The sequence below is a fragment of the Mustelus asterias genome, chromosome 20 (assembly GCF_964213995.1).
Source record: "Mustelus asterias chromosome 20, sMusAst1.hap1.1, whole genome shotgun sequence".
Lineage (NCBI taxonomy): Eukaryota > Metazoa > Chordata > Chondrichthyes > Carcharhiniformes > Triakidae > Mustelus > Mustelus asterias.
This window is the reverse complement of record NC_135820.1, coordinates 17,315,231-17,387,319: the sequence shown is the minus strand read 5'-3', so window position 1 is coordinate 17,387,319 and position 72,089 is coordinate 17,315,231. Positions and strand designations below refer to the sequence as shown.

General features: G+C 46.0%; 2 protein-coding genes across 2 annotated transcripts in view; one reads left to right on the top strand and one right to left on the bottom strand.

Moving 5' to 3' along the window:
- LOC144508408 (tubulin beta-4 chain-like) overlaps nucleotides 1-7,142 on the bottom strand; it is a 10,518-nt gene extending 3,376 nt beyond the window's left edge. Inside the window, exons 1-3 of the mRNA XM_078236292.1 lie at nucleotides 6,975-7,142; nucleotides 1,808-1,916; nucleotides 347-457 (exon numbers count right to left, since the gene is read on the bottom strand). Of these exons, the coding sequence (XP_078092418.1) occupies nucleotides 347-457; nucleotides 1,808-1,916; nucleotides 6,975-7,031 (277 nt within the window). The 5' untranslated portion in view covers nucleotides 7,032-7,142. The remainder of the gene's footprint in view (nucleotides 1-346; nucleotides 458-1,807; nucleotides 1,917-6,974) is intronic.
- Nucleotides 7,143-22,556: 15,414 nt separating this feature from the next.
- On the top strand, nucleotides 22,557-60,595 carry pigt (phosphatidylinositol glycan anchor biosynthesis, class T). The gene is made up of 12 exons (XM_078236294.1): nucleotides 22,557-22,966; nucleotides 27,031-27,208; nucleotides 30,629-30,756; nucleotides 31,365-31,465; nucleotides 32,435-32,521; nucleotides 39,400-39,487; nucleotides 41,063-41,160; nucleotides 43,663-43,831; nucleotides 46,620-46,820; nucleotides 51,576-51,741; nucleotides 57,956-58,039; nucleotides 58,991-60,595. Exons 1-12 carry the CDS (start codon nucleotides 22,603-22,605, stop codon nucleotides 59,238-59,240), a joined length of 1,914 nt encoding a protein of 637 aa, XP_078092420.1. The 5' UTR covers nucleotides 22,557-22,602; the 3' UTR covers nucleotides 59,241-60,595.
- The last annotated feature ends 11,494 nt before the right edge of the window (nucleotides 60,596-72,089 follow it).

Here is a 72,089-nt window from a genome sequence, read left to right as displayed (position 1 = left end):
CAAACACCTAGTGTCAGTTGGATACTTCTCTCACAAAGACTTTGTCTTGCAGTGCCCACTGCAGAATACTTTGACACCCAGTGCCCATTGGATAAGACTGTGACTCTCAGTATCCATTTTCTTTGCTGCCCTCTCTTCATTTTTGAGACAATCTAGATGTAGAACTGAGTGCAGTTTCTCAGTAACGTCGCTCGACTGTATTCTGAATGGAGGCAGCAGACAACAGAAATGTACATCAGCAGCAAAACTGATTTACTTCAGAATAATTTGTGAGACTTCACAGTGAGGGGAAGTTTATTGGTTACATTGTGTTTTTAATTTGTACCTTATGAGAATCATACTGTACCATAAATGAAGTTATCTGGCCTGAAGATGTGTCCGATGCGACTGCCACGGACACTGTCCATGGTTCCAGGCTCCAGGTCCACCAGGATTGCCCTGGGTACATACTTGTGACCTGAAGAAATGAAGCTATGGTTTAGTGAGGCAGAAAAATATATGAAAATGTTTTTAAAAGTTCATCAGAGAGGGTAACGTCAGTATTGTTATCTACCAGGCATTTAGCGTGAGCATTAAGTATTTCCAGCAAAGGTACAACACAGTGTTAGATACAGAGTAAAGCTCCCTCTACACTGTCCCCATAAAACACTTGTAGGAACGGTACAGCACGGGGTTAGATACAGAGTAAAGTTTGCTCTGCACTGCCCCCATCAAATATTCCCAGGACAGATACAGCACAGTGTTAGATACAGAGTAAAGCTCCCTCTACACTGCCCCCATCAAACACTTCCAAGACAGGCACAGCACAGGGTTAGATACAGAGTAAAGCTCCCTCTGCACTGTCCCCATCAAACACTTCCAAGACAGGCACAGCACAGGGTTAGATACAGAGTAAAGCTCCCTCTACACTGTCCCCATCAAACACTCCCAGGACAGGTACAGCACGGAGTTCGATACAGAGTAAAGCTCCCTCTACACTGTCCCCATAAAACACTTGTAGGAACGGCACAGCACGGGGTTAGATACAGAGTAAAGCTCGCTCTGCACTGCCCCCATCAAATATTCCCAGGACAGATACAGCAGTGTTAGATACAGAGTAAAGCTCCCTCTACACTGCCCCCATCAAACACTTCCAAGACAGGCACAGCACAGGGTTAGATACAGAGTAAAGCTCCCTCTGCACTGTCCCCATCAAACACTCCCGGGACAGGTACAGCACTGACGTAGATACAGAGTAAAGCTCCTTCTACAACCCCTTTGCAGAGAAAAACAATTCTAATCTCTGTCTTAAAGTGGAGCTGATGGCTGAGAAGCAGTCCTAACTAGGCTGGAAACTAAGCTTTAAATCAGAATTGACGTAGCTGTGGTTGGTTTGTTCTTTGTGAGGTGAAGGTTTAGAAAGGCCCATTCTTAATGCTGTTGCTTCATTTGTGATCATTATTTGCACTGTGAGATCTATGCAAAAATGTTGGTGGAACGTGGATATTAGTCCGTGATACCGACAGAACGACAGCACATCAACAGGGAACATTGATTTGAACTTCATCCGCAGCCAATAAAGTTCCATACTATCCAGGTGAATACTGGTGTAACTTTGCTTCCTTATTGAGGCACAGAAAAGTTCCCTCTAACCTGGCAATTTGTCTTTGATTGTCAGATGTAGTGTTGTAAATTGGCTGATGAATATAAACCACGCATTCTGAAACTCTGCAGACTTCTCTAGTTTATTACTAACTGAATTTGACAACAAATGTCAGAGACAAAAACAACATGTTTGCCCCCTCCTTTTCGAAGTGGACTTTCTCACCATACGCCTCATTGAAATACACATTGATCCTCTCGAGTTGGAGGTCCGAGTCTCCAATGTAATTCCCTTTGGGGTCAATTCCATGTTCTTCACTGATTACTTCCCAGAACTGTCAACACAGGAAAATAAGCAGCTTTATCAATTACATCACAACATAATTGAAAGAAAAATGCTAAAAAGACGGGGTAAAATGTAACTTCCCCAAATCAATAAATCATCTGGTCAGGAAGCTTTGCAGTGCTGGGGTCAGGGGTTAACCAAAGCCCATGGGTGCCATTTTACCACCCGTTCACGCCGCGCTCCCACTGCCGCACAGCTGGAGAACTTGGCGACAAGCCAAATCTCCATTCACTGCAGCAGGATGGGAAAATCCCGCCGGCATGCATGGTCGAAAAACTCCTGCCATTGTCTGTGAGCCAGGTGTTAGGCCGAGCATGTTGATAAAATTGATCCACAATTTTATTTGTGTTGAGGTTGTGAGCATTGCTGATACTGTCGACATTTCTTGTCCATCCCTAACTGCCCTTGAGAAGGTTTGTTGGTGGTTACTGACTTAAAGCATTTGTTGTTCATACATCTTTATAAAAGAAACACACACGCATACACTCACACACAACACAACACACACACACACACACACACACACACATACACTCACACACACGCACACAACACACACACACAACACACACGCATACACTCACACACACGCACACAACACACAACACAACACACACACACGCACACAACACACGCATACACTCACACAACACATCACATACGCACACAACACAACACACACACAACACAACACACACACACGCACACAATACACACACCCCACACACACATCCACACACAACATGCACACACACACAACACTCACACACAACACACATACATGCACACACACACACACAAACAACACGCATACACACACAACATTCACACACACATGCACAACAAGCACACACCGCACACACACCGCACACACGCAAAACACATAACACACATACAACACACACACTCACACACACACACTCACGCACACACACCACACACACACCACACAATACACAAACACAACACACACGCACACACAATGCACACAATCAACACACATGATGCACATATACACACACACAACCCACACACAAACACAATGCGCACCCACCACACACACTCACACCACACACAGACACACAACGCACAGACAACGCACACACACACACACACTCATACACTTACACATACAACACACACACAACATAGACACACACAATGCACACACACACCAGGCACATGCACACTCACACACACACAAACACAATGCACACACACACAACACACACACACACATCACACACATATCACTCACACATAACACACATACCCCTCCCCCTCTCTCAGGCACACACTTACTCCTGCATACACACCCTCATAGCGCACAAATTAAATACACTCACACGTACACAGTCATTGACAAATGACTGTATTTAAATAGGAGCTAGATAAACACATGGGGCAGAAGGATATGCTGATAGAGATAGATGAAGGGAGTGGGAGGAGGCTTGTATGGATATAAACATTGGCCAAGACCAATGGGGCTAAATGGCCATCTGTGCTGTAATTTCTGTGTTAGACCTCAGCTGGAGTATTGTGTACAGTTCTGGGTGCCACACTATGGGAAGAATGTGAAGGCATTGGAGAGAGTGCAGAAGAGGCTTACAAGAATGGTTCCACGGAAGAGAAACTTCAGTTATGAGGATAGATTGGAGAGAAGAAGACTGAGAGGAGATTTGATAGAGATGTTCAAAATCACAAGAGGGCTGGACAGAGTAGATGGGGATAAACTGTTCCAGCTCGTAAAAAGATTGAGAACGAGAGGGCACAGATTTAAAGTGCTTTGCCAAAGAAGCAAATGTGTTGTGAGAAAGAACTTTCTTCACATAGCGAGTGCTTGGGGTCTGGAATGTTCTGCCTGGAAATGTGGTGGAGGCAGGTTCACTTGATGCATTCAGGGGACATTAGATGATTATTTGAATAGAAACAATGTGCAGGGGAAAGGGGAAAAGGCAGGAGAATGGCACAAATTCATGATGCTAGTTTGGAGAGCCGGTACAGACACAATGGGCTGAATGGCCTCCTTCTGCAATGTAACAATTTCGTAATTCTATGCACCTCACACAAACAGACACAGTTTATGCAGAGTTTTCATGTTTTTGATATGTCCTTGTCTGGAAACAGGATGCAGTTCCATTTTTCCTTTCTTAGTATCAACAATTTCAGCCAGTGACTGAATCTACATAACGCCTGCACATGTGCAAACATACGTACACAGGCACTCCAACCATATACATCTATACCAGCATACACATAAAACATATGCACCCACATTGCTACAATCAGTCCCCATGTGAGGTTCCCCAAAGTTGTTAGCCTGGGTGAGGAAGGATGAACCGGTTCCCTTTCTTTATTCCACCCCTTGGCTTGGTCACAAGATTAATTTTCAAAGGATCTCTTCCCTGTGAATGTATCAGCCACTAAATGCAAGAAACATGATAGAACACATACATACATTCACACCATTAGAAACCAGGATTGAGTTCATAAATAAGTTAAATAAATGAGTCAGTCTTTGACTTGACAGTGAAAATTATATAGTGGAACATTACAGTCTTTGCGATTCAGGTTTCCAATAGCGCTGACTTCAGCAGGCGAATAGTGGTTTGGAGATTCCAGTGTTGTGCAGTTTGGCTGAGAAGCTGCCCTGTTTCATTTTCAGCAGTGGCTTTGCTGACTTGACATGCTTCAGCAATCAGAGAGAGAACTACAAAAGGCCTTCCAGCGGGGTTTGTTACTGCCTCCTCCTCCTCCTCACACACACTCAGCGCTGGACAACCCTGACCAAGTTTTCCAGCTGGCTTTTATCCCAGTCTTTGCATCTTCCTGGAAGGTGAAAATCTACAAACTGATCTGGGACATTGCTCACAGGATATCATAGAATCCCTACAGTGCAGAAGGAGGCCATTCGGCCCATTGAATCTGCACGGACCACAATCCCACCCCTATCCCCATAACCCCACGTATTTACCCTACTAGTCCGCCTGACACTAAGTGGCAATTTAGCATAGCCAATCAACCTAACCCACACATCTTTTGATTGTGGGAGGGAGGAAACCAGAGCACCCGGAGGAAACCCACGCAGGCATGGGGAGAACGTGCAAACTCCGTATAGACAGTGACCCAAGCCGGGAATCGAACCCAGGTCCTTAGTGCTGTCTCCCTCTGAAATGATAATCAGCTCCCATTATCTCCACAGGAGATAGCAGTTAGTTTATGCATGGCTTTCATGCTTTTGATGTGTCCTTTTCTGGAAACAGGGTGCAGTTTCATTTTTTCCTCTTAGTATAAACCACCAGCATTTCATCCAGTGACTGAATTTACATCCTCTATCATCTTTGGCCTGTATGTCTGATGTCTTATTTATAAGTTCAGTATGTCCATATGGAATTCAGGGTCTTCCTTCATTATCATGACAACATATACACAAGCACAGACACACACATGTTTTAAAGTTTATTTATTTGTGTCACAAGTAGGCTTACAATGATGTTACTGTGAAAATCTCCTAGTCTCCGTGCTCTGTCGCCTGTTCGGGTACACTGAGGGAGAATTTAGCATGGCCAATGCATCTAACCAGCACATCTTTCGGACTGTGGGAGGAAACCAGACCACCCGAAGGAAACCCACGCAGACACAGGGAGAACGTGCAGACTCCGCAGTGACCCAAGTCGGGAATCGAACCCGAGTCCCTGGCGCTGTGAGGCAGCAGTGCTAACCACTGTGCCACCATGCCGCCTACATTCATACATTCACACTGAAACAAGTGCCGTAATTCTATGCACCTCACACAAACAGACACAGTTTATGCAGAGCTTTCATGTTTTTGATATGTCCTTGTCTGGAAACAGGATGCAGTTCCATTTTTCCTTTCTTAGTGTCAACACATACATTCAGTCAGACATATTCATCACACACAATGGACACCTTATCATGTGTCAGCTTAGACAATGAATAGCAACAAACTATTTGACCGTGAGGCCCATTACAGACCAAATTAGCTAACACAGTGTACAGTCAACATGGGACCTCTAGCAGTCAGTTAATCATAAGCAATGGATTGATCTATTTACTGATGAGGAGCCTATTCCATTTTCACTCTGACTCCAATTCTTGTTGTATAAGTGAGCTTGCGAGGAGATTGAAGCAGAACAGAGATGTGTAAACAAGACTGAACGGCATTTCAGGGAAACTTCCTGTACCCATTGCTGCCCTTATCTATTTACCCATCACACTGCGCAACTCATATCAACCACCCTGCAGGACTTTTAAAAGGTCGCGTCATTTAGTTTACCAATTTTACACAGAGAATTTTGCAATAACAGACACTTAAACAGCTTGAAATTATTATTTTCTAAGCTTTTCAACAACAAATATTGGAAATATAAAATCTCAATATTTTTCCAACTATCTGAGTAAAAATATGTTTTGTTGATGGAAAAAAACTTCTATTGTGTTCTGCTGTTTTCTCAAGAGCCTTTCTGTTATAAACCATCCTACGTCTTAGAACATCAAGTCTATGGGCCAAGTGCTGGTAAATGGGATTAGGTGGGAGTTCAGGTGTTTCTCGCATGTCGGTGCAGACTCGATGGGCCAAAGGGCTTCTTCTGCACTGCATGATTCTATGATTCTATCTCAAAGCAACTCAGATGTGTGTTGTTATGAGTGTATGCGTGGCACTAACACTGAACAATCAATCTATTTCTGGTTGAAGACACATTGATTCGGACATCAATCTTCTTCAAAGAGTGATGTGGGATCCTTTAGCATCTTCACTTGATTAAGCCCTTGGTGTGATGTTCCATTGGGCGGTTGGCATCTCTGGCAGTGCAGCACTGGAGTGCCAGTAACAGGTTTACTTGGTAGCAAACGCCACTCAGTTGGAAGTTGAACTCAGGGCTTACTGGCTCAGAGATGAGAGCGTTACCCACCGAGACGGCCCACACGGCTAATGCTCGTTTCCATCCAATTGTATAATTCAGGAGAGGAAAGTCACAAATAAGATAAAACAGCCACAGTAAACTGAAATCTAAACTCCGCTTACCTTGGCCCCAATTTGGTTCCCACATTGGCCAATCTGCACATGCACTATTTCACGCATCCTGGTGAGATCCTCGTTGTGGAGCCTTTTAAACTGTAGACGATTTAAAAGTCCTGACAGCCCACTACTCCCTCAGCAACAGCTATCTGACGCACTTCTGGGAAAAGTTGTCCTGTCAGTTCAACTAGCATGTGTCAACAAGGGCGTGGCCAATGCAGAGAAATGTCTTTGTCATGTCTTGCCTGCTGCCTCCCTTCCAGACTTGGAGACATTGCTGAGGATAAGGCCGAATGTTTTGGTGAGAGATAAGGATGATGCAGCTTGGAGGCTGCGATGTGGCTGAGGAAGTCACATGGTCAGGACTTTTAAACCCTTTAAAATTTAACGGGTCAGATGTTGGGATATTGAACTCTAAAGTTTTAAAGTTTATTTATTAGTGCCACAAGCAGGCTTACATTAATCCTACAATGAAGTTACTGTGAAAATCCCCTAGTCTCCACACTCCGACACTTGTTCGGGGGTACACTGAGGGAGAATTTAGCACAGCTAATGCACCTAACCAGCACGTCTTTCAGACTGTGGGAGGAAACCTGAGCACCCGGAGGAAACCCACACAGACACGGGGAGAATGTGCAACCTCCACACAGACAATGACCCAAGCCGGGAATCGAACATGGGTCCCTGGCACTGTGAGACTGCAGTGCTACCACTGTGCCACCGTGCCACAAGAGCTATGTCTAACTTGACACGTACTCCCTTGAGATTAGGAAGTTCTTTAAACTGAGAGAAGGGATTTGACAGTGTGGATACTGAACAATTTCCTGTGATGTTTAAACCCTGAATACAGCGGCTCAGTCTTAAAATGGCTGTCAGGCCTATTCAGGAGTGAAATTCGAAAGCAGATTTTCACACAAGGGGCAGTGGCAATCTGTAACTCTGTCAGCTGGGACCTCCTGGATCCTCAGGGTCAAATTTAGTCGATTTTTGTTTGTGGATGCAGTCAAGGAATATGGATCAAAGGCGGGAAAGTGGAATTGAGACTCAGATACCTGAATCGAACTGAATGGCAGTGCAGTCTTAAGGGGCTAAATGGCTCACTGCTGATCGCATTCCCATGTTAGTGACTGGATGGATTGCTAGACTATTTGAATTGGAGACAAAACAAATAGATGACAAATGATGACAAGTGAAGAGTTAGAGGGCAGAACGGACCAATTATTGCGGGTTAACTTTATGGTCTAATGTTTACTGATCACAGCTACGTTGATGTGACTACAACATACGCATCAGGCTAATTTTACCTGCCTTTAGGGATGGGCGGGGAGGCAGAGGAGGGTAGGGAGGAGACATAAAAAGCGGCGGAGTGTGGGGTTGGAACGCCTGTTGCCTATCTGTCACCATTGGGCTTTAACAGTCGTGGGGAAGATGTCAGACAGCCCACCTGTCCAGAGGCCTATCAAACCACTGAAGTGGCCAATTAAAAGCCTCTTCCCACCACCGCTGGTATTAACAATGGCGGGTGTGCCCTCTGTCACATGGGGAGACTGCCTGGTGAACCCTGGTGGCCTTTCTGTAGGCTTTGTTGGAGGGGGTGGGGGGGGAGCTGATATTCAGGCACACTGTGGCCCACCAAGGGGTCCTTTAGTAGCAGTGGCCACCTCTGTGGGCAACATCTACATCCAACACCGCCTCCCCCCGCACTCCCACATCTTTCAAAGCCCCGATTGGTTGCTGACTGGCTGAGAATGCAGTCAGGCATCCCAGAAGAGCTTGGTTTATTCTCGGCTTTGGGGGCCTGACTTCTTGGGCCCTTTGCTGCGCCGACAAAATTTCAACCCTGTTTTCATGTTACTCAATCTGAGGTAAAATCTGGATAGTGTAGATAGTGTCCTCGGCCCAACCATCTTCAGCTGCTTCATCAATGACCTTCCCTCCATCATAAGGTCAGAAGTGGGGATGTTCGCTGATGATTGTACAATGTTCAGATACTGAAGCAGTCCATGTCCAAATGCAGCAAGACCTGGACAATATCCAGGCTTTGGCTGACAAGTGGCAAGTAACATTCATGCCACACAAATGCCAGGCAATGACCATCACCAATAAGAGAAAATCTAACCATCGCTTCTTGACACTCAAGGGTGTTACCATCACTGAATCCTCCACTATCAACACGCAGTGACTCGAAACTAAACTGGACTCACCACAAAAACACATTGGCTACAAGAGCAGGTCAGAGGCTAGGAATACTGTGGTGAGTAACTCACCTCCTGACTCCCCAGAGCCTATCCACCATCTACAAGGCACAAGTCACGAATGTGATGGAATACTCCCCACTTGCCTGGATGGGTGCAGCTCCAACACTCAAGAAGGTCGATACCATCAAGGACAAAGCAACCTGCTTGATTGGCACCACATCTACAAACATTCAATCCCTTCACCACCGACGCTCAGTAGCAGCAGTGTGTAGTATCTACAAGATGCATTGCAGCAATTCACCAAAGATCCGTAGACAGCACCTTCCAAACCCACTGTCACTTCCATCTAGAAGGACAAGGGCAGCAGATACATGGGAACACCACCACCTACAAATTCCCCTCCAAGCCACTCACCATCCTGACTTGGAAATATATCGCTGTTCCTTCGCAGTCGCTGGGTCAAAATCCTGGAATTCCCTCCCTAACGGCATTGTGGGTCAACCCACAGCACATGGACTGCAGCGATTCAAGAAGGCGGCTCACCACCACCTTCTCAAGGGCAACTAGGGACGGGCAATAAATGCTGGTCTAGCCAGCAACACCCATGTCCCATGATTGAATAAAAAAATAATTCAATGAGCAGCAGTATATGATAAGATGTTTTAGTTTAACAATGTATGTGGAACATTATTCCACTCCTGTGCCTATTCTCCTTTGGTAAGGAGAATTTTCGGGAACATCTGTCCTGACTCTACAAAGTAGGTAATTACTGAACTGGATGTGTTATGAGGCAACTTAAGTAACAGCTTTGTTGTGGGAAGGAGGGGGGTGGGGTCCGAGAAAAGGGAGGGAAAGCCATCTTGCTCTTGATCTCCTCCTAATGGTCATTTTTGAAACAACATTAGGTCTGGGATCCCTCCCATTGCTCAGCCGTAGGGAATGGGGGGTATTTGTGTGGGTAAGGCCTGTGGAAAGGTGAAAGATAGAAAATAGACCAAAGAGGAATCTCATCTTGAAAGTAAAATGCTCAGTCTGGGGCCACCAATGCTTCGTGAGCCAGCACTCAACATTCAGAAAGAAAGTTTTCACATCAATTGCCATCTTTCTTTTAAAACCATGTTTCCTTCCTCTGCCTCCCTCCCAACTCCCACCCTGCAGTGCCGACCCTCTCTGGGGCACAGTTCCACTGGCAATGGTTGTCCACTCAAGTGGTTGCTCCTTATCCATGAGTTTGGCAGAAAATTCAGTTATAAAGGGGATTATGATCAATTCTTCTACTTGTGTTCCCAGCTGAGGATTTGTTGATAATAGTCGTGAAAGAAAATCCTGGTTCGATTCACGTCCTGTCCTCCAGAGTACTGAGGTTAATGTCGAGTCTTTGACTGCCGCTCGGTTTTAGTTCAGCGAACTCCACATAGGCTAGAAATCAAACTCGGGAAAGCTCCTGGGCATTCCCGACCAAACTATCAGGAAATGAATGTCCCGTCTTTTCCTCCTATCCCTTACAACAGTGCAACTTTGCCTTGACCCTGACTGAGCGGTATGGTGCCACAGTGGTTAGCACTGCTGCCTCACCGCGCCAGGGATCAATTCTGGCCTTGGTTCACTGTCTGTGTGGAGATTGCACGTTTTCCACGTCTCTGCATGGGTTCCCTCCAGGTGCTCTGGTCCTCCCTTCATCCGAAGATATGTGGGTTAGGTTAATTGGCCGTGCTGAATTACCCCTTAGTGTCGGGGGGATTAGCAGGGTAAATACATGGGGTTAAGGGGATAGGGCCTGGGTGGGATTGTTGTTGGTACAGCAGACTCGATGGACCAAATGGCCTCCTTCTGCATCATAGGGATTCTATGATTTCTATAAAGAAATCATAGAAATCATAGAATCCCTGCAGTGCAGAAGGAGGCCATTCGGCCCATCGAGTCCGCACCGATAACAATCCCATCCAGGCCCCATTCCCGTAACCCTACATATTTACCCACTAATCCCTTTAACCTCCGTATCCCGGGACACTAAGGGGCAATTTTTCATGGCCAATGCACCCAACCTGCACATCTTTGGACTGTGGGAGGAAACCGGAGCCCTAGCTCAAGCCGGAAGGTCAGATTCATTTCAACAAAGGTCAGGGGTTTGCTACTGGATCGAAAAGTTCTCTTAAGGAGGAGGGGTAAAATTGTTGCTGCAGTCCTCAGGAATTTGCAGTAACTGAGCCTGGCCAATGGCGGCTGAATTTTTCATGTTGCAATTTCATTCCCCCTATCAGTCGAGGTGCTGCACGCACTGCCACCAGTGGTGGAAGGCAGTCATTACAGCATGTCAAGTTAACAGCAGTTTACATAACAGTTACCATTATAAATGTGGACAGAGGAACCTTTATGGTGGAAATTGTTATGACTGGTCCCCAGGTGAGGTTCCCTAGATTTGGTAACCCAGATGAGATCCCTCAATTTGTTCATTGCAAGAGGTTTCGAGTACAGGAGCAGGGATGTGTTGTTGCAATTATGATGTGGAGATGCTGGCGTTGGACTGGGGTAAACACAGTAAGACTTCTTACTGTGTTGTTGCAATTATACCGGGCCTTGGTGAGGCCACACCTGGAATATTGTGTGCAGTTTTGGTCTCCTTTTCTGAGGAAGGCAGTTCTTGAGCAGAGGTTTACCAGGCTGATTCCGGGGATGGCGGGACTGATGTATGAGGAGAGATTGACCAGGTTACGATTGTTTTTGTTAGAGTTCAGATGAATGAGGGAGGATCTTATGGAGACTTATAAAATTCTAACAGGACTAGACAAGGTAGATGCAGGAATGATGTTCCCGATGATGAGTGTGTCCAGAACCAAAAGTCACAGTCTGAGGATACAGGGTAGACCATTTAGGACAGAGATAAGGAGACATTTCTTCACCCAAAGAATGGTGAGCCTGTAGAATTCATTACCACAGGAAGTAGTTGATGCCAAAACATTGAATGTATTCAAAAGGCAGCTAGATACAGCACTTGGGGCAAACGGGGTCAAAGGTTATGGGGAGAAAGCAGGATTAGGAAATTGAGTTGGATGATCAACCATGATCATGATGAATGGCAGAACAGGCTCAAGGGGCCAAATGGCCTCCTCCTGCTCCTATCTTCTATGTTTCATAAATGCGAAGGGATGCATTTCAGTAGATCTAATGTAAGGGGGAGCTATACAATAAATGGCAGAACCATCAGGAGTATAGACACACAGAGGGACCTGGGTGTACAAGATTCTTAAAGGTGGCAGCACAGGTGGAGAGGGTGGTGAAGAAGGCATATGGCATGCTTGCCTTTATTGGATGGGGCATAGAATATAAAAGTTGGCATATGATGTTGCAGCTGTATAGAACAATGGTTAGGCCACATTTGGAATACTGCATCCAGTTCTGGTCACCACACTACCAGAAGGACGTGGAGGCTTTGGAGAGAGTACAGAGAAGGTTTACCAGGATGTTGCCTGGTATGGAGGGTCTTAGCTATGAGGAGAGATTGGGTAAACTGGGGTTGTTCTCCCTGGAAAGACGGAGGATGAGGGGCGACCTAGTAGAGGTGTATAAAATTATGAAGGGCATAGATAGGGTGAACAGTGGGAAGCTTTTTCCCAGGTCAGAGGTAACGAACACAAGGGGTCACGGGTTCAAGGTGAGGGGGGCAAGGTTCAACACAGATGTCAGGGGGACGTATTTTACACAGAGGGTGGTGGGGGCCTAGAATGCACTCCCAAGCAAGGTGATTGAGGCGGACACGCTGGCATCGTTTAAGACTTATCTAGATAGCCACATGAACGGACTGGGAACAGAGGGATACAAAAGAATGGTCTAGTGAGCACATGAGCGGCGCAGGCTTGGAGGGCCGAAGGGCCTGTTCCTGTGCTGTATTGTTCTTTGTTCTATGCTAAAAGCAAAATACTGCAAATGTTGGAATCTGAAACAAAAACAGAAAATGCTGGAAAATCTCAGCAGGTCTGACAGCATCTGTGGGGAGAGAATAGAACCAATATTTTGAATCTGGATGACCCTGAATCAGCGGTTTAAGATCAGCCCAGGCCATGAACTGCTTCAAACACTATTATATCTTTCTTTTAAAATAAGGAGACCAAACCTGTACACAGTATTCCAGATGTACTCCAGGGCTCTATTCAACTCCAGTAAAACCTCCCTATCTTTATATTCCATTCCCCTTGCAATAAATGTCATCATTTCATTTACCTTCCTAATTACTTGCTGTTCCTGCATGTTAACATTTTATGATCATGTACCAGGGCACCAAGATCCATCTGCACCATTGAGTTCTCTCCACTTATAGAATCATAGAATCCCATTTGGCCCATTGAGAATGCACTGACAATAATCTCACCCAGGCCCTATTCCCATAGCCCCACGTATTTACCCTGCTAATCCCCCTGACATTAAGGGGCAATTTAGCATGGCCAATCCAACCAGCCCGCACATCTCTGGAGCGTGGGAGGAAACCGGAGCACCCGGAGGAAACCCACGCAGACACGGGGAGAACGCGCAAACTCCACACAGTCACCCAAGACCGGAATGCCTGGATATCTCTTACGTGATCTGGTGTTAGATGTTGGTCTGATTATGTTAGAACCATAAAATCCCTACAATGCAGAAGGAGGCCATCCAGCCTAACAAGTCTGTCTCTCTGAAAGGACATTTCACTCAGGACCACCACACCGCCCTATTCCCGTAACCCTGTGCATTTACCATGGCTCATACCCACAATTTTTGGACACTAAGGGACAATTTTCCATGACTAATCCACCTAACGAGTATGGGAGGAAACCGGAGCACCCGGAGGAAATCCACGCAGACACGGAGAGAACGTGCAAACTCCACACAGACAGTGACCCAAGGCCAGAAGTGAACCAGGGTCATTGGTGCTGTGAGCCAGCCATGCTAACCACTGTGCCGCCGCGTTGCACTTTCCTGTGAAGTCCTTTTTACTACATTAAGGGTGTTATATAAATGCAAGTTGTTGTACAATCAAATCACCTAATGTAATTTCTACCCTCGCAATGTCTTATTAAAGGTATAATATTTGTTAGTGTTAAATATTTGCAACAACTGCAGAAATGTTACTCAGATAATCACTGGGTCATGTCCTGGATGATGAGTTGGATGATCAGCCATGATCGCGGTAAATGGCAGAGCAGGCTCAATGGGCCAAATGGCCTCCTCCTGCTCCTAGCTTCTATGTTTCCATGTGTCTACCTGATGGCTGATCTCAGAGTGTTTTGGTCAAAAACCCGGAGAAGGGTGAACAGAGTTCATTTTAGGCGGGTAAGTGGAACTGATTCGCTTCAGATCAGCCATGATCTTGTTGAATGGCGGGGCAGGCTCGAAGGGCCAGATGGCCTACTCCTGCTTCTATTTCTTATGTTCTTATGTTCTTATGTTAGTGTCTTTGTGAGTAGGGAAATGCCTGAGCTGACATGTACGTTGCCTCAGATGTCAGATAGGATGGATAAGGGTGGATGAGTGTGCACATTGATGCACTGTCGGAAACACCCTTGAAACCACGGGGAGAGTACAACTGGACTCTACTGATAACAGTGCAAAAAAAAACATTTATTCTGCTTTAAATATATCCTGGCCACAATAAACTGCAATTAGTAATGCTACACATTGCATTCCAGTCAATGTATGTCTAAATTACAGCAGCAATGCAGCAGGGAATGACCTGGAGACATTTGTGGTACAGAAGGAGGCCATTCGGCCCATCAAGCCTAGCTCACTGTGGAGCAAATCAGCCAGTCACAACCAGACAACAAAGAGCAAAGAACATTACAGCACAGGAACAGGCCCTTCGGCCACCAAGCCTGTGCCGATCACATTGTCCTATCTAGACCATTGTCCACTAACCGCTGTATCTCTCTATATCCCGCCTGTTCATGTGTCTACCTAGCTAACTCTTAAATGTGGCTAACGTGTCTGCCTCAACCACCTCACTTGGCAGTGCATTCCAGGCCCCCACCCCCCTCTGTGTAAAAAACTTCCCCCCGTACATCTCTACTGAACCTCCCCCCCCTTACCTTGAACTTGTGCCCCCTTGTAATTGTCATTTATGCCCTGGGAAAAAGCTCCAACTGTTCACCTTATCTATGCCCCTCATAATTTTATAAACTTCTATCAGGATCTTCTCAGCCTCTGTCTTTTCAGGGAGAACATTTCCAGTTTATTCAATCTCTCCTTATAGATAATACCCTCCATACCAGGAAACATCCTGATAAACCTTTTCTGTATTCCCTCTAAAGCCGCCACGTCCTTCAGGTAGTGTTCCAACCAGAATTGGACACAGTATACCAAATGTGGCCTAACCAACGTTTTATATAACTGAAACATAATTTGCCAACTTTTATACTCAATGCCCTGGCCGATGAAGGCAAACTTTGCTTTCTTCACCACCTTTTCCACCTGTGCTGCCACTTTTAAGGATCTGTGGACCTGTACATCCAGGCCTCTCTGGGTGTCTATGCTCCTGATGGTTCTGCTATTTATTTTGTAGCTCCCACCTGAATTTGATCTATCAAAATGCATTACCTCACCCACTCTGACCCCGTATCCCAGCAAATTTACTTCCTTCGATTTCAATTCCCTTTTGAAATCATTGATCATCTCTGTTTTCACCACCCTCGTGGGCAATGAGTTTCAGGAGGGGGTGGTAGCATAATGGTAATGTCGCTGCACCAGTCATCCAGAGGCCCAGGGTAAAGATCTGGGGGCGTGGGTTCAAATCCCACAATGGCAGCAGTTGAAATTTAAATTTGATTCATAAACCTGGAATTGAAAAGATGGTCTCAGTAATGGTGACCATGAAACTATCATCGATTGTCGTAAAAATCCATCTGCTTCACTACTGACCTTTAGGGAAGGAAACCTGCCATCCTGCCATGGTCTGGCCGACATGTTACTCCAGATTCACAGTAAAATAGCTGCGAGGAACTGACAACTAAAAAGGCAGGTATGTCTGCTCACCTATGATGGTGGCAGAGGTTTCTGTATCCACCTCCATTCTTAGTGGCTGACTGTTCACCATTAACGCAATTACAACTGGGGCTGTATTATTATTTAATATTATTTAATCTGCAAACTTCAGATTCTTCTTCGTAGACATTTTCTAAACCATGCACCAGGGTCATAGGGTGGGATTAGGTGAAGACTTACCAGAAACACTGGTGTGGAATGTTGTATCAAGAGAACAGATGCAATGGAGACAGAGAAACTGGAAGAATATTGTCTGTGGTAGCACACATCCATGACACTTACTCTTCATTGAGTAATGACAGCATGTCCATAAGACCATAAGATATAAGAGCAGAATTAGACCATCCAGCCCATCAAATCTGCCCCACCATTCAATCATGGCTGAAAAGTTTCTTAAACCCATTCTCCTGCTTTTTCCTCGTAACCTTTGATCCTATAGAACCATAGAACATTACAGCACAGAAACAGGCCTTTTGGCCCTTCCTGGCTGTGCCAAACCATTTTTCTGCCTAGTCCCACTGACCTGCACCTGGACCATATCCCTCCACACCCCTCTCATCCATGTACCTGTCCAAGTTTTTCTTAAATGTTAAAAATGAGCCCGCATTCACCACTTCATCTGGCAGCTCATTCCACACTCCCACCACTCTCTGTGTGAAGAAGTCCCCCCTAATATTCCCTTTAAACTTTTCCCCCTTCACCCTTAACCCATGTCCTCTAGTTTTTTTCTCCCGTAGCCTCAGTGGAAAAAGCCTGCTTGCATTCACTCTATCTATACCCATCATAATTTTATACACCTCTATCAAATCTCCCCTCATTCTTCTACGCTCCAGGGAATAAAGTCCTAATCTATTCAACCTTTCTCTGTAACTCAGTTTTTCAAGTCCTGGCAACATCCTTGTAAGCCTTCCAATCCCCTTACCAATTAAGTAAGGGCGGCATGGTAGCACAGTGGTTAGCATTGCTGCTTCACAGCTCCAGGGACCTGGGTTCGATTCTCGGCTTGGGTCACTGTCTGTGTGGAGTTTGCACATTCTCCTCATGTCTGCGTGGGTTTCCTCCGGGTGCTCCGGTTTCCTCCCACAGTCCAAAGATGTGCGGGTTAGGTTGATTGGCCATGCTAAAATTGCCCCTTAGTGTCCTGGGATGCGTAGATTAGAGGGATTAGCGGGTAAAATATGTAGGGATATGGGGGTAGGGCCTGGGTGGGATTGTGGTCGGTGCAGACTCGATGGGCCGAATGGCCTCTTTTTGTACTGTAGGGTTTCTATGATTTCTAAGTACCGATCTATCTCTGCCTTAAATATACTCAATGACTTGACCTCCACAGCCTTCTGTGGCAATGAATTCCACAGATTCACCACCCTCTGGCTGAAGAAATTCCCCCTCATCTCAGTTCTAAAGGGTCATCCCTTTATTCTGAGGATGTGTCCTCGGATCTTAGTCTCTCCTACTAATGGAAACATCTTCCCCATATCCATTCTATCCAGGCCTTTCATTATTCTGTAAGTTTCAATGAGATTTCCCCCTCATCCTGCTCTACTCCATCGAGTACAGACCCAGAGTCCTCAAGCATTCCTTATTCATCAAGCTTTTCATTCCTGGGATCATTCTCGTGAATCTCCTCTGGACTCTCTCCAAGGCCAGCGCATCCCTCCTTAGATAAGGGGCCCAAAATTCTTGCAATATTCTAAATTTGTTCTCACCAGAGCCTTATAAAGCCTTAGCAGTACATCCTGCTTTTGTATTCTAGTCCTCTCGAGATGAATGCTAACGTTACATTTAATTTCCTATGTCAATGAGTAATAGGCTTTAACTAAATTATCAGTAATCCTGATACTTTAATGACTCTAGTTCCCCTCCTCAGAGGAATGTTGGTCCTGAAATGAAACATGCCTAGGATTGTTGAGTAACACTAGGCATTCATTTATATCATGCAGAATAGGACCAGCAGTGGACTATTTGCCCCCTGGAGCCTGTCTTGTTATTCAGTAAGGTCATAGCTGATGTCATGCTGGTACAGGCATGAAAATATAATCTTTAATGCTATATTTTTAAAAATGGAAACCAAAAAGCTGCTTAATATGTCATGTGACTTGACAGTATGCAGCTCCAGGTAGATCTAAAACTCAAGCAGGGTGGGCTGCAGGGTGGCACAGTGGTCAGCACTGCTGCCTCACAGCACCAGGAACCCGAGCTCGATTCAAGCCTCAGGACACTGTATGGAGTCTGCAAGTTCTCCCCACGTCTGCGTGGATTTCCACCAGGTGCTCCCACTGTCAGGTTAGAATCATAGAATCCTACAGTGCAGAATGAGGCCATTCAGTCCATCGAGTCTGCACCAACAACAATCCCACCCAGGCTCTATCCCCATAACCCCATGCATTTAGCCTAACTAGTCCTCCTGATACTAAGGGGCAATTTAGCATAGCCAATCCACTTAACCCACTCACATCTTTGGATTGTGGGAGGAAACCGGAGCACCCGGAGGAAACCCATGCAGACACGGGGAGAACGTGCGAACTCCACACAGAGAGTGACCCAAGCCAGGAATCGAACCCGGGTCCCTGACGCTGTGAGGCAGCAGTGCTAACCACTGTGCCACTGTGCCGTCAGGTGGATTGGCCATGATAAATTGCCCCTTAATGTCCAAGATGTTGCAGGTTAGGCAGATTAACCATGAGCAATGCATGGGGTTACAGTGTGGGATTGGGCCTAGGTGGGATGCTCTTTTGGAGGATTGGTGCAGACTCGATGGGCCTAATAGCCCCTTCTGCACTGAAGGGATTTTATGATTCTAAATACCTAATTACATGTGGAAATCAATAGCCACTTGTAAAAGTCACACATTCCTTTTATTAAGGATGAACCTTCAACAGAATGGACCATGGACAATAGGAACATTGAAACTCAATGGGTCTTGGGTAAATATGAAATGAATCTCTTCAACTGTTGATTGTATTGTGAAGGCTCCTCATCTCAAACGGAAAAATATTCCCTGTCTGAAATTCTCAGGGCGTAAAAAGTCACTACACCGGGTGTTTGCCAGTCTAATACACCACAGTATTTGGAAAAGGAATTCGGACTTGTCACAGGCCACATGGGTAGGGCAGCCTGGAATTCTACCTGCTTCTACTCTTTTGTTCCTAACATATGAATAAAATGCCTTAGGATTCTCCTTAATCCTGTCTGCCAAGAACATTTCGTAACCTCTTTTTGCCCTTCTAACTCCCCGTTTGAGTTCTTTCCTACTCTCTCTGTATTCCTCCAGAGCTGCATCTGTTTTCAGTTGCCTGGACCTAATGTACGCCTCTCTTTTCTTTTTGATCAGATCCTCAATTTCCCTGGTTATCCATGGCTCTCGAATAATACCTTTCCTATCCTTCCTATTTACAGGCACATGCCTGTCCTGCAGCCTTATCAACTGTTCCTTAAAAGACTCCCACATGCCAGATGTGGACTTATCCCCGAACAGCCTCTCCCAATCAACGGTCACCAATTCCTGCCTAATCCAGCTATAGTTAGCCTTCCCCCAATTTAGCACCCTACCCTTAGGACAACACTCGTCCTTGTCCATTACTATCCTAAAGTTAACAGAGTTGTGGTCACTATTTGTCACATGTTCCCCTACCGAAACTTTGACGACCTGACCGGGCTCATTTCCCAGAACTAGATCCAGTATAGCCCCCTCTCTAGTTGGGCTATCTATATACTGTTCCAAAGAACCTTCCAGTATGCATTTTACAATCTCACACATTTAAACACTTTGATCAGGAACAATACACACATAAACACTATGGGGACACTGATTTGATTGTGGTCAAAATTCTAATTTCCAATCTGCCCCTCATCCTGAAACTCCCTTGTAGATAAAAAAAATCGGTCCATCTCAGTTTTGAATATGTTCAATGAATCAGCCTCCACTGCTTTGTGTGCAAGAGAATTTAAAAGACTAATGACCCTCTGACAGAGGATATTCCTCCTCATCTGCATCTTAAATGGGAGATTCTTTATTCAGAAACTGTGTCTCCGGTTATAGATCCCACACAAAGGCACATACTGATATCAACTCCTTGATTCTCAAATTAGCTCCTCAGTGTCTTATATTGAGCCCTTAATGACAACTTCCAGTCCCTCAGTATCTGATATCAGTCCCTCAGTATCTGATATCAGTCCCTCAGTGTCTGATATTGGTCCCAGTGTCTGATATTGAACCCTCAGTGTGTGATATGTGTCTCAGTGTGTGATATGGGCGTCAGTGTGTGATGTAGATCTCAATGTGTGATATGGGTCTTTGTGTGTGATATGGGTCTTAGTGTGTGATATGGGTCTTAGTGTGTGATATAGGTCTGTGTCTGATATAGGTGTCAGTGTGTAATATAGGTGTCAGTGTGTAATATGGGGGTCTCAGTGTGTGATATCAGTCCCTCAGTGTGTGATATGGGTCTCAGTGTGTGATATCAGTCCCTCAGTGTGTTAAATGGGGGATTCAGTGTGTATCGACCTTAGTGTGTGATATGGGTCTCAGTGTGTGATATGGGTCTCAGTGTGTGATATGGGTCCCTTATTGTGTGATATGGATCTTAGTGTATGATATAGGTCTCAGTGCGTGATATGGTTCTCAGTGCGTGATTTGGGTCTCAGTGTGTGATATAGGTTTCAGTGTGTGATATGGGTTTTAGTGTGTGTGATATGGGTCTCAGTGTCTGATATAGGTCTCAGTGTGTAATATGGGTCTCAGTCTGTGACATCAGTCCCTCAGTTTGTGATATGGGTCTCAGTGCATGATGTGGATCTCAGTGTGATATCAGTCCCTCAGTGTGTGATGTCAGTGCCTTAGTGTGTGTGATATAGGGGATTCAGTGTGTGATATGGGTCTCAGTGTGTGATATGGGTCTCAGTGTGTGATATCATTCCCTGAGTGTGTGACATTGGTCTCAGTGTGTAATATCAGTCCCTTAGTGTGTGAAATTGGCCTCAGTGTGTGCTAGCGGTCCCTCAGTGTGTGATATGGGTCTCAGTGTGTGATATGAGTCTCAGTGTGTGATATCATTCCCTCAGTGTATGATATGGGTCTCAGTGTGTGATATCATTCCCTCAGTGTGTGATATGGGTCTCAGCGTGTGATATCATTCCCTCGGTGTGTGATATGCGTCTCGGTGTGTGATATCATTCCCTCAGTGTGTGATATGGGTCTCAGTGTGATATCATTCCCTCAGTGTGTGATATGGGTCTCAGTGTGTGATATCATTCCCTCAGTGTGTGATATGGGTCTCAGTGTGTGCTAGCAGTCCCCCAGTGTGTGATATGGGTCTCAGTGTGTGTTAGCAGTCCCTCAGTGTGTGATATGGGTCTCAGTGTGATATCATTCCCTCAGTGTGTGATATGGGTCTCAGTGTGTGATATCATTCCCTCAGTGTGTGATATGGGTCTCAGTGTGTGCTAGCAGTCCCCCAGTGTGTGATATGGGTCTCAGTGTGTGTTAGCAGTCCCTCAGTGTGTGATATGGGTCTCAGTGTGTGATATCATTCCCTCAGTGTGTGATATGGGTCTCAGTGTGTGCTAGCAGTCCCCCAGTGTGTGATATGGGTCTCAGTGTGTGTTAGCAGTCCCTCAGTGTGTGATATGGGTCTCAGTGTGTGATATCATTCCCTCAGTGTGTGATATGAGTCTCGGTGTGTGATATCATTCCCTCTGTGAAAAACAGATGGGAATGTTGCTTCTGCAGAAAAATCACAAGACTGACCCATAGAGTGTGTGAATGTAATAAGATCAGACAAACAAAAGATGTGGTTAACGGTTAACTTATGGAATTAGAAAAATCGCTGACAACTGCAGCTAGCACACACACAAGAAGCTTGCACAAGAATAGATAATCAAATAAGGCATAAAACAAACACGAGTAAGGGGTAAAAGGATTAGAAGAGTGGAAGTAAACAAGGGCAGACCGAGGATAGGCTTCTTCAAATGACAATATAACCTAATCATGGAAGGGAGAGGCGTGGAGAGACTCAAAACTGCTGTATAAAAATGAGCTGAGTATGTTTGCTGGGTGTGCCTACTTATCGGACACCCGCTCTTGCAAGAACATTTGAATAAACTACTGCTTCAGAATTTGACTCGAGAAAAATTAGTAAAGAGTGAGGCCTGTTTCTCACACCTCAGTGTGTGATATGGGTCTCGCTGTGTGATATGGATCTCAGTGTGTGATATCATTCCCTCAGTGTGTGATATGGGTCTCAGTGTGATATCATTCCCTCAGTGTGTGATATGGGTCTCAGTGTGTGATATCATTCCCTCAGTGTGTGATATGGATCTCAGTGTGTGATATCATTCCCTCAGTGTGTGATATGGATCTCAGTGTGTGATATCATTCCCTCAGTGTGTGATATGGGTCTCAGTGTGATATCATTCCCTCAGTGTGTGATATGGGTCTCAGTGTGATATCATTCCCTCAGTGTGTGATATGGGTCTTCGTGCCGCGTTGTTTACTGGGAGTGCTCTTTGACCCGGAAGTGGGAACTGTTTCCGGTCGGGCCCTGGCCGTTTCCATAGAGATGAGGCCTCGTCCTGTCCCCGCTCCGGCTCCGGGCATCCTGCTGTTGGCCGCAGCCGGTGCGCTCCTGGCCGGCCCGGTGCGGCCGGCGGAGTCTCTGCAGTGTCCCCAGCGGGACCGCTTCCAGGAGGAGCTGGTGCTGAAGCCGCTCACCTCCGGGGACCTGGCGGCAGATTTCCAGTTCCGCACCCGCTGGGATGTCGAGCTGGGCCGGGAGGAGAGGAGCCGCAACCGGGGTGAGTGTGGGGGAGTGAGGAGAGGGAGACGGGGGGAGTGAGGAGAGGGAGACGGGGGGAGTGAGGAGAGGGGAGGGGGGGGGTAGTGAGGAGAGGGAGGGGGGGTAGTGAGGAGAGGGAGGGGGGGTAGTGAGGAGAGGGAGGGGGGGGGGTAGTGAGGAGAGGGAGGGGGGGGGTAGTGAGGAGAGGGAGGGGGGGGGTAGTGAGGAGAGGGAGGGGGGGTAGTGAGGAGAGGGAGGGGGGGTAGTGAGGAGAGGGAGGGGGGTAGTGAGGAGAGGGAGGGGGGGTAGGGGGGGGTAGTGAGGAGAGGGAGGGGGGGGGTAGTGAGGAGAGGGGGGGTGGTGAGGAGAGGGAGAGGGGGGGTGGTGAGGAGAGGGAGAGGGGGGGTGGTGAGGAGAGGGAGAGGGGGGGTGGTGAGGAGAGGGAGAGGGGGGGTGGTGAGGAGAGGGAGAGGGGGGGTGGTGAGGAGAGGGAGAGGGGGGGTGGTGAGGAGAGGGAGAGGGGGGGTGGTGAGGAGAGGGAGAGGGGGGGTGGTGAGGAGAGGGAGAGGGGGGTGGTGAGGAGAGGGAGAGGGGGGGTGGTGAGGAGAGGGAGAGGGGGGGTGGTGAGGAGAGGGAGAGGGGGGGTGGTGAGGAGAGGGAGAGGGGGGGTGGTGAGGAGAGGGAGAGGGGGGGTGGTGAGGAGAGGGAGAGGGGGGGTGGTGAGGAGAGGGAGAGGGGGGGTGGTGAGGAGAGGGAGAGGGGGGGTGGTGAGGAGAGGGAGAGGGGGGGTGGTGAGGAGAGGGAGAGGGGGGGTGGTGAGGAGAGGGGAGAGGGGGGGGTGGTGAGGAGAGGGAGAGGGGGGGTGGTGAGGAGAGGGAGAGGGGGGGTGGTGAGGAGAGGGAGAGGGGGGGTGGTGAGGAGAGGGAGAGGGGGGGTGGTGAGGAGAGGGAGAGGGGGGGTGGTGAGGAGAGGGAGAGGGGCGGTGGTGAGGAGAGGGAGAGGGGGGGGTGGTGAGGAGAGGGAGAGGGGGGGGGTGGTGAGGAGAGGGAGAGGGGGGGTGGTGAGGAGAGGGAGAGGGGGGTGGTGAGGAGAGGGAGAGGGGGGGTGGTGGAGGAGAGGGAGAGGGGGGGTGGTGAGGAGAGGGAGAGGGTGGTGGTGAGGAGAGGGAGAGGGGGGGTGGTGAGGAGAGGGAGAGGGGGGGTGGTGAGGAGAGGGAGAGGGGGGGTGGTGGAGGAGAGGGAGAGGGGGGGTGGTGAGGAGAGGGAGAGGGGGGGGTGGTGAGGAGAGGGAGAGGGGGGGTGGTGAGGAGAGGGAGAGGGGGGGGTGGTGAGGAGAGGGAGAGGGCGTCGGGGTGGTGAGGAGAGGGAGAGGGGGGGGTGGTGAGGAGAGGGAGAGGGGGGGTGGTGAGGAGAGGGAGAGGGGGGGGGTGGTGAGGAGAGGAGAGGGGGGGGTGGTGAGGAGAGGGAGAGGGGGGGTGGTGAGGAGAGGGAGAGGGGGGGTGGTGAGGAGAGGGAGAGGGGGGGGGGGGTGGTGAGGAGAGGGAGAGGGGGGGTGGTGAGGAGAGGAGAGGGGGGGGGTGGTGAGGAGAGGGAGAGGGGGGGTGGTGAGGAGAGGGAGAGGGGGGGTGGTGAGGAGAGGGAGAGGGGGGGTGGTGAGGAGAGGGAGAGGGGGGGTGGTGAGGAGAGGAGGAGAGGGGGGGGTGGTGAGGAGAGGGAGAGGGGGGCGGGTGGTGAGGAGAGGGAGAGGGGGGGGTGGTGAGGAGAGGGAGAGGGGGGGGTGGTGAGGAGAGGGAGAGGGGGGGGTGGTGAGGAGAGGGAGAGGGGGGGTGGTGAGGAGAGGGAGAGGGGGGGTGGTGAGGAGAGGGGAGACGAGTCCTGGGGGGTGAAGTCGGGAGGGGGGGGGAGAAGTCGGGAGGGGGGGGGGTGAAGTCGGGAGGGGGTGGGGTGACGGGTGAAGTCGGGAGGGGGGGGGACGGGTGCACCGGGTGGGGGGGGGGGGGTGACGGGTGCAGTGGATCGGGGGGGGGGTGACGGGTGCAGTGGGTCGGGGGGGGGGGGGGTGACGGGTGCAGTGGGTCGGGGGGGCGGTGACGGGTGCAGTGGGTCGGGGGGGGGGGGTGACGGGTGCAGTGGGTCGGGGGGGCGGTGACGGGTGCAGTGGGTTCTGGGGGGGTTGACGGGTGCAGTGGGTCGTGGGGGGGGTGACGGGTGCAGTGGGTCGTGGGGGGGGGGGGTGACGGGTGCAGTGGGTCGGGGGGGCGGTGACGGGTGCAGTGGGTCGGGGGCCGGTGACGGGTGCAGTGGGTCGTGGGGGGGGGTGACGGGTGCAGTGGGTCGGGGGGGGTGACCGGTGCAGTGGGTCGGGGGGGCGGTGACGGGTGCAGTGGGTCGGGGGGGCGGTGACGGGTGCAAAGGGTCGGGGGGGGGCGGTGACGGGTGCAGTGGGTCGTGGGGGTGGTGACGGGTGCAGTGGGTCGTGGGGGGGTGACGGGTGCAGTGGGTCGTGGGGGTGGGTGACGGGTGCAGTGGGTCGGGGGGGGGTGACGGGTGCAGTGGGTCGGGGGTGGCGGTGACGGGTGCAGTGGGTCGGGGGGGCGGTGACGGGTGCAGTGGGTCGGGGGGGGCGGTGGACGGGTGCAGTGGGTCGGGGGGGGTGACGGGTGCAGTGGGTCGGGGGGGGCGGTGACGGGTGCAGTGGGTCGGGGGGGGCGGTGACGGGTGCAGTGGGTCGGGGGGGGGTGACGGGTGCAGTGGGTCGGGGGGGGGCGGTGACGGGTGCAGTGGGTCGGGGGGGCGGTGACGGGTGCAGTGGGTCGGGGGGGCGGTGACGGGTGCAGTGGGTCGGGGGGGGCGGTGACGGGTGCAGTGGGTGGGGGGGGGGCGGTGACGGGTGCAGTGGGTCGGGGGGGTGACGGGTGCAGTGGGTGGGGGGGCGGTGACGGGTGCAGTGGGTCGGGGGGGCGGTGACGGGTGCAGTGGGTCGGGGGGGCGATGACGGGTGCAGTGGGTCGGGGGGGCGGTGACGGGTGCAGTGGGTCGGGGGGGCGGTGACGGGTGCAGTGGGTCGGGGGGGCGATGACGGGTGCAGTGGGTCGGGGGGGCGGTGACGGGTGCAGTGGGTCGGGGGGGGCGGGTGACGGGTGCAGTGGGTCGGGGGGGCGGGTGACGGGTGCAGTGGGTCGGGGGGGGGCGGTGACGGGTGCAGTGGGTCGGGGGGGTTGACGGGTTCACGCAGTTGTGGGTGACTGCTTCTTAAAACTGCAGTTTTAAGTTTCATTCGAGTAGATGAGTAGAGATGGGGTAGCACAGCGGTTGGCACTGCTGCTTCATAGCTCCAGGGACCTGGGAACGATTCCCGGCTTGGGTCTCTGTCTGTGTGGAGTTTGCACATTCTTCCTGTGTCTGCGTGGGTTTCCTCCGGGTGTTCCAGTTTCCTCCCACAGTCTAAAGATGTGCGGGTTAGGTTGATTGGCCATGCTAAAATTGCCCCTTAGTGTCCTGTGATGCATAGGTTAGAGGGATTAGTGGGTAAATATGTGGGGGTAGGGCTTAGGTGGGATTGTGGTCGGTGCAGACTCGATGGGCCAGATGGCCTCTTTCTGCACTGTCGGGTTTCTATGATCCTATGATTAAATAAGTAGATTTTGCCATAAAGCTGGAAAGTGAGTTGGAGATGTGTAAGGTGGGGACCCCAGATCCTGGGATCTTGGCAACTGATGGCCAGTAGTGAACATTTAAAATTAGAGATGTCCAAGTGGCCAGAATTAGACGTGCGCTGATAACTTGGAGGATGGTGGAGACTCCAGTGATATAGAGAGAAGGCTTTGAAAAAGGAATTATAAATTTTATTGCTCTAAACTTGAGCATTCTTCAGCCAGATAACAGTGGCATGTTGTACTTTTGGTTATAATTGTTACTGCTACTAAGTGTTTGTACACAAGGAGCATATTCATCCATCAGCGTGATCGTGTAATTTTTCACCCTCCCTGTGGGGTTCTGATGATCCGTGTTTGAGGTGCCGAACTGCATTGTTGTGGAGTGGGAATTTGCGTAACTGATGTTAATGTCCAATTTTTCTCTACAGTCTCTCACTACAGGCTCTTTCCAAAGTCACTGGGACAAGTAATCTCCAAGTTCTCTGTTCGCGAGCTACACCTCTCCTTCACTCATGGTTTCTGGAGGAGGGGAGGGTGGGGCCAGCCTTTCCTCCAGGCCCCACCTGGAGCCGAGCTCTGGGTCTGGTTCCAACCGTCAGTCTCAGAGTGAGTCTTTCACTACTTCCTCCTCCTCAGACGTTTTTGTGATAACATATTAAACCTCATTGGTCTGGACACAGCTGCTGATAGGTTGTTCCATTATAAGTTCCTACGTCCATATTTTTGATTGGAGCTGCCTATGTAAACTTATCATGCTTTAATTACACCCTCCCTCCCTCCCTCCCTCCCTCCCTCCCTCTTTCTTGAATTGGTGTTACATTTGCAGGTGGGAGAGACAAAATGGGGAAACTACAGGCAACTTAGCCTGAAATCAGTTGTTGGGTAAATGCTGGAATCTTATTGAGGAAGTTGTAACAGGACACTTAAGAAATCATAATATATTTAGGCATCGTCAACTTAGAAATAGAAATCATCATAGAAACCCTACAGTACAGAAAGAGGCCATTCGGCCCATCGAGTCTGCACCGACTCCCAGGCCCTACCCCCATATCCCTACATATTTACCCACTAATCCCTCTAACCTACGCATCTCAGGACACTAACGGGCAATTTTTAGCATGGCCAATCAACCTAACCCGCACATCTTTGGACTGATTTGATTTTATAACTTTTTAAAATTTTATAATTTTTTTTAATAACTTGATTTGTTATTGCTAAAGCTTTTTGAGGACTTACTTTGCAGGACAGATAAAGGGGAATCAGTAGATTTGATTTATTATTGTCACATGTATTAACATACAGTGAAAAGTATTGTTTTTTGCGCGCTATACAGACAAAGCATACTGTTCAGAGAGAAGGAAATGAGAGAGTGCAGAATGTAGTGTTACAGTCATAACTAGGGTGTAGAGAAAGATCAACTTAATGCAAGGTAAGTCCATTCAAAAGTCTGATGGCAGCAGGGAAGAAGCTGTTCTTGAGTCGGTTGGTACTTGACCTCTGACTTTTGTATCTTTTTCCCGACGGAAGAAGGTGGAAGAGAAAATGTCCGGGTGCGTGGGGTCCTTAATTTTGCTGGCTGCTTTGCCGAGGCAGCAGGAAGTGTAGACAGAGTCAATGGTTGGGAGGCTGGTTTGCGTGATGGATTGGGCTACATTCATGACCTTTTGTAGTTCCTTGCGATCTTGGGCAGAGCAGGAGCCATACCAAGCTGTGATACAACCAGAAAGAATGCTTTCTATGTTGCATCTGTAAAAGTTGGTGAGAGTCATAACTGACATGCCAAATTTCCTTAATCTTCTGAGAGAGTAAGGCGTTGGTGGGCTTTCTTAACTATAGTGTCAGCATGGGGGGACCAGGACAGGTTGTTGGTGATCTGGACACCTAAAAACATGAAGCTCTCGACCCTTTCTACTTCGTCCCCATTGATGTAGACAGGGACATGTTCTCCTTTACGCTTCCTGAAGTCGATGACAATCTCCTTTGTTTTGTTGACATTGAGGGAGAGATTATTGTTGCCGCACCAGTTCACCAGATTCTCTATCTCATTCCTGTACTCTGTGTATATGTGCACTCTGTAGATGTGTATAGTATAGATGTCAGCATATGAGTCAACCTTAGAACCCTTGAAAAATCCCTCCAAAAGCAGAAGTTGGCTTAAATGCTGAGCATGAAGGTGAGCCTCTGAAGTGATTGTGGGTCATTGCCAACTTTATCATTAGCCACATGAGATTTGCTCTGTGTGGGCATGTTTTAAATTTCTGTGCAGCTTCATAGCACAACCGTTATCTTCTGCTGGATTCTTTGCACCCAGATATAAGGTAAAACATTCATTGTTTTCCTTTATTCTTCCATGGGATGTGGGCAATGCTGGCAAGGTCAGCATTTGTTACCCATCCCTAATTGCCCATCGACTGAGTGGCAGCTTGACCACTTCAGAGGGGCAGTTAAGAGTCGATCACATTGCTGTGGTTTTGGAGTCGCATGTAGACCAGACCGGGTAAGGACGGCAGATTTCCTTCCCTAAAGGACATTAGTGAACCAGGTGGGTTTTTACAAGAATCGATGATAGTTTCATGGTCACCATTACTGAGTCTAGCTTTTAAATCCAGATTTATTAATTAAATGAAAATTCCACCAGCTTCTTTGATGGGATTTGAACCCATGTCCCCGGAGCAGTAGCCTGGGCCTCTGGATCACTAGTCCAGAAACATCAGTAAGACTTTGCCATCTTCCTTGGGGTGAAAAATTGAGACTGATTACTAATGTAAATATGTGGTTTGTGGCTGAAAATGATTTTGTGATGCTGAAAGAATGGGGTTGTTTTATACACTGGGTTGACTTGTGGCATTTGGACTTTCCAAAAACATTTGATAAAGTGTGACGTGAAAGGTTACTGCGCAAGATCAGAGCTCAGGATTGGGGTAATATATTGTATGCATAGAGAATTGGTTAAAGAATAGAAAACAGTGGGAGTAAACAGGTAACTTTGTGGTTGGGAGACTGTTACTCATGGAGTATTGCAAAAATCAATGCTGGGGCCTCGGCTATTTACAATCTGTGTTGATGACTTTGATATGTTACACTCAGCATATTTAGGTTTCCTGATATGAAGCGAGCTGGGAAAGTAAGCTGTAAGGTGGGCATAAGGAGTGTGCAAAGGAATATAGACATTACACGAGTGGGCAAAAATCTGACAGGTGAAGTATAATGTGGGGAAATGTGAGGTAGGGGGAATAGCAAAACAGACCATTTTTCAAATGTTGGTGTTTATTTTGGGTATAAGCAACACAAAGCTAGTGTGCAGTTGCAGCAAGTAACTTGGAAAACAAACGACAGGTTAGATTTTATTGGGAGGAAGTTGGAGTATGAAAGTAAGAAAGAGTTGCTGCAGTTATCCAGAGTTTTGGCAAGACCACACCGGGATTACTGTGTACAGCTTTGGTTTCGTAACTCAGGAAGGATATACTCCACATTAAGAGTTCTGTGGACACTCAATCTGCAAATATGTTTAAGGCCAAGATCAGTCTGCTGTTAGATACTGTCATGGTGTTTTAGTTCTAACCAGTTTCTATATTGTTAATCTCTTTTGTTCGTATCAAAGTGAATGTTGCAGAACACTGGATGAATCACTGGGTCACACAGAAGCTTTCACCTCTGGGTAATGGTTTTTGAATTTAGTTTGGACTGATGGAATGAGGGTTGGCACCCTCTGGTGGCTGTAGGAGTGCAATACAAACTCAATTATGTTCGCTCCTTTATGGGCATGAGCCTGTACCACAAAGCTGGCCGTGATTTGATTCCTGCTCCAACATGGTGGATTTGGCTATATAATGAATGTGGTTGTATGAAGTGGTGTGTTACTGTTAATGAGGCAGTATTTCACTGTGTGTCATCACTACCTTGTAATTAGATACGAGGTAAAGTGAGACTGCTGATTTTGTCTCTTATCTGTTTAGCTTTGATTGCCATGTCACTTCATGAGCATTGACTGTATGACTTTAACTCAGATAAACCTTTCCTTCACAGTGTTGATACCACTTGGAAGGAGCTGACTAATGTTCTGTCTGGTCTGTTCTGCGCATCTCTTAACTTCATTGACTCAACAAACACTGTTACTCCAACAGCTTCTTTCAAACCTCTTGGCATCATTAATGGTAAGCACTACATCATACAGCTGGTGTGTGTTTGTGTAAAAATATTCCTTGGGGTTGGGGTGGGTGTTTGCGATCCTTTTGACAGAGTCCCTGCCTCTAGACTAGAAGCTCCAGGTTCAAGTCCACTTTAGGACTTGCTGGCCACAGAAGCTGTCTTCATAACGTGGCCAAACCTGTAAATCCTTCAAATAGGCAGTAAGAGCAAGAGAGTTTCCTGGGTCAACCATACTGCAGAAGACAAAGGCAAACTACTGCAGTACTTTGTCAAGCATAATAGTGGACTAATTGAATGAAAATTCATGGTCACCAATAGAAGTATTGTTGTGTCTGCTGTACTTTGGTAAAATAGTCACAGCCTGACTCTACCAGTAGTGAATCAGGATGCTTTCACCTCCCAGTGTGCAGTATAATATCTGTGCTTTCATGGTTATTCATGCATGATATTGAAAATATCCAGACAAGTAAACTGGTTGAAGAGCTGGATGCACCGAACATTCAAACAACCATGTGTAAGGTAAAGGACACTTGCTGTAGTCGTTCTATCTGCTTTGTATCTTATACCATACATTGGTGACAAGGTATCTCACCCCATATATATTTTCCCATAGAAACGGACCATAAGTTCCTCCGATATGCAGCACTGCCAAGAGAGATTGTTTGCACTGAAAATCTTACCCCATGGAAAAAGCTCCTACCTTGTGGATCGAAGGTAAAACGCACAAGAGAGAAAGTGATAAATACCATTAACTATAAGATCCAGGACTAACGAAGATTAGAAATAAATCGAATAAACAATAACTAATGGGTGTTAATATACTGTGGTAAAAGTAGTGCAGAACATTTTGAAGTGAATTTATTTACTATGCCAAAGCAAAGGAAAGAATTAGAATCATCTGTAGGAGTTGCAGTAAATACCAGTGCACAGTGTATACTGGTGACCATGTGGTCTTGCATGAATTGTGGTGCCGTTGGTAACCAGAGGGTGAATGGAGTAAGCAAGTTGCCAGGTCTAAATTGGAATACGTGTGTTTGACTTGTTGACACTCGACATTGGGGAACTGTGGTATTCAGGCTCTGGAGAGGGTGGAATTGGTTGTTGACCAAGGTTGAGAGTAGAGATGAGCATTTTGGGAGGGATGGAGGCTGGGGGAGTCTCAAGAGTTTGTCAGGAGATTGAGGCTCACGGGACTGTTGCAGTTATTTTAATAGATATATGAAGGTTAACAAATGTCACCTTCAACAGTTTCCCTTTATTCAGAGCTCCATCCCATTGATCAGAGCATTGTCAAATATCCCTCCTCATTGGTCTGCAGCCTTGCAAATTAAATCTGATTGTATTGTGTGGAATATAATTAGTAGATACTTACCGACAAAAAATGGTAAAATGACGCAAAGCTAACTCAAAAACTAAGTATGACACTCATAGGTAGAGATTTTATATGTTGAGTAAATTAGGTCTACAGAATGGTTTGGTATTGGGAATGATAGGAGTTGTGATAAATGCAAAGTGTGATACCTGATGTGTGAGATGAGTGTTAGGTGCATAGTATATTTAACTTTTGCAAAGTGTATTAGGTGTTATGATTTTATGTAAGGATATATTTAGCTTTTACAGTTCTATTTTCCACTCTTTTATTTCTTATGCCTGCTCTATGTAATGAGGTGCTCTGTGTTGTAGGCAGGGTTGGCAGTACTGCTGAAAGCTGAACGATTGTTTCACACCAGTTACCACTCGCAAGCTGTCCACGTCAGACCTGTTTGCAGGGTGAGTGTTGATCACTGGATTGCACAGCACAACCCGGAGTCTTTGTGTATGATACTTAAACACAATGCTTTTGCAAACATCCAACCTTTCAAAGTGGCTCATGTTGCTGTCATCCAAAGTATTCTATTCTGGTGCTTCTTCAAGAGGTATGTCGTAGTGAGGAAATGTTATAAGGCATGGGGCCATGGAGATTTACAGCAGAGAAAGTCACATGGCCCAATGTATTTCTGCTAAATATTCAAAGGAGAGTAAAATCGAAGGATGGTTCAGCACTCAGCCCAACACGTCTGTTCTGGCTCACTGCATGAGTAACTCAGTTCCATTCATAGAGTCAGAGGTTTACAGCATGGAAATAGGCCCTTCGGCCCAACCTGTCCATGCCGCTCTTTTTTTTAAACCCCGAAGCTAGTCCCAATTGCCTGCATTTGGCCCATATTCCTCTATAGCCAGCTTATCCATGTAACTGTCTAAATGCTTTTTAAAACACAAAATTCTACCTGTCTTTACTACTACTTCTGGCAGCTTGTTCCAGACACTCACCACCCTCTGTGTGAATAAATTGCCCCTCTCGACACTTTCGTATCTCTCCCATCACCCTAAACCTATGCCCTCTAGTTTTAGACTTCCCTACCTTTGAGAAAATATATTGACTAGATGATTTATGCCCCTCATTATTTTATAGACCTTTATAAGATCACCCCTCAGCCTTCTACGCTCCAGAGGAAAAGAGTCCCAGTCTATCCAGCCTCTCCTTACAACTCAAACCATCAAGTCCCGATACCATCTTAGTAAATCTTTTCTGCACTCTTTCTAGTTTAATATCCTTTCTATAATAGGGTGACCAGAACTGTACACAGTATTCCAAGTATGGCCTTACCAATGTCTTGTACAACTTCAACAAGACGTCCCAACTCCTGTATTCAATGTTCTGACCAATGAAACCAAGCATGCTGAATGCATTCTTCATCACTCTGTCCACCTGTGACTCCACTTTCAAGGAGCTATGAACATGTACCCCTGGATCTCTCCCCAGCGCCCTACCATTAACTGAGTAAGTCCTGCCCTGGTTCAATCTACCAAAATGCATTACCTCACATTTAGCTAAATTAAACTCCATCTGCCATTCGTCAGCCCACTGGCCCAATTGATCAAGATCCCGTTGCAATCCAAGATAACTTTCTTCACTGTCCACTATACCACCATTCTTGGTGTCATCTGCAAACTTACTAACCATGCCTCCTATATTCTCATCCAAATCATTAATATAAATGACAAATAACAGTGGACCGAGCACTGATCCCTGAGGCACACCACTGGTCACAGGCCTCCAGTTTGAAAAACAACCCTCTACAACCACCCTCTAGTTTCTGTCATCAAGCCAATTTTGTATCCATTTAGATACCTCACCCTGGATCCTGTGATATTTATATGCAACAACCTACCATGCGGTACCTTGTCAAAGGCCTTGCTAAAGTCCATGTAGACAACATCAACTGCACTGTCCTCATCTACCTTCTTGGTTACCCATTCAAAAAACTCAATCAAATTTGTGAGACATGATTTTCCACTCTCAAAGCCATGCTGACTCCCTAATCAGTCCTTGCGTCTCTAAATGCCTATAGATCCTGTGTCTCAAAATACCTTCGAACAACTTACCCACCACAGATGTGAGGCTCACTGGCCTGTAGTTCCCAGGCTTTTCCCTGCAGCCCTTCTTAAACAAAGGCATAACATTTGCCATCCTCCAATCTTCAGGCACCTCATCTGTGACTATCGATGATTCAAATATCTCTGCCAGGGGACCCGCAATTTCCTCCCTAGCGTCCCACAATGTCCTGGGATACACTTCATCAGGTCCCGGGGATTTATCTACCTTGATGCACTTTAAGACTTCCAGCACCACCTTCTCTGTTATAAGTACACTCCTCAAGACATCACTATTTATTTCCCCAAGTTCCCTAACGTCCATGCTTTTCTCAACAGTAAATACTGATGAGAAATATTCATTTAGGATCTCACCCATCTCTTGTGGATCCGCACATAGATCACCTTGTTGATCCTTAAGAGGCTCTACTCTCTCCCTTGTTATTCTGCATTCCTCTGCACTTTCACCTTAACTCTGCAAATATTTCCTCTTGAGGCTCTTACCCAATTCTCTTTTAAAAGTCACGATTGAATTTGCATGTACCAATTGTTCCTTCCTCCTCCTTCACCTTTCATAGAATCTCAACAGTGCAGAAGGGGACCATTTGGCCCATCAAGTTTCATAGAATCATAGAAATCATAGAAACCCTACAGTGCAGAAGGAGGCCATTTGGCCCATCGAGTCTGCACCGACCACAATCCCACCCAGGCCCTACCCCCACATATTTACCCGCTAATCCCTCTAACCTACACATCTCAGGATTCTAAGGGGCAATTTTTAACCTGGCCAATCAACCTAACCCGCACATCTTTGGACTGTGGGAGGAAATCGGAGCACCCGGAGGAAACCCATGCAGACACGAGGAGAATGTGCAAACTCCACACAGACAGTGACCCGAGCCGGGAATCGAACCCGGGACCCTGGAGCTGTGAAGCAGCAGTGCTAACCACTGTGCTACCGTGCCGCCCACCTACTCTCCGACAGAGTATCTTACCAAGGTCCTATCCCAGTAACCCCACGTATTTACCCCGCTAATCCCTCTAACCTGCACATCGTGGGGTACAAGGGGCAATTTAGCATGGCCAATCCACCTAACCTGCACATCTTTGGACTGTGGGAGGAAACCGGAGCACCCGGAAGAAACCCACGCAGACACGGGGAGAGCGTGCAAACTCTACACACATAGTCACCCAAAGCCAGAATTGAACCCGGGCCTCTGGTGCTGTGAGGGAGCAGTGCTAACCACTGTGCCACCATGTTTTACAACATCAGCAATCATGACTCTCCAACTTCCATGGTCTTTCATGTCGGCCAACGTCTTGGTGTTGTTTTCAAACCTTGTATCTGTTAAGCTTCTTAAACTGCTGGTGTATTTACACCCTCTTGCTGAGCTGCCCTCAATTTTGCCTGTTACTTCCAGACATTCTTGTTCGTCATGCCTGAACAATGGTAATTCTCGCTTGGTGATCATTTGTAAAAGTCCTTTTAGAGTACCTGCTTTCCTCAAAATTTCCTTGGGAATCATTCATTCATCAATCTCTCAGGCAGTGCATTCCAGATTCTAATCACTTGCTGTATATAAGTTTTCCCTCAAGTCTCTATTGGTTCTTTTGCTAATCATTTTAAATTTGTGTCCTCTGGTTCTTGACCCTTCCAGTTTGTCTCTATCTTCTCTGTGTAGACCCTTCACATTTTTGAACACCTCTGTAATATCTCCTTTAAGGATAGCAGCCCTAGCTTCACCAATGTACCCATGTAACTGAAGTCCATCATTCCTGGAACCATTCTTTCTTGATCTCTAAAGCCGTCACATCTTTCCAAAAGTGCAGAGCCTAAAATTGGATGCATTCTTCCATTTGTGGTTGAACCAATGTTCACTGTAACTTTCCTTGCTTTTGTGCTCCATTCCTGTATTTACAAAATCCAGGATCCCTGAATGCCTTATTGACTAGTTTCTTAACCCTGCCCGACCACATGCAATGGTTCATACGCATAAAACTGCAGGTTCCTGCACCCCTTTAGAATGGTACTATTTATTTTATATTGGTATTTCCTTATTCTTCCTGCCAAAGTGTACCATTTTGCACCATTTTCCTTACATTTCATAACGTGTCATCTGAAAAGTTTGAAATTGTCTGTGTATGCCATTGTTATATCAAGAAAAGTTGTGGTCCTCATACCGAGCCCTGGGGACACCAGTGGATACCTTCCTCCAGACCAAAAGCAACCATTCACCACTATCCTCTGTTTCTTGTCACTCAGCCACTTCATATACATGCTGGCTCTGACCCTTCTGTTCCATGGGCTTCAACGATTTTGGAAAGTCAAATATGTGGCAAATTTAAAAATATTTTGGAAGTTCATGTGCACCACATCAACTCTCTGTTCCCTCATCAAAAAACTCAATCATGTTGGTTAAATGAGATTTGCCTTTAATAAATCCATGCTAGCTTTCATTGATTAACCCATATTTGTCCAGGTGACTGTTAATTTTGTCTTGGTTTATCATTTCCAAAGGTTTTCCCTTAACTGAGGTTAAACAGCCTGTAATTTAAGGGGGGCGATGGCCTAGTGATACTATCACTAGATTATTAATCCAGAAATTCAGCTGATGTTCTGGGGACCCGGGTTCGAATCCCATCACGGCAGATGGTGGAATTTGAATTCAATAAAAAAAAATCTGGATGATCACGAAACCATTGTCGATTGTCAGAAAAACCCATCTGGTTCGCTAATGTCCTTTTAGAGAAGGAAATCTGCCGTCCTTACCTGATCTGGCCTACATGTGACTCCAGAGCCACAGGCAATGTGGTTGACTCTCAACTGCCCTCTGAAAAGGCCAAGCCAAGGGCAACTTGGGATACGCAAAACATCTGAGAACTAATATAAAAAAAACACTCTGGGCTTATTCTTACAACCCCTTTTGAACAGGGGTGCAACATTTGCAGTTCTCCAGTCCTCTGGCACCACCCCGTGTCTATGGAGGATGGGAAGATTATGACCAGCATCCCTAAAATTTCCATCCCCAGCATCTGGTCCTGTTGACATAAACCTTTCTGTACAGCCAGCCATTCTAACACTTAATCAATTTTTGGACCATCCAATATTTCAACTTCCTCCTCTTTTGCCGTGACTTTGCCAGCATATTCTTCCTTGTTAAAGACAGTGCCTCATCCATGTCCTCTGTCTCCACGAGTCGATTGCCTTTTAGTTCCTAATCAGCCCTCACCTTTCTACACTGTGACTGTCAATATGCCTATAGAAGACTTTTGAATTCCCTTTTATGCTAACTGCGGGTTTTTTCTCATACTTTATCCTTATCTTCTGATTTCCTGTTTCATCTTCCCTCTGAACTTTCTATATTCAGCCTGATTCTCACCTGTGTTATCAACCTGACATTTGTCATATGCCTGCTTTTTCTGCTTTATTTTACTTGCGTTCTCTTTCGTTATCCTGGGAGCTGTGGCTTTGGTGGCCCTTGAAGGAATTTACCTTGATCGTACTCGAACTATCTTTGCCAGTCTCTGATCCCAGTTTATCCGGACCTGACTCATTCTTACCCCATTGAAGTTGGCTTTCTCCCAGTTAAGTATTTTTACTCGGGATTGTCTCTTGTCCTTTTCCATAGACAACCTAAGCCTTATGATACTGCAATTACTGACCCTAATGTTTGCCTACTGACCCTTGACTTACTTCACCCACTTCATTCTCAAGAACCAAGTCTAGCAATGTCTTTTTTCTCATTGTGCTAGAAGTATACTGAGCTAGAAAATTCTCCTAAACACATTTCATAAACACTTCCTAGTCTCTGCTGTTCACATTATTACTGCCCCAGTCTATATTAGAATAATTAAGGCCAACTCTCTAATTTCCCAGCAGATTTGCTCCTCTATATTTTTTCTGCTGTTTGGTGGCCAAAAGGGTAAATGCAATTGTGTATTATTACCGAACCAAAGAGATTCTCCTCTTGATACTTCTAAGACATCCCCTCTCCAGCATTGTGAAGATCACCCTCCTTCTTTCTTTCCTTCCCAGTCTTTCTTGAACACCTCCTATCTTGGAATATTTAGCACCTACTCTTTTTTGAGCCAGGCCATCAAATTCCCAGGAGGGCTATCTCCATCAGCAGCTCACTAACCTTATTTACCACACTACGTGCATTTGTAGTATACATGCACTGTAAATCAAATTTAGACCTTACTGTATTCCTTCTACCCCCTTGTCTAACTCCTTGTAATACCTTACAAGTAGAGTGCTCACTTCAGAGGTGTTTACAATGCTCTCCTTTCTTCCCCTGCCTCTATCCCTTCCTGTGCTCCAAATACGAATAGTTGAACAAGGAGGAGGGATAGGCTATTCGGCCCATCGAACCTGCTCTGCCATTTAATAAGATCATGGCTGATCTGATAGTAACCTCAAATCTCTTCCTGACTACCGCCGATAATCTTTCACCCTCTTGCTTAGCAAGAATCTATCTACCTCTGCCTTTAGAATATTCAAAGTCTCTGCTCCCACCACCTTTTCAGAAAGAGAGTTCCGAAGACTCACGACCCTCAGAGAAAAGAAATTACTTCACGTTTTAAATGTACAACCTTGTATTTTTAAACAGTGTCCCCTAGTTCTAAATTCTCCCACAAGAGGAAACATCCTCTCCACATCCACCCTGTCAATATCACTCAGGATCTTATGTTAAAATCAAGTCCCTTCTTACTCTTCTAAACCTCAGCGGATACAAGCCTGTCCAACCTTTTCTCATAAGACAACTTGCCCATTGCAGGTATTTATCTAATTCTCCCTTAGCAAGTTTCTCTGGGCTGCATTCCAAGTTCCACCACTGTAGTTACCGGATAATAATGTGGAATTGTCCTTGGACCCAAAGATAGCCAGTATTATGTGCCTGGTACAATAGTAATTTCAGATTGTGTGCATGGGACCATCCAACACAATATTTTCAAACATTATATATATATTATATAGCAGGTAGCAGATTTGCACAAATACAAAGGATTTTCTTCTCACTTGATGTTCCACATAGCTAATACCAGGATGAATTTATTTGGCATTATGGTGCTACAGGCAAGACAATGTCTTTTTGATAGGCTTACAATTCACAGATCGCAATTCAAAGATGACTGTGATCTCTTCAAACCTTTGTCGTGTCTGTAATTTCTTGCATCTTACATTATTGTGTTCTTACTAAACAGAATGTGGGTTTTTTTTGCTGTCTGCCTAGGATGAACTTTGTACCAGTACTTCCTGGGAGCTGACACAGAGCCTGTCTGTTGTGTTTGATCTCTATGCCTCCGGTTCTGGGAAACGAGGTAGGTATATTAGTTGTGAAATGAAAGAAAGAAATGCTGACACCTTACACAGCGTTTTAGATGTGGACCTTTCATCAAAGAATTTAAATAAGTAAGAACCTACATTTATACAGAACCTTTCACCATCTCAGGATTCCCAAAGTGCCTTAGAGCCAAATACTATGGAATGTAGTCAGTGTTGTACAGTGGGAACAAGATAACGACCAGATATTCTTCTTTGTTTGATGTTGGCTGAAGATGCTGGGAAGAGTTCCTCTCTTTGCCTTTGTAAATATCCATGATTTCTTTTACACTCACCTGAGAGGACAGGCGGGAGCTCGGGTTAATGTCACACCTGAAAGACATGCAAAGCTCCCTCAGTGCTGAAAAGTTTTAAAGTTTATTTATTAGTGTTACAAGTAGGTTTACATCAACACTAATGAAGTTACTGTGAAAATCCCCATGTCGCCACACTCCGGCACTTGTCCGGGTGCACTGAGGGAGGATTTAGCATTGCCAATGCACCAAACCTGCACATCTTTGGAGCATGGGAGGAAACGGGAGCACCCGGAGGGAACCCACACAGACACGGGGAGAATGTGCAGACTCCGCACAGACAATCACCCAAGCTGGGAATTGAACCCGGGTCCCTGGCGCTGTGAAGCAGCCGTGCTAACCAGTGTGCCACCCACAGGCTTGGAAGTGTCAAGCCTGACTTATGTGTTCAATTCTCTGGCATGGAGCTTGAGCCCACAACATTCGGATTGAGAGTGAGGTGGGGTATGTGGGATCAGAGTGGTCGCACTGAGCCAAGGCTAACCTTTTAGGCTGTACGCCTGAAATGTCGTCATCCTTTCTACTGACTAAGTTGACGGCTACTCCAGCATTTGGCGTTTTATTTTGTGTTTGCTTATAAATTGCTTGACCTTTATTCCTTAGAATTAATAAATAAAGGCATTGAGTAAAAAGCAAAGCAGTTCTTTTAATTTATTATGACTACAGCTGCAGAAGCCCTAAGCTCTGTCTGTAAGTCTCACTATTTCGCGACTCTTTCTACCTTTCAGACACTCTTTTACACCGTCGTCTTTGGCTAAGCTTTGGGTCACCTGTCTTAATATCTTGATGTGACTCGGTATCAGATTCTGGTGCTCCTGTGAAGCATCTTGAGACGTTTACTACATTAAAGATGCATGTAAATACAGCCGATTGTTGTGCCACCTCGGCCATCGGGTTCTGAACTTCCCTTCCTAAATCTCTCCATCCCTCGATCTTCCTCTCCTCCTTTACAGCTGCTCTTTAAACCCATCTCTTTCACCAAGCTTTTGACCCCACATCCAAATGAATCTTTCTTTGGCTATATCCAGTTTTGTCTGAGTATATATACTTGGTTTGTAATCTTCTCTATTTGTCACCCAAATTGAAACTCAGCAATTTGTCAGGTTCCTCATTTAGTGTTCTGACCAAGAATAAACAAATCTCAGTCACATCAGGGCAATGAGTTCAAATATGAGCCCAACTGAGTGAACACACACAAATAAATGGAATACTTGCATGTAGACCTTGTTGTTTACCCTGCTCATTGTTGGTATTTTACAGAGTGGTCACTCTTTAAGATGTTTACCCGGACGTTGACAGAGGTGTGCCCTCTAGCGTCACAAAGTACAATTTATGTGGACATCACAGACAAAGATAAGGTACTGAATAGATAAGAGATCCATGCTTTAATCCTCTTACAAGATCTATCCAAGCAACTGCCTTGTGGGGTTTGTTTCCCTGGTTACTGATGCTGGGGTTTGGTTTCCTTATTTACTGGTGCTGGGGTTTGTTTCCCTGTTTTATTTTTATTTATTGTGCGGAGTGTCACTGGCTGGGTCAGCATTTATTGCTCGTCCCTAATTTCCCTCTATTTCAGAAGACATTTGAGAGTCAACCACGTGGCTGTGGCTCTGGAGTCACATGTAGGCCAGACCAGATAAGGGCGGCAGATTTCCTTCCCTAAAGGACGTTGGTGAACCAGATGGGTTTTTAATGACAATTGACAACAGTTTCATGGTCATCATCAGACTTTGTTAATTCCAGAATTTTACTGAATTCAAATTTCACCATCTGCCTTGACTGGATTTGAACCTGTGTCCCTGGATCTTGCTCTGCGTATCTGGATTATTAGTCCAGTGACAATACAACTGCGCCGCTGTCTCCCTTTACTGATGGTGGGATTTGTTTCCTTGATTGCTGACGGTGTGTTTGGTTTCCCTGGTTACCGACGGTGGAGTTTGCTTTCCTGGTCACTGACAGAGGGGTTTGTTGCCTTGGTTACGGATGCTGGAGTTTGAATCTCCTGCCCCTTACCCCAAAACTATGCCCTTTTATGATTGACCCCTCAACCAAGGGGAACAGCTGTTTCCTATCCACTCTGTCCATACCCCTCATAAACTTATGCACCTCAATCATGTCCCCGTTCAGCCTTCTCTGCTCTGGAGAAAACAATCCAAGCTTATCCAGTCTCTCCTTATAGCTCAAATATTCCATCCCAGGCAACATCCTGCTGAATCTCCTCTGTACCCCATCTAGTGCAGTCACATCCTTCCTGTAGTGAGGTCACTCCAACTATGGCCTAACCAACGTTCTATATAACTCCAACATAAGCTCCTTGCTCTTATACTCTATGCCATGACTGGTAAAAGCAAGTTTCCCATCTGCCTTCTTAACTATCCCATTCATGTGCTCTGCCACCTTCAGGGATCTGTGAATAAGTACCCCAAGATCTATCTTTTCCTCTGAACTTCCTAGTGTCCTGCATTGATTAAATACTCCCTTGTCTTGTTACTTCTTCCAAAGTGCAACAGCTCGCACTCACCAGGGTTAAGTACATCTGTCATTGCTCTGCCCATCCAACCAACCCATCTATATCTTCCTGTAACCTACGATCTTCTTCTTCACTATTAACCACCCTATCAATCTTGGTGCCAACTGCAAACTTGCTTATCATCCTCCCCCCCCCCCCCCCCAATAAGGGACTCAGTACTGAACATTTTGGTACGCCACTGGGCACTGGCCTCCAGTCACTCAAACAGCCTTCTACCATCACTCTTTGTGTCCTATTCCTAAGCCAATTTCGGATCCATCTTGCCAACTTTCCCTGAATTCCATTTGCTTCTTAATCAGTCTCCCATGTGGGACCTTGTCAAAAGCTTTGCTAAAATCCATGTGACCGACACAACTGCACTTCCCTCATCCACACACTCGATCACTTTTTCAAAACATTCTAACAAATTTGTCAGGCATGACCTCCTTCTGCCAAAGCCATGCTGACAATCCCTAATTAAGATGTGCAGATGCCGGCGTTGGACTGGAGTGTAAACAGTAAGAAGTCTCACAACACCAGGTTAAAGTCCAACAGGTTTATTTGGTAGCAATTTGGTAGCCAATCCCTAATTAACCCATGCCTTTCCAAGTGGAGATTAATGCTCTCCTTCAAAATTGTCTCCAATAGTTTCCCCTACCACTGATGTGGGACTCACCGGTCTGTAATTTCCTGGTTCATCTCTATCACCCTTCTGGAAAGTTGCATCTTGTCAGCGACGGACACTTGGAGTTGCCAATTTCCAGCAAAGATCATGAAGTACAAATACGGAACTGATGTTTCCCATCGTTCCAAGCTGAGGAATGCTGAAGCTGTGTCCATGGTTCTTATGGCTGAGATCAGTCATAGAATCCCTACAGTGCAGAAGGAGGCCATTCGGCCCATTGAGCCTACGCCGACAACAATCCCACCCAGGCTCTATCACCGTAACCCCACTTATTTACCCCGCTAATCCCCCTGACACTTGAGGGGCAATTTAGCATGGCCAGTCCATCTAACCAGTCAAATGAGCCTCTGCAAATTCAGCCCAACCTCTCTTCCAGGATGACATGTAACTTGGTTGTGGGAAATCGTTGACGCAGAGCAGCAGTGAGCTGGAGTGTGGATTCTGCTTGCATGATACTGATGACTGTAGGATACTGAGGTTTCATACCTGTATTATCGAGACATTATTGGTTACAGAGGCAGGTCAGTTACACGTCCTTATTCCATCCTGTCCGCTCCTTCCACTAAACATGAAAATGGGATCAAAATATGGAAGGGTTTATTTTCTGAGGAAGAGAAGCAAAGCTGTAAAAAAATATATATATAATTCTGCTTTTCAACTTTCTAGATTAATAACACCTATGAGCTGATGCCACCAGCACCCATGATGCTTAACACGACAGTTCATGGGAAGTGGAGATCCTATGCTGTGTACAACCTGCTGAACCCTCAGCTATACAGCACATCATCACACTCCTTAAACATAGCATTGAAGTGGAAACTGTCCAAGCAGTTTGGTAAGTACAGGAACCATGATGTACTGTTTACAGTCAGTACAGGAGTCTCTGACACACCGCGTACAATTGGGCAAGGAGCCTCCAGATTGAATGTCCATGTTCAAAGTCTATTTGGAATCTATTCTGTGATGCCCGACCTAATGAAGGAGGGGCAGTAATCTCAGAAAAGGTGGAGGCCAACGCTGCCTCCTGGCAGTTAATAAGATCACGTCTGTTCTGCAACTTAACTCCATATATTTGACTTTGCCCCATATCCAGGAAGACCGTTCTAATAGAATCACTCAGTCTCAGTGTTATAATTTTCAATTGCTCCAGCATCAATTGTCTTTTGGGGAAGAGAATCTTTCCTTTTCGTTCGTTCATTCATGTGATGTTGGCATCACTGGATATACCAACATTTATTGTCCCAGTTGAGAAGGTGGCGGTGAGCTGCTTTCAACTGCTGCAGTCTGTGGTGTCAGTGCACCCACAGTGCTGCTCGGAAGGGAGTTTCAGGATTTTGACCCATTGACAGTGAAGGAACGATGATATATTTCCCAGTCAGGATGGTGAGTGACTTGGAGGGGAACCTCCAGGTGGTGGTGTTCCCAGGTATTTACTGCACATGTCCTTCTAGATGGTGGAAGTTGTGGGTTTGGAAAATGCTGCCTAAGGAGCCTTGGTGAGTTCCTGCAGTGCACCTTGTACACACGGCTGCTACTGTTTGTCAGTGGAGGAGGGAATGAATGTTTGTGGATGGGGTGCCGATCAAGTGGACTGCTTTGTCGTGGACGATGTCAAGCGACTTGAGTGTTGTTGGAGCTGCACTTATCCATGCAAGTGAAGGCTATTACAACACACTCCGACTTGTGTTCTGTAGATTTGGGAAGTCATGTGATGAGTCACTCAATGCAGGATTCCTAGCCTTTGACCTCCTCTTGCAGCCACAGTATTTATATGGCTTGTCCAGTTCAACTTCTGGTCAAGGTAAGCCCCAGGACGTTGATGGTGGGGGATTCAACGATGGTAATGCCATCGAATGTGAATTGAGTTAATTAGATTCTCTCTCGTTGGGGATGGTAATTGCCTTACACTTGTGTGGCATGAATGTTGCTTGCCACTTGTCAGCCCAAGCCTGGATATTGTCCAAGTCTCGCTGCATTTGGACAGCATCTGAACAGTCATAAATGGTGCTGAACATTGTGAAAACACCCCCACTTCTAACCTTATGATGGAAGGAAAGTCACTGATGAAGCAGCTGAAGATGGTTGGGCTTAGGACACTACCCTGAGGGACTCCTGCAGAGATGTCCTAGAACTGAGATTGACATCCAACAGCTGCACCCATCTTTTTTTGTGCCAGGTATAACTCTAACTAGCAGAGAGTTTTCCCCCTGATACCCATTGACTCCAGTTTTACTACATCTCCTTGATGCCAAGCTTAGTCAAATGCTGCCTTGATGCCAAGGGCAGTCACTCTCACCTCACCTCTGAAAGTCAACTAATTTGTCTGTGAACCAAGCCTGTAATGAAGTCAGGAACTGAGTGATCCTGGCAGAACCCAAACTGAGCTTCAATGAGCAGGTTATTGCTAAGCAAGTGCCGCTTGATAGCAATAACCTTGATTGATCCCTTCTAACAATTTCATGATGGGGCGGCACGGTAGCACAGTGGTTAGCACTGCTGCTTCACAGCTCCAGGGTCCCGGGTTCGATTCCCGGCTCGGGTCACTGTCTGTGTGGAGTTTGCACATTCTCCTCGTGTCTGCGTGGGTTTACTCCGGGTGCTCCGGTTTCCTCCCACAGTCCAAAGATGTGCGGGTTAGGTTGATTGGCCAGGTTAAAAATTGTCCCTTAGAGTCCTGAGATGCGTAGGTTAGAGGGATTAGCAAGTAAATATGTGGGGGTAGGGCTTGGGTGGGATTGTGGTCGGTGCAGACTTGATGGGCCGAACGGCCTCCTTCCGCACTGTAGGGTTTCTATGATTTCAATGTCCGAGAATAGACTGATGTGGCGGTAATCGTCCTGCTTTTTGTATACAGAACATTCCTGGACAAATTTCCTCATGCCAGGTAAATGAGCACTCTTGAGCATTGTCAACGTTTTGCTGAAAGTTGTCCTGTGTGAATATTCTGGTGAGGACATGTTGGACTTCACTGTGAATTCCATCTGGTCAAATAATCTGCCAGTATCCACTGTCTAACCTTACACAAGACATGGCAACTTAGATGAAGCATGCTCTAGCAAAGAAATCAAGAGCAAAATGAGAAATGGGCAGAAGGGATGGACCTGAGAAGGAAGCTGTTTATCTCAGAGGGTTTTGTAGGGTGTGGTTAGATGACTTTCTGACATTTATAGTGACATTATCACCAACAAGAGATGACCCAGAGTGGTGGGCAGCAAACTCAACCCTGTTCTGTTTATTTCTCAATTTTACCCTGGTTGCTGTGGTAAGCTAGTGATGAGATCCCTTTCTACTTGGAAAGAGAACAGTGGGGGGACACCGGACCGGGATCTGTTCACTAACTGTCAGATTAATTGTCACAGGCTGCATTCTATTGAAATGGGGACATTTGAAATGATCCTGGCGGAAGCCCTTGTTCTTTGTGACTATTTTATCATTTAAATTGATCACAAAAAGGTGATGTTTTGGCTTGCAGTTGCACTATTCAGAAATTGTGATCAATTTAAATGATAAAATAGCCACAAAGAACAAGGGCTTTGATATTGTTAGGATGTTCTAAACATTTACAAGAGCTGTCCAATGATTACGCAAGCATCTATTGACTGTCATTTCTGATTTCTCTGCAGCGATACCTGAAGTGCCTGTCTTCTACGCAGAGAGATACGTGAGTGGTTTTGGCCTCCAGACAGGCAAAATCAACACCTTGATCTATAATAATCACCCATACCGGGCATTCCCAGTGTTGCTGATGGAAATTGTGCCATGGTACCTTCGGCTGTATGTCCACACACTCACCATCACCACCAAGGGCAAAGAGAACAAACCAAGTAAGCTGCCCGCCTCCCCTCCCCCCCTCCCCTCTTCTTTTCTTTTCTCTTTCCTGCAAGCTTTCCTCTGATGCCTCTCTGCTCCCTTTTCAACCACAACAGTGCTCTGTCTCCGACTTCACTCGGGCTGACGTGGTGAGGTAATGTGGACACACGTATTTCATCACATGACGTATGATACAGTGCTCTCTGTCACACCAAAACACTTGTTAAAAAAATGTGACTTCTTATTCAGCTGAAGATACCTAAATGAAACATGGGGTTAGAACAGCATCATTAGTACTCCTACTAGTATTGATGTTTAAATTGACTTGCTGCCAAGTCTGGGGTACTGGCAGTAATGGGTGGAACGAGACAGTGTCTGCTGCCTTGGATGTGGAGACTGGGATGAAGAGGTAGTCAATGAACATAGAACATTACAGCGCAGTACAGGCCCTTCGGCCCTCAATGTTGCACCGACCTAAAGCCCATCTAACCTACACTATTCCAGTATCATCCATATGTTTATCCAATGACCATTTAAATGCCCTTAATGTTGACGAGTCCACTACTGCTGCAGGCAGGGCATTCCACGCCCTTACTACTCTCTGAATAAAGAACCTACCTCTGACATCTGTCCTATATCTATCATCCCTCAATTTAAAGCTATGTCCCCTCGTGCTAGCCATCACCATCCAAGGAAAAGAGCTCTCACTGTCCACCCTATCTAATCGTCTGATCATCTTGTATGCCTCTATTAAGTCACCTCTTAACCTTCTTCTCTCTAACGAAAACAGCCTCAAATCACTCAGCCTTTCCTCATAAGACCTTCCCACCATACCAGGCAACATCCTGGCAAATCTCCTCTGCACCCTTTCCAGTGCTTCCACATCCTTCCTATAATGCGGTGACCAGAACTGTACACAATACTTCAAGTGCGGCCGCACCAGAGTTTTGTACAGCTGCAACATGACATCATGGCTTCGAAACTCAATCCCTCTACCAATAAAAGCTAAAATGAGGAGGGGAAGAGACCCAGAGTGGAACCTGATCAAAGGAAGGGCAACACAATGGTACTGGGCTGGGACAAAAGGTTAAGATCTGTTCACATTCGGGTAAGGAAGATTAGGGATGGTATTGATCATATGTAAGTTTATTTATTAGTGTCACAAGTAGGCTTACGTTACACTGCAATGAAGTTACTGTGAAAATCCCCTAGTCGCCATGCTCCGGCACCTGTTCGGGTACACTGAGGGAGAATTTAGCATGACCAATGCACCTAACCCGCACATCTTTGGACTGTGGGAGGAAAGCGGGGCACCCGGAGGAAGCCCCACAGACATGGGGAGAACGTGCAAACTCCACATAGACAGTGACCCAAGCTGGGAATTGAACCCGGGTCCCTGGCGCTGTGAGGCAGCAGTGCTAACCACTGTGCCACCGTGCTGCCCCAAGTTTTACAATGAAAGAAGTTGATGCAGCCTCTATCTGTGAAGTCTCTGCTGGTCTACTCCAGGATATAATAAACTGAAAGAAAGATAAAAATATACCTGTCACAATTCCAAAGTAAAGTGCACAACTGGTATATTCCTGCGAACTTAATCTGTCCTTTTAGGATGTTGACAGGTCTGCCATGAACTTTAATTTAAAATTCCCAACACATGCAATTTCTTTTTAGTAGTTTAGCTGTTCAGATGTTACACAATATTGCGCACATTGCAAATCTTGAATCCTCGTGGAGCTGTTTTCTGGGGGATTTCCTTTCCATGATGGAGGATAAGAATCCCCTTACAACTGGAATCTGCTCCAATTGAAATGCTCAAAGAGAAACAGGGATTCTGTTTGTTCACTTGGAGCCTGGTATCACAGAATCCCTACAGTGCAGAAGGAAGCCATTTGGTCCATCAGAACAGCCAGAGGGTCTTACCCAGGCCCTCTTCCCCCACCTTATCCCTGTAACCCCACACATTTACCATGCCTAATCCAACCAACCTGCACACCTTTGAAGACTAAGGGGCAATTTACCATGGGCAGCCCACCAAACCTGCACATCTTTGAACTGAGAGAGGAAACTGGAGCACCTGGAGGAAACCCACATAGATGCAGGGGGAACATGCAGACTCATTCTCATGGTACTAAGGAGGTTGACCTGTTCTCAGAGCTGGATGGGGTGAATATCTGCTTCTCATTCCTTACCTCCTGTGTTCAGAGTTGTGTTATTTGTACCACCTGCAGGTGGTGCTGGAGAGTCAGGAGAGGTTGTAGCTCTTGTGACTCCAGCAGCAGCCACTAAGTGGGACAGCAGCTCAGATATACATGGCAGCTATTGCAAGGGATGGGGAAAAAAGTATTCAGCCCATCAAAATCAAGTTTCAAAGTATATTAATGCTTCTGTCATGGCATCTAATTTGCTTTTGATTGATTTGGGTGGCATGGTGGCACAGTGGTTAGCACTGCTGGTTCACAGTGCCAGGGACCCGGGTTCAATTCCAGCCTCGGGTCACTGTGTGTGTGTGGAGTTTGCACGTTCCCCCCCCCCTCCCCGCGTGGGTTTCGTCTGGGTGCTCCTTTCCTCCCACACTCCAAAGATGTGCGGGTGAGGTGGATTGGCAATTTTAAATTGCCCCTTAGTGTCAGGGGGACTAGATAGAGTAAATGCATGGGGATAGGGCCTGGGTGGAATTGTGGTCAGTGCAGACTCAATGCTTCTGCACTGTAGGATTCTATGACACTCAAAGTTCTACCTGTGTTCTCCTGCCTATTAGTCTATCCCAGTAACTAGATTAATCCATAAGGAAAATGAGTTTTGAATGACTTCCATTTACATCCTCAGGTCCTACTTTCCTGAGTTACTTTGAAGAAATGATATTGGCTTACTTTAGCTGTACCATTTAATACTCCCAGCCCTGTGCACTAGGCAGCTGCTGAATATTTCTTGCCTTTACTGCCTGGGTTAGTGAGCGAAGCAGATCACTGCTCCTTATAGAACTCGTAGGAGTTTCGTCTCTGAATTCCATGAGGCTAACATTGGTCACCTGTTTTAAAGTTATCCAATGTGCTGTAGGTGGAAACCCCCCCCCCCCCCCCCCCCCCCCTCCCCAAACTCTGGTTTCAGTAATTAAAAGCAGAATCCTCCTTCGGTGTTGGATTTTGCTGACGAGGCCAATATCTATGCCCATCCCTAATTGTCTTTGAGAAGCTGAGCCTCTTGAACTGCTGCACTCCATCTGGGTTAGGTACACATAGTAATGTTAGGTAGGAAGTTCCAGGATTTCCACGACAGTGAAGGAACAGCAAAATAGTTCTAAGTCAGGATGGTGCGTGGTTTGGAGGGGAATTTGAAGGCGGTCATGTTCCCGTTTCATAGATTGCCTACAGTGCAGAAGCAGGCCATTCGGTCCATCTGCACTGACCGCAATCCCATCCAGGCCCACTTCCATAACCACACGTATTTACTCTGCTAATCCCCTGACACCAGGGTCAATTTAGCACTACCTATTAACCTCACCCACACATCTTTGGACTGTGGGAGGAAACTGGAGCACCTGGAGGAAACCCATGCAGACATGGGGAGAAAGTGCAGACTCCGCACAGATGGTGACCCAAGTTGGGAATCAAACCCGGGTCCCTGGCACTGAGAGGCAGTAGTGCTAACTACTGTGCCACCCATGTGTCCTTCTAGGTGGTAAAATTCCTGGCCTTAGGAAGTGCTGTAGAAGAGTTGCAGCACTGCATCTTGTAAATGGTACACACTGCAGTCACTGTGTGTTAGTGGTGGAAGGATTAGATGTTGAGGTGGTGGATAGGGTGCCAATCAAGCAGAGCTGCTTTGTCCTGCATGGTGTCAAGCTTCTTGAGTGTTATTGGAGCTGGGCTCATCCAGGCAAGTGGAGAGTATTCACTCACACTCCTGACTTGTGCCTTGTAGATGATGGACACTCCTGGATAGAGTGAAGGTGGGGAAGATGCTTCCATTAGTAGGAGAGACTAGGACCCGAGGGCACAGCCTCAGGGTAAAGGGACAACCCTTTAGAACTGAGATGAGGAGGAATTTCTTCAGCCAGAGGGTGGTGAATCTACAGGATTCATTACCACAGAAGGCTGTGGAGGCCAGGTCATTGAGTGCATTGAAGGCAAAGATAAATAGGTTCTTGATTGGTAAGGGGATCAAGGGTTACAGGGGGAAAAAGCAGGATAATGAGGTTGAGAAACTTATCAGCCATGGTTAAATGGTGGAGCAAACCCGATGGGCAGAATGGCCTAATTCTGCTCTTATATCTTATGGACAGATTTTGGGGAGGTCGGGAGATGAATCATTAAATGCACCGCCTGTTCTTACAACCATAGTATTTATATGGCTGACTCGGTTAAGTTTCTGGTGAATGATGAGTCCCAGGATTGGATCCTCTGAATCCTAAAGGATTCCCAAGTGTTCCATAATTTTTTTCCTTAACCTTCCTTTGCCTTTAAGATGAGTACAATCTAACCCTGGGATCTATTAGTACCATTCCCTTTAACCTATCAATGCCTCTGCCTCACACTGCACCATCCTTTAGGTTGCTGGATTTTCAAATGAATTGGACTCTGAAGAATGTTTTCAATATTGTTTTCAGTATTCATTAATAAATGATTAATAATGAATGTTTTCATTATTGTTTGTGTGTTACAATGTCAGACAGTGATTTACATTCCAGCATCATTGTTTTCACAATAAACACTCCTGCCGGCATTTGGCAAAATCTGACAATTCCTTGTACCGTGTCTTTTTGATGACAGGTTTTATCCATTATCAGCCAGCCAAAGACCGAGAGTGCCCCCATCTGCTGGAGATGCTGATTCAGCTGCCTGCTAAATCTATCACCAAGATCGGCATTGAGTTTGAGAGGGCCTTGTTGAAGTGGACTGAGTACCCTCCTGATCCTAACCATGGCTTCTACGTTGGGTAAGAAGTTGGAAATGCAGCGGAACCAGATACTAATCTGGCAGCACAGTGGCATAATGGTCAGCACTGCTGCCTCACAGCGCCAGGGACCTGGGTTCGATTCTGGCCTTGAGTGACTGTATGGAGTTTGCCCGTTCTCCCCATGTCTGCATGGGTTTCCTCCGGGTGCTCCGGTTTCCTCCCACATTCCAAAGATGTGCGGGTTAAGTTGGTTGTCCAGGCTGAATTGCCCCTTTGTGTCAAGGGGACTAGCAGGGTAAATAGATGGGGTTAAGGGGATAGAGGCTTGGTGGGATTGTGGTTGGTGCAGACTTGATGGGCCAAATGGCCCCCTTCTGCACTATAGGGATTCTGTGATTCTATATTGTTGAGCTCAGGTTGCATGTAGGACGTGTCATTAAGTTGTGTTCTGGAAAAGAAGATGGGAAAGAAATGAGGGAGAAAATAGTGCAGATCCTCAGAGTTATGCTATCAATGAAGGCTATCTGCTTTAAGAATATAAATCAGAATATTGTCTTCATGGTGAGAGGTTAGGAATCACAGAGAACAGTGGGATTTTGATTTGATTTATTATTGTCACATCTATTAACATAGTGAAAAATATTGTTTCTTGCGTGCTATACAGATAAAACATACCGTTCATAGAGAAGGAAAGGAGAGAGTGCAAAATGTAGTGTTACAGTCATAGCTAGGGTGTAGAGAAAGATCAACTTAATGCAAGGTAGGTCCATTCAAAAGTCTGACGGCAGCAGGGAAGAAGTTCTTGAGTTGGTTGGTGCTTGACCTCAGACTTTTGTATCTTTTTCCCAATGGAAGAAGGTGGAAGAGAGACTGTCTGGGATGCGTGGGGTTCTTAATTATGCTGGCTGCTTTGCTGAGGCAGTGGGAAGTCAATGGATGAGACGCTGGTTTGCATGGATTGGGCTACATTCACGACCTTTTGTAATTTCTTGAGGTTTTGGGCAGAGCAGGAAGCATACCGAGGTGTGATACCAACCAGAAAGAATGCTTTCTATGGTGCATCTGTAAAAGTTGGTGAGAGTTGTAGCTGACATGCCAAATTTCCTTAGTCTTCTGAGAAATTAGAGGCGTTGGTGGGCTTTCGTAACTATAGTGTTGGCATGGTGATCTGGACACCAAAAACGTCAAGCTCTCGTCTTTTTCTACTTCGTCCCTGTTGATGTAGACAAATGTGGAGTTTGTGTCTCTGTGCCCTGTTTGTGAGCAGATCTCCCACTCACCTGACGAAGGAGCAGCGCTCCGAAAGCTAGTGGCGTTTGCTACCAAATCAATCTGTTGGATTTTAACCAGGTGTTGTTAGACTTCTTACGATGTAGACAAGAGCATGTTCTCTTTTATGCTTCCTGAAGTCGATGCCGATCTCGTTCGTTTCGTTGACATTGAGGGAGAGATTTTTGTTGCCGCACCAGGTGGTGGTAGGGTAGTGTGGCAGAGAGGGAAAAGGGTGAGGATGCGGGTACGTTGGTGGAGAGCAAAGATTCTAATCTGACTGCAGATTTTTTTTTATGGGTCTCTGCTATCAGAGTATGAACTCTCTCCTCAGAAAATGATTATTGATCCTTCCATCAGCGAGTGGAGGAGAGAAAATATTGCATTACGACTTATCATAGAATCCCTACAGTGCAGAAGGTTACCATTTGGCCCATCAAATCTGCACCGCCAACAATCCCACCCAGGCCCTGTCCCCGCAACCCCCTGACACTAAGGGGCAATTTACCATGGACAATCAACCTAACCCGCACACCTTTGGATAGTGGGAGGAAACCCACGCAGTCATGAGGAGAATATGCGAACTCCACACAGACAGAGGCTGAAATTGAACCCGGGTTCCCTGGCCCTTGAGGCAGCAGTGCTAACCACTGCACCACCGTGTTGTTCCAGAGTAGAATGTGTATTGTAACAAATTGTTGGATAGGTTTTTTAAAGTTTCACAATGTGTGCAATCTGTTGTCTCGCTGACTGCGAATTTCTATGCTGGAGTTTGCTTGAGGCATTTGAATCTGGGCTGTAATGTTAAGGCTAAGTAGGCAAATTCAGGAGTTGTAGCTTTGCATAAACTTCTAATGTCAGCCAGAGAATAATTACCTCTAATTCTCCAGCTCCTGACATTGACCTGACTTATTTTTTGGTTAAAACACGTCAAATCTGATGCCAGGTGTGTGAGATGCAAAACATAAGTGTTCCTCTAGGTGAGTTGGAGATTACACTGTTTACAACAATGTATTATGCCACAAATGTACTATCCAGACCATTGCTATTTTTTTTGCTGTTGCTTTTTGTACATTCCCTTATTCTTCAATTGTAACTTAGTTTGAACCAGTCATTGAAGAATCATGGATTTTGAGTGGCAGGAAATGAATATGATGCTGACAGGAAAGTTATGCTGTACAGAAGGAATTATAACGTGGTGTTGATTTCGATAAATGTATATGTTTGAAACTCAAAAGGTATTTGTGGAATGTTTTGTTTTAATCGGGCATTAGTGTCCCCTCAACAGTCACTAAAATTCTACACAGACTCACAAAGGAATGAAAAATCTTGGACTGGTTGAATGTTTTAATGACTAAAATTCTGATCAGCTGTAATGTCTTGCATTGTCCAATTTTGTTCCCCAGTTGGTTTGATTCTCACATTAAAATCGCTGGTGGTGCTGTGCCAATTGAATAGGATGCCGGACTGTAACATCTCCCTAACATGGTCTGTTGGACTTATCTGAAAGTCAGAGCTCAACTTTGTGAGACTGTTGCAAAACGCTGTCCTTGCTGAGAGGGCACAAGGTTACTGGAGGCTACTGGTTCTGTTGTGATTATTGAAGTTGTGTTAATGCTGTGCAACACTTGTACGAGGCACGTTTTTTGCACAGAGGGTGGCGGTTGCATGAAACCCGCTGCCAGGGGAGGTAGTGGAAGCAGATAAGATAGTGACTTTTAAGGGGTGGCTTCTCAAATAAATGAATGGGATGGGGATGGAGAGACATGGTCCCCGGAAGGGTATGGGGTTTTAGTTCAGTCAGGCAGCATGGTTGGTGCAGGCTTAGATGTAATGTGATGTAATTTACTTTGTTCTTTGTACCAGAAGATTACTTTCACTCACTGCAGGAGTGAAGTATTTTTATCAATACTGTACATCCTGTGTCGTTAACTGGGGTCAAGAGCAACGTTTTCTCTGAAGTTGTGTGGGTGTGGGCAAGCAGTAATTGTACACAAACAAGAGTGCTCCCTTTCTGATATACGTAACCATGTCTCTCACTCATGGGGCTGCACAAAACAATGAGAAATGAGAGCGAACTTTGTTCAGGAGCACAGTTGTCATATCTAGTTGCTAATGTGGATAAAAGCAAATTATGTGGATGCTGGAATCTGAAACCAAAAGAGAAAATGCTGGAAAATCTCAGCAGGTCTGGCAGCATCTGTAAGGAGAGAAAAGAGCTGATGTTTCGAGTCCAGATGACGCTTTGACAATGGGTCTTCTGGACTCGAAACATCAGCTCTTTTCTCTCCTTGCAGATGCTGTCAGACCTGCTGAGATTTTCCAGCGTTTTCTCTTTCAGTTGCTAATGTGACCTATCCCTTTTAAGATCGCTGTTCACTTTCTTATTATGGGAAGTGACTGAGAGAGGAGAATGTGAATAACTAACTGTTAATAACTGCCACCAAGAGCAATTGCTATCTTGGCTCCCTTTTCATTTCATTCAGCCTTGAATATATTCAGCGACCCAGTCTCTACTGTTCTCTGGGGAAGAGAGTTCCAAGCATCAGTGATGAGATGAGATTTCTCCACATCTCCATTTTAATTGGAGATCCCTTATTTTCAAACCATGCCCTTTGTTCTAGGTTCCACAATAGGGGCAGCATCCTCTTAGCATCCACCCAAAGAAGCCCCTTCAGAATCTTGTGTTTCAATAAGATAATGGACCTACCTTGCATTAAGTTGATCTTTCTCTACAGCCTAGCTATGACTGTAACACTACATTCTGCACCCTCTCCTTTCCTTCTCTATGAGCGGTTTGCTTTGTCTGGATAGCACGCAAGAAACAATACTTTTCACTGTATGTTAATACATGCGACAATAATAAATCAAATCAAAAGATCATTTCTCATTTTTCTAACCTCCAATGAGTATCCACCTGCTGAATTTTTCTTCATAAGACAAACCCTCATTCCAGGTCTCAACCCTTTTCTGAACAGCTCCAAAGCAGGACTAAAACTGTACAGTCGGTGCAAATGCGCTCAGTTGCTTTTTGAGTCTTTGATTGCAATTGTTTTCCTTTGAAGGTCTTCACATCTCTGAAAGCCCATGCTAAGTTTGATATTTTGATGCAGCGTTGACGCCAGATCATACGGTATGAGCCTGTGCAATGTGCACAAGTTTGCAGGGTGCTTCAGTAGCATTTAGTTAACCTGACTGCTCAAATGTTTCTCCTCACTTTCCAGTATTCTCGACTTAGTTGTCACCTTCTGACCACTTCCAACGCTAAGGTCTCCAGCACTGCATCCATGAACCTGAAGCTCTCTCCATTTCCCTTTTGCTATTAGTGTGTCCCCTGCCATGTGCTCAGCCCTTGGGCAACATGGGCCCTGCTCGGATCAGTGCTGCAATCAGGTCAATCTGAAGGATGCACAAATTTGCATTCTGCCTACCTCCATTTCGATGGTGGTGGATTTCTAGCCCATTCTTCGAAGAGTATAATTGAGACAGTAAATTGGAATCTTCCTGCATTCTTATTCAAGTTCATTCTTTTCACAAAAAGAAAGTGAACTAAATCTTGTCAACTTCTCAGGCGAACAGACTTTGTATATCATCACCTGCATTTTGGAGATAATTCAAAAACATAAGCCTTCCAATTAGTGATATCTGTTTGTGAGAGACGCAGAGTGAGACAGACAGACTGGCTGCAGTATAGACTGATTTTGGAACCAGTCACATAATGCTGCATTCAAAGTTTGCAGAGATCTCTGGCAGCCAGCACTGCCAGGATCTTTCCCTTGCTTCAGGCTAATGTCCACCTTCTTTCTTTCATACAGAATCCAGCCCAAAGTGTGTCAGATCCCACATTTTTAAATATTTGTTCATGGGATGTGGGTGTCGTTGGGTAGACCAGCATTTATTGTCTATCCCTAATTGCCCCTTGAGAAGCTGGTGGTGAGCTGCTGCCTTGAACTTCTGCAGTCCATGTAGTGTAGGTACACCTACAGTGCTGTTAGAGAATGAGCTCCAGGATTTTGACCCAGCGACAGGGTAGGAACAGAGATATAATTGCAAACAGGATGGTGAGCAACTTGGAGGGGAACTTGCAGGTGGTGTGTTCCCATGTGTCTGTAGCCCTTGTCCTTCTCGGTGGTAGAGTTTGCGGGTTTGGAAGAAGATGTTGAAGGAGCCTGGATCTTCATCCACTCCCATCCACGTGCTTCTTAACCCTACGTTCGCCATCTCTATGCTACCAAACCCCAGGAACATCTTCCCAATAGTGCCAAAGCCCCAAACTGTCCCTGGTTAAGCTAAACTCGATCTCAGCTTTCCAGTGCTAATAATGAGTATCTATACCTATCTGACTTAGAAATGGTAGAATTTGAAATTTAGATATATTTATGGTAAATAAATTCACATGAAATAAAAGGCACAATTTTCATTGAATTATGCAGCTCTCTCCCTTATTTCTAATCCAATAGTTTTCTAATCCTAGCTCTCCAAATGTGAGAAAAATCCTGGCCTAAACAAGAATAAAAATGGAATTTGACTTTTCAGTCACTGAGTCAGGGGCTTGACAAGAGAATGCAGCAACAAAATTGCTTCACAACATCCTATCCTCCAACTGATGGTGAGCAATGCCACGTGTTCCTCGTGGAACAATTAGAAGCATAGTGTCTAGTGAGTGCCCACTGCTCTCTAAATGTCACCCTATGCTGCTGATAAAATGCTAAAAAGAAAAAAGGATGGGCGTTTTGTCTCGACTGGTTTTGAGCTAGAGCCTGAAATTTGCAACTAATCAACGCCAGCAGTGCCAGCGCAGTTCAAGTTACTTGGATTCTTATGTGGAATCATTGAGCAGTGGTCTTCAAGGGGCAGGTCAAACTAGTAGCTAGACAGGAGAATCAGGCTGCAAACTCTGCCGTCGTCATGAGCGATGCCATGGGATTTCTGAGAGGTCAGTGCTGTGTTTGGCATCTTCCTCATCGCTTTCTTTTCTTTACAGCTCATCTGTACTGAGCGCTCTGGTGCCAAGTAGTATAAACATGGAAATGAACAGCACTAAGCTCACACCTCTCTTCACCAGACTGTAAGTATACTTGATATGAATTTATTTTCTGATCCTTGTTTCTTTCGAGTTCAAATAAGGAGATCTTGTGTGCGGGCCTTTTGTTTCAAAAAGAGAAAACCCAAAGCAGAACTAAGGGTTAAAAGAAATTGCAGGTTAGCTGGTTCCAAGCAGTAAGCACTGGGGGAAATGGTGGTGGGAGTTTGGTGAGCCTAACAGCATGCTATAGAGCTGACTTAACTATCAGACCATAAGACGTACATGCAGAAGTAGGCCGTTTGGCCCATTGCGGCTGCTCCGCCATTCAGTAGGATCATGGCTGATCTAAAATGATAATCCTCAACTCCACTTTTCCGCTTTACCCCCATAACCCTTGATTCCCTTACTGATTAAAAATCTGTCTATCTCAGCCTTGAACACACTTAACGACCCAGTCTCTGCAGCTCTCTGTGATAAATTCCACAGAATCACTACCCCCTGAGAGAAGAAATTCTTCCACATCTCTGTCTTAAATGGGCTGGAAACACCAGCCAATTTGTGAGATTGCTCATGGTCGATTAGAGAATACACCATTTTATTAAGACAAATAAAGTATGTCACACACAGCAAGATATAGGATTCGGCTGCTAAATTGCAGCTGTGCCTATCCTCTCGAGCTCCCCTAAAGGCTGCCAGGTGTAATGCTCATATTGTCAATTAGAAGCTGCTTTTCAGCTTGGAGGGTCTTCTCTATATATTGGAAATGCCTGACCCTTCTTTTTTTTTTAACGACAGTTTTACATCAGGAAAACAATACATTTGGAGCGAGAAGATTTCTCAATCTTCCTTTGTTCCTACAACGGCCCAAAGTTTGCTGCTGTTTGTGTATAAATGTGTAGAAATAAATCAGGCGATAACGCAGAGCATTCATAGACTATTTGTTTTGGAAGTGCCATCTGGTTTTTGACCAGTGAGATGTGTCTTTTGTTGCAGGTTTCCAACCATCGATTCCTCCATTTACTTTGTCAGACTCTACACCGAGGCCTTGCTGGTGAATTTGCCAACTCCTGATTTCAGCATGCCCTACAATGTTATCTGCCTGACCTGCACCGTGGTAGCAGTGGGCTATGGCTCCTTCTACAATCTTCTCACGAGGACCTTCCAGATTGTTGAGCCCAGCGGTGGGGTGGCAAAGAGGATTGCCAATGTAATCCGCAGACTGCGTGGGGTCCCGCCCATCTGAAATTGCCACACTTGACGCAGACGGGGCACAGGGAGAGCACAAAACCAGCGGCTGCTCCTGAGCTGGGTTAACTGCATTTGAATGGCGGGTTGGGTTCACAGGGCTTCTCAGCTGGGACAAATTAAGAGCCGATGCTCCTCCCCAACCCAAGTTAATTTAACACCTGAACCGGCAGAATAGTAACTGGAAATCTTCCACATACTCTGTAGCCTACTGTATTGACCAGGTCAGACACTGTAAACCTGTGTATTATGAAGTGTGGGTGATGCTGCATGAAGGATTGATATGTGAGTGACATGGACAGAATTGCTTATTTGTCTATGAACAGTGAGAGAGGCAAAGGCCACTGCACAGTGATAAACTGAGATATAAGGTGCACTTGCATTGCAGAGAGTTATGTTCTTTTGGTGTCGTATTAAATGTTTTAAACCCCTGTAAATACCAGCTGCCTTAGTTCCACTTATTTATTTTGAGGGTCAGTTTTAGAAATGAGTGATACCAGTGTTACTGTAAGCCTACTTGTGACACTAATGACAGGAATGACCACGATAGCGATAAAGTTTCAAATTGGATTGGATTCTTTCACTGCTGTCAATCTCCTGAAAAAAAATTGTGCACAGGTTTAGGTGTCATTATTTTTAAGTTTCTAGTTCACATTTTAAAGTAACACTTACAGGGCCCATTTATGCTCCTTCATTTCACTATCCGATCCCCATCTGGAGCATTGTGGGAGCGGGGCGGGGAGCTCCCATTCCAGTCCATAACCCCAGCCTTCAGCTCTGAACTGTGCACACCCTCCCTTAGCTGGGAAAGGGTACAAAGTCTTGTTTCCAATCACTTCCTACAGCCTGTGAGGGATTCAAGACCTTCATTTCAACACTCCTCTGCCTTTACCTAAATCTGCCTCGATGTCCAGCCACAGATGAGGAGTGCGTTCTCCAGATCCAGTCTCTGGCCTTCTCTCTCGTATCAAGCAACTCCATCTCCTCACTTCTAATCTTGTGCTCCTATCTTTAATCAACAGTGGAGTAAATTGTGGAACAAAGTGAAATTTTATATTTAAAACACTGCTCAGTAAGGTATGACATGGATTACAGTTCTTCATTGAAGATTATAACAATGATGAAGACTTTCACTGAAGTTACGATAATATTCAGACAGTTCTATCATTTCATGTATTTTCTTCTATGGTGAATAATGACATCTAAATTGAGGTTAATGTCATGTATCATTTGTTCTATGGTGGGTAATGGGATCTAAATTGTGGGGAATGTCATGAATAGGCACGCGTTACTTCCCTGAAAACGCAGCAATGATGAGTTAATGCATCAAATAAAATTTGTCTGCCCCCTTTCTCTTCCTGGTACTGTCTCTATTTCAATCTATGAGTTGCTTTTATTAAGAACTACAAGTATCATTAGTAAACTGCCTGTGAAAATTGTGTGATACACAAATTGAGGGGAGCCAAATGGATAATTACAGCCCTCTGGGATTAAGTTCAAAGTGATTCACTTCCTAAATGAGCATTGTGAAAACTAAGCAGAATCTCAGGATTGATTTTTTTAAAGTATCATATGGTTTAGAAAGGCAGGCCTTCCTGGAATCTAATATACAACAACAGCAGCTTGTATTTTATGTGGTGTTTTCATGTAGGAATTGTCCAAGATGCATCACAGAGAAAATGTGGATGTTGTGTGGGGCAGGATTTGCAAACTGTGGTGAATGGGATAGAAGACCAAAAGCACAGTCAAATCAGCTTTTGCAAGACAGAAAAGCTGAATTAAGTCGGAGGGGTTTAGGAAGGGGGTTCTGGAGGATATGACCAACATTGTTGAAGTCTTTGACTGAGCCTTGACTCAGTGGGTAGCACTCGTTTCCAAGTCAGAAGTTGTGGATCAAACAGCGATGAGTGTAAAATCTAGGCTGAAGCTTCTTGCAGCACTGTTGAAGATGTCATCTTTGTTAAGTGTTGAGCTGAGGGTCCATCTGCTCTCGCTGGTGGGTGTAAAAGCCCTCATGGTATGATTTCAAAGAAGGGTAGGGATCGCACCCTGATGTGGTGACCAGCATTTATCCTCAATGCGTGTCATTAAGACAATTTATCTGGTATCACATTGCTGTTTATGGGACCCTACTGTGTTCAAGTTGGCTGCTCCCTTTCCAACATCAGAACTGTCCCTACCCTTCAAAAGTACTTTATTATCTGTAAAGCACTTGGGAACATCCTGAGGAAATGAAATAGGTTAGTGTGGGATATAAGTACTGTGTTATGATGTTGGTTAGAGCCCAGGAACTTTTTAAAAAGTATAAGAAATCTGAATCCCCAGTTATTTATTGAAAGAATGAAGCTACAAGATTCCACAATTTAAAACAAGCATTTTTATTATGCAAGAGTCAAATAAAGAAAACACCAAATACTACCTTTCATGCCCTGTACTCTAAAATCAACATGTTAAACATGAATTAACAGGCAAATTGTGGTTGGTTATAAGCTACACATTAAATGGCATAGAGATCTAGGATATATATTACAAATTAGATTAGCATGTTGGTAGTCAAACTCAGTCACAAAGTCCTTCAAAACTCTTCCTGATGAAGAATCCTAGCTGCTCTTCTAGGTTTTAGCCTGATCCCTAGCCAACAGCAACACCCAACCAACCCAAGTTCCATGGGCACGGCCTTCAACACAAGTGGTGGACGTCTACAGAATCTACTCAACTGAGTCTAAATGGTGTAGATCCACCGGTGTTATCTCCCAGTAACAGAAGCAGCTGCAACTGTACAAATACATAGTAACTGCATTTGCCTATTCTCAGGTTCTGAATCTAGCCTCCATCATCTTCAGCCTGCCTGTACTACATCACTGGACTCATCAATTTCTACTGAGCTCTGATGGCCCCCTGTGTCCTTTGAAATGATTTTAGCTAGGTTCAATCTCCTCAGACGTTTTGGTTTCTAATTTTCAGTTTCCCTTTTGAATTCGGGTCAAGATAGCGCAGTGGTTAGCACTGCTGCTTCACAGCGGGTCCCGGGTTCGATTCCCACTTGGGTCACTCTGTGTGGAGTTTGCAAGTTCTCCCTGTGTCTGCATGGGTTTCCTCCCACAGTCTGAAAGATGTGCTGGTTGGGTGCATTGACCTGAACAGGCGCCGGACTGTGGTGACTAGGGGAATTTCGCAGTAACTTCATTGCAGTGTGTTAACGTAAGACTTACTTGTGACTAATAAATAAATTACTTTTTTTTCTGTCTAAAAAAAAAAAGAATTTTGACCACAGATTCCATTACAACTGCAGAGACCTGTTGGGCCGAATGGCCTGCTTCTGTGCTGTAATTGCTATATAATTTTATTTGAAAGTTGGGGTGTTAAGCCCCAGGTGGTGAACTAAGACTGAGCTACAAGGGTTGCTACCTGGTAATAATCCCTGAAAAAAATGAAATTTGAATCCCAGGAAAAAATGTTGTAATGTTCAATGCTTCATCGTTTCCCTGATGCTGCAGCAATGCAACTCTTGAATTGTGCATCTGATGCAAAAGTATGACCTTTTCAAAAACATTCTTTCACGGGCTGTGGGTGTCACTGGTTAGACCAGCATTTATTTAACCACCTTAATTGAGAGGGTGGTGAGCTGCCTTCTTGAATTATTGCAGCTACTCTCACACTGCTGTTAGAAAAGGTTTATCAGGATGTTGCCTGGTATGGAGGGTATTAGCTATGAGGAGAGATTGAATAAACTGGGAGCGTTCTCCTTGAAACGACGGAGGCTGAGGGGCGACCTGATAGAAGTTTATAAAATTATGAAGGACATAGATGAGGTGAATAGTTTGGAAGCTTTTTCCCAGGGCAGAAATGACAATTACAAGGGGGCACAAGTTCAAGGTTAGGGGGGGAAGGTTCAGTGGAGATGTGTGGGAGGAAGTTTTTTTTACACAGAGGAGGGATGTGGGGCCTGGAATGCACTGCCAAGTGAGGTGGTTGAGGCAGACACATTAGCGACATTCTTATCTGGATAGGCACATGAACAGGCAGGGGGATGCAGGCGGTTGGTCTAGATAGGACAATGTGATCAGCACAGGCCGAAGGGCCTGTTCCTGTTCTTTGAAGGGAATTCCAGGATTTTGAGCCAGCAACATTGATGGAATGGCAATATAATTCCAGGTCAGCATGCTGTGTGGCCTAAGGGTGAACTTGCAGGTTGCGACATTCCTGCAAATCTGCTGCCCCTGTCCTTCTAGTTGGTGGAGATTGCCGGTTTGAAAGGTGCACAACCATTCTGTTAGAAGAGAGAAGGGGCATTCTCACTAATGTACTGGGAAATATTTCTCTCTCAAACACTATCATTAAAACATTATCTGCTCATTGCTGGTTGTGGAAACTTGCTGGGTGTAAATTGATAGCTATGGTTCCTACATTATAACAGTGACTGTACCTCAAAAGTATTTAATGGTTGTGAAACACTTAGGAGCATTCTGAGGTCTGGGAAATGTGTTATATACATGCCTTTCCTCCTCTTGCTGCTTTCCTTGTGAAAAAAAAACTTTTCATTATTTACAGTTACTTTATTTTCACATTTGTTTCCTTCAACACACTGAACAATTCTCCAACAATAAAGTTTTCAAGATTTAATTAAGCCAAGGAGTTGCATTATTTCCATACAGGAACAGCGCCTCCATTTAAAAAGTAGAAACACACATTGGTTACGGGACATCAGTGCAGCCTTATTTATCCTCCAATATTTAAAGAGAAAAAGACTTGTATTAAATAGTCCCTTTCACAATCTCAAGACAGTTTCACAGTCGGTGAAATACTTCTGTCTCTCAGGAATAGGACCTGCTTCATTTAATGGCATGGCAGTGACTAGTTGTTATTCAATCCATTCCCCAGAAGCAAAGGCTGCTTTTGCACAATTGTCATGTAGAGTTAAACTATGATGTGTTAATATATGAATATAAAGGGGTGTCACGGTGGCACAGTGGTTAGCGATGCTGCCTCTCAGCGCCAAGGACCCAGGTTCAATTCTGGCCTCGGGTCACTGTCTGGCACTTGCACATTCTCCCTGTGTCTGCGTGGGTTTCCTCCGGGTGCTCCGGTTTCCTCCCACAGTCCAACGATATGTGGGTTAGATGGATTGGCCATGCTAAATTGCCCCTTGGTGTCAGGGGGACTAGCTAGGGTAATGCAAGGGGTTATGGGGATAGGGTCTGGGTGGTCGGTGCAGATTCAATGGGCTGAATGGCCTCCTTCTGCATTGTAGGGATTCTATGATGATTATCTGTGGCCTTGCATCAATGGTCACCACCCTTCTGTTGTGATCTTCTCCCATTGCCTGGATTAGGCAAGTATAGGCCAGGAATAAAAGCAAGAGCGACCATTGCTGTCTCTGAGGTGTGGTTCTTTTAATGTTCTGTAAGATTCTACCTTGGTTCAAGAATGACTTGTACATTATCATAGAATCCCTACAGTACAGAAGGAGGCCATTCGGTCCATAGAGTCTGCACTGACTCTTACCCAGGCCCTATCCCTGCAACCCCATGTATTTTATCTCACTAATGCCCCCCAAACGTATATATACCTTGGGACACTAAGGGGCAATTTAACATAACCCATCCACCTAACCTTCACATCTTTGACTGTGGGAGGAAACCGGGGCACCCTGGGGAACCCCATGTAGTCACGGGGAGAACGTGCAAACTCCACACAGTCCCCAAGGTTGGAATTGAACCCTGGTCCTTGGCGCTGTGAGGCAGCAGTTCTTGCCACTGTGCTACCCTAGAACAGAATCTCTACAGTGCAGAACGAGGCCATTCAGCCCACCGTGAATGCACCGACCCCACAATCCCACACAAGCCCTATTCCTGTAATCCCTCAAATTTACCCTGCTAATTCCCCCTGACACTAGGATTAATTTTAGCATGCCCAATCAACCTAACCTGCACAGCTTTGGACTCTGGGAGTAAACTGAAGCACCCAGAGGAAACCAGGCAGACATGGGGTGAATGTGAGGCTGGAATTGAACTGGGTCCCTGGCGCTGTAAGGCAGCAGTGCTAACCACTGTGCCATCTTACCGCCCTATTATGTACTGTGTTTCTCAAAAGCTACCTCCTGGCTTGATTAAACAAAGAAAAGTTTGCATTTATAGAGCGCCTTTCACTGGCATAGAGCATCCCAAGGCACTTCACAGCCAATCAACTACTTCTGTACTATGGTTACTGTTGCAGGAAATGTGGCAGCCAATTTATGCACAGCAAGCTCCTGCAAACAATGAGATAATGAGCAGATAAACTCTTAGCTAAATTGTTTGAGGGATTTTTCTTAAGAATTGAGAGAAACATATTGATCAGGACACATGAGAAAACTGACCCACTCTTCTTTTACATGGATTCATTTTTTTTATTATTCAGTTGTGGGACATGGGTGTCACTGGCTGGCTAGCATTTATTGCCCATCCCTAGTTGTCCTTGTTCAAAGGGCAGTTTTGAGAGTCAACCACATTGCTGTAGCTCCGGAGTCACACATAGGCCAGACCGGGTAAGGAAGGCAGATTTCCTTCCCTAAAGGGCATTAGCGAACCAGATGGGTTTTTACAACAATTGACAATGGTTTTATGCTCACCAATAGATTCTTAATTCCCGATTTTAAAAATTTTAATTCAAATTCCCCCATTTACTGTGGCGAAATTTGAACCCAGGTCCCCAGAGCATTAGGTGAGTTTCTGGATTAATAGTCTAGTGATAATGCCGCTAGGTCATTGCCTTACCCAAGAGAACAGGCAGGGCTTTGGTTTAATGCATCATCGAAAGGTGCGATACTCAGTACTGCACTGAGCTATCAGAGATTATTTACTCAGGGTTGTGGAATTGTACTTGGAAATGCAGGCTTTTGATTCAGATCGGAGTGTTAGGACTCTGGATACCTCGGAAGGGGTCCTTCAATACAGTCCAGATTGAGTTGAAATTGGATTTTGTTTCCTCTGTGCCCTACAGCCTCATGAGGATGCACCGGGAGGAAGTGGAGTGGAGGTGGTGAAGGGAATGAGCTTGGTGATGCAGAAGAAGGCACAGTGTAGGAGTACAGCCAGCTCCCAGAGCTGGCGGAAGCAATTATTTTGATCAATCTCTCTCAGCCAGAGCATCAACGCTCACTCGTTCCATTTAACTCAGACCTGACACCATATCCAGGCCCCCTAAAGATACACATTACCTCTGCTACATCACTAAAATTCCTTGCTCAGATTTCATTCTTGATTTCACGAGTGGCTGCATGACTGTCTATCAATTATCTTTGTGCAAAAATCCTGTTCCTGTTTTGTTTGATGACCTGTTCCATTTCATAGAATCAAAGAATTCCGACAGTACAGAAGGAGGTTATTTGGCCCATTGAGTTTGTATCGACCACAATCCCACCAGGGCCCTATTCCCGTAACTCTCATTTACACTGCTAATCCCCCTGACACTAGGATCAATTTAGCATAGCTAATCAACCTGACCTTGCACATCTTTCTCCGAGGTGCTTTCCCAGAGGCCACAACCCGGGAGGTAGAAAGTTCCTGAGTTTTCATAGTGGGGGATATGAGATGGCCGTAGTGGTGACCCGACTACTGACTGCTGGATCTTAAAGCGAGCTCTCTACAACCAGGCTGGCCAGAGGACAGGTGTACAGCCACCCTGAGAGAGCTCACCCCTATGGGGCCAGTGCCACTCTTGGTTGGGTTTAGATTCAACACTCCTACAACTGTCTGAGATCAGAGTCCAGGCCTGCTAGATTCCTGAAGTCCACATTCATGTTCTCTCTGATCGGGCCCTGGAGCCAAGGTGGCCACTCTGAGCTTCCACCAAACCTCTCTGAGCTATCGCCAAAGACTTTGTCACTGTCACTGGGGGTTATGGGTCCCTCAATCAAAAACATTCAATGTCTGACTGAGGGACTGCATATGAGGAAGCTCTTGCTTTGGAACCTCCCTGCAACCAACCCCCAGTGAAACTGCCCCCCGGCCCCCCCCCCCACTCCCCCCACCACCCCCTCCCCTCCATCTCACCCCTCCACCACCCCCTCCCCTCCACCTCACCCCTCCACCATCGCTCCATTACTCTGGGAGCCTGGGATGTATTCTTCTGGCCACAGCCTCCTCCATGATGGTGCTGAGTGCAAGAGCTGCCAGTCTCTAATTGGCTGGCAGCTCTTGCTCGGCGGGACCTCAGCCCCTGAGGGCCTGAGTCCAGGGGAAGGCCCACGTTTGGCTTCACCACGGCCTGATTGGCTTGTGGTCCAGGGGACCTCCAGAAAAGAGGCAGCCCTGGCCTCTGCCAGCTCTCCAGCCAGCAGCCAAGATCCCTGACGCTTCAACAAGATCCCGCCCTTTATCTTCTCCTGGTTCCCAAGGGATAATTGGAAGTTCTTACATTGGAATGGGAAAGCTGGAGTAAGGCTTGGACAGATAACTCTCTGATGCAAAGCCGAGAGCAAAGGTTTGCAAACTAAGTTGGACATACCAACACAAAATCAGAAAATGTTTCAGATTGCAGAATCCGAGTATTTTGCTTTATCTGGGACATACACAATCCTGCTAAATTCAGGTTTGAGGTTCAAACCAGCACTCGATATTCAAATAAATAACAATAAAGTATTTATAATTTTATTTTAATCCAGAAAACAACTTCCATTTATGCAACATCTGTTATATGGTGAGACATCCAAGATGTTTCACAGGAACATTAGCAAACAAAATTTAAAGTTTATTTACTAGTATCACAAGTAAGCTTACATTAACACTGCAATGAAGTTACTGTGAAAATCCCCTAGTTGCCACACTCTAGCGCCTGTTCAGGTACACTAAGGGAGAATTTAGCATGGTTAATGCACCTAACCGGCACGTCTTTCAGATTGTGGGAGGAAACGTGAGCATCCGGAAGAAACCCCCACACAGACACGGGGAGAACATGCAAACTCCGCAGAGACAGTGACCCAAGCCAGGAATTGAACCTGGATCCCTGGTGCTGTAAAGCAGCAGTGCTAACCACTGTGCCACCATGTTGTGTTTGACACTGAGTCACAGGAGGAGAGATTTGGGCAGATGACCATAAGCTTGGAAAAGGAGATCGGTTTTAAGGAGCATCTTAAGGAAGAAATGGAGAGGTGGAGAAGTTTAGGGATGCAATCCAGAGCTTGAGACCTTCGCAGGTCCAATGGTGAACTGATGAAAATCTGGGAATGTACAAGGGTCAGAATTTGAGGAATGTGGAAATCTCAGGGAGTTGGAGAGGGTTATAGAGATAGGGAAAGACGAAGTCATGGAAGAATTTGAAAACAAGGTAAGCTGAAACTTCTGGCCCTTCTCTCTCATCTGGCTATGTCGCCATATTACCTACAAACAGAATATATCATGGAAGCCCCTTCCCACTGATATGTCTGAGAGAACCATGCTCTATAATAACCCACTCCCACCTCACCATCCTCTAAACGTACTCCAAGAGGAAATAACAGAGGAAAGAGCAGACACCCCACTGCATTGACTCTGCCATCACACAGTCACTCATTCACCCCAACCCAAGGACCAGCACGGAGACAGCTTCCCTTACGGGATTAGAGAGTCAGAAGGGGAGTGAATTGGCTGAAGCACAGTGAGCAGAAACAGCCGGGGGTGGGTGATGAGGTAGACATTGCTGACTGATGGAGCGTCGCTCTATGATTGGGTATCTGGGGAATCCATCTCTCAGCGGTTCTGCTTTTAACCAGGAGTTTGGTTACAGAGCATCAGGTCCAGCGCACACTCTGGGAAATGGGTCGGGTAAGCTGCTGCTGATGGCAGGTCAAGTGAAGGAGTCCTCCACCCTACAGCTATGGTGTGGCTGTGATGGCAGGAACGGAGGTGTAAGCCATTGGATCGGCAATGAGCTGGAAATAGGGACCTTCTCAATACAAAGATATTATGGCAAATATCTGGAAAGTACACATTCAATTGCATGATGGTTTGCTGTTGGTGAGCTGTGCATTAACGGAAGCTTTCTTTTCTGTTGACACAATTGCAGCCAATGATGAAGGAAGTTTGTGTGTGTGACTCCCCACACTTTGCGTAATGATGCTACTTGATGCAATAGCAAAGACCTGTGAGATGGTGCCAATTGTTTAGGGCAGACAGATGGTGTTTCTAATATTGGGGAATAATTTGAAATGCAAGTTCCTTTTTTAAAGTATTGGTGCATATTTATTGACTCTTATGTTATAAATGTCTCCAAAGACATAGAACTAAAAATACAATTGGTCTTAACAGCAATTGGAGAAACATTGGACGATACGGTGGCCTGGTGGTTAGCATTGCTACCTCACAGTGCCAGGGACCTGGATTCGATTCCCAGCTTGGGTCACTGCCTGTGTGGAATCTACACATTCTCCCTATGGGCTTCCTCCTGGTTTCCTCCCACAGTCCAAAGCTGTGCAGGTTAGGTGCATTGGCCATGCTAAATCATCCCTTAGTGTCCCGGGATGCATAGGTTGGAGGGATTCGTGGGATAAATATGTGGGGTTACGGGGATAGGGCCTAAGTGGGATTGTTGTTGGTGCAGACTTGATGGGCCAAAGAGCCTCCTTCTGCACATGATGGGATGATCTCCAGGCCTGTTTGCAATGGGTATCAGCCATGGTTCAGTAATAGCTGAGTAAGAACGGGTTGTCCTATGATGAGAGCTGAGATAGAGGAACTGGTGTGACGACAATAATCTCTCCCTCAATGTCAACAAAACGAAGGAGATTGTCATCGACTTCAGGAAGCATAGTGGAGAACATGCCCCGTCTACTTCAATGGGGACGAAGTAGAAAGAGTCGAGAGCTTCAGGTTTTAGGTCACCAACAACCTGTCCTGGTTCCTCCATGCCTTTGACAAGGTACCACATGGTAGGTTGTTGCATAAGGTTAAATCTCACGGGATCCAGGGTGAGGCAGCTAAATGGATATAAAATTGGCTTCTTGACAGAAGCCAGAGGGTGGTTGTAGAGGGATGTTTTTCAAACTGGAGGCCTGTGACCAGCGGTGTGCCTCAGGGTCCACTGTTATTTGTCATTTATATTAATGATTTGGATGAGATTATAGGCATGGTTAGTAAGTTTGCAGATGACACCAAGATTGGTGGCATAGTGGACAGTGAAAAAAGTTATCTTGGATTGCAATGGGATCTTGATCAATTGGGCCAGTGGGCTGATGAATGGCAGATGGAGTTTAATTTAGATAAATGCGAGGGGATGCATTTTGGTAGATTGAATGGTAGGGCATTGGGGAGAGTTACATAACAAAGAGATCTAGGGGTACAGGCTCATAGCTCCTTGAAAGTGGAGTCACAGGTGGACAGAGTGGTGAAGAAGGCATTCAGCATGCTTGGTTTCATTGGCCAGAACATTGAGTACAGGAGTTGGGACATCTTGTTGAAGTAGTACATGTCATTGGTAAGGCCATACTTGGAATACAGTGTACAGTTCTGGTCACCCTATTACATAAAGGATATTATTAAACTAGAAAGAGTGCAGAAAAGATTTACTAGGATTCTACCGGGACTTGATGGCTTGAGTTCTAAGGAGAGGCTGGGTAGACTGGGACTTCTTTCTCTGGAGTGTAGAAGACTAGAAAGGTGATCTTACGGAGGTCTATAAAATAATGAGGGGCACAGATCAGCTAGTCAATATCTTTTCCCAAAGGTAGAGGAGTCTAAAAGTAGAGAGCATAGGTTTAAGGTGAGAGGGGAGAGATACAAAAGTGTCCAGAGGGGCAATTTTTTCACACAGAGGGTGGTGAGTGTCTGGAACAAGCTGCCAGAGGTAGTAGTAGAGGCGGGTACAATTTTGTCTTTTAAAAAGCATTTAGATAGTTACATGGGTATGATGGGTATAGAGGGATATGGGCCAAATGCGGGCATTTGGGACTAGCTTGGGGGTTTAAAAAAAGGGCGGTGGCATGGGCAGGTTGCGCCAAAAGGCCTGTTTCCATGCTATAAACCTCTGTGACATTATGAGTCTATGCCGACACTATAATTAAGAAAGCCCACCAATGCCTTTATTCTCAGAAGATTAAGGAAATTTGGCATGTCAGCTAGGACTCTCACCAACTTTTACAGATGCACCATAGAAAGCATTCTTTCTAGTTGTATCACAGCTTGGTATGATACCTGCTCTGCCCAAGACCGCAAGAAACTACAAAAAGTTGTGAATGTCGCCCAATCCATCACGCAAACAAGCCTCCCATCCATTGACTCTGTCTACACTTGTCATTGCCTTGGCAAAGCAGCCAGCATAATTAAGGACCCCACGATCAACGGACATTCTCTCTTCCACCTTCTTCCATTAGGAAAAAGATACAGTTTGAGGTCACATACCAGCCGACTCAAGAACAGCTTCTTTCCTGCTGCCATCAGAGTTTTGAATTGACCTACCTCGCACTAAGTTGATCTTTCTCTAAACCCTAGCTTTGACTGTAACACTATATTCTGTACTCTCTCGTTTCCTTCTCTATGAACGGTATGCTTTGTCTGTATAGCGTGCAAGAAACCATACTTTTCACTGTATGTTAATACATGTGACAATAATAAATCAAATCAAATCAAAGGGGTTGAGTTGAATGGACCTTTACGGTCTGGAGTTTAGAAGGATGAGCCATCTCATTGAAATAGTTAAGGTTCTGAGAGGTTTTGGCAGGGTAGTCACTGGGAGATTGTCTCCCAGGGCATGGACATAATATCAGGATAAGGGGTTGATCATTTAGGGCTCAGGGGATTGTGAAGCCCCAATCTACCCCAGAAGACTGTAGATGTTCAGTGGATTGAATAGATTCATGGTTCAGATGGATGGGTTTTTGGACTTGTGGTGGGGA

Excerpts from the sequence above, each read along its gene's own strand:
- pigt (XM_078236294.1), top strand. The coding sequence starts at position 22,603 with ATGGGTCTCAGTGTGATATCATTCCCTCAGTGTGTGATATGGGTCTTC. Across the intron at positions 27,209-30,628 it reads TTCCAACCGTCAGTCTCAGA|TGTTGATACCACTTGGAAGG; the intron begins GTGAGTCTTTCA and ends TTTCCTTCACAG. Across the intron at positions 30,757-31,364 it reads ACCTCTTGGCATCATTAATG|AAACGGACCATAAGTTCCTC; the intron begins GTAAGCACTACA and ends ATTTTCCCATAG.